Raw genomic sequence first — 72089 nt, forward strand, 5'->3', positions numbered from 1 at the left:
TGACATGAAACAGTAATAATTGAATGTCCACAGTTGAAATATTCATCCGGCCACGTAAGTTTTGGATCCAGTTAATATTTTTGTGTTTTCAGTTCATCCCACTGACCTTATGAATAGTTTGGATGGCAGATGAACATTACGGTGGACCATTGGAAGGTTTCAACCGTAGGCATTTTCTTACCCACCTTTTCTATCATGTGTCCCAATTGAGTTTTGAATCTGTCTCATTCTTGGGCTCATGCCATAACATAGCTGGACAAATTAATGGATGCATGAGGTGTGGATTTCTAACAAACATCCGGCCCCACCCAGCTTCTGACCTGCGATAGGGTTTCAGGCAATCCGCGTGCCAAATCAATCAGTTGTTGTGTGGCTGATTTTGGTCCACTTGAGAATTGTAAATGTGACCAAACTCAGGATATTGGATCAGATACTGATTTGGTGGACATCCAAACGCACCCGATTTTTTTATAGTTTTTATAGGGACAAATTTCGCAATGGCTGTAGGATAACGAGCCTCGTGACTTTGGTGTTGACTAGCGTTTTCTTACCATGATTAAAGGGTACGATATAGTCTGCTGGATCATATATTGGGTGGTGCTACGTGTCCATTGGTTGAAATGGTGGGGCCCACTTACATTGTGCCGCATGAGAAACACGCAGTCCGGCGTACACTTGCTCGACTTTCCACATAGGCCTACCATCCAACTAATTTGGTGGTCCTACAGACCAATATCTGTCAGCCACATTGTGTAAAGTAGTGCCGTGGTTACACGTGAGAGTAGCCACATGAATCAGACTCTTCCCACGTGTGTCATCAGGTGGGCCACTTGGCCTATGGCATGGCTAAAAATTGAAGTAGGACCTATCATCATTAATACAACGTATCAAAACGTTAGAAAAAGTGCTGATCAGTCAAGGTACGGTTGCTGACGGGCAGAAATCCGGAGACTTGGGGACATGTTTCAATGATCCAGACCGTTTATATGATGGGCCTCATCGTGAATAGAATACCCAAAAAATATTCAATGTTACTGCCCTTGGATGATTGAACTGATTTCCTTTAAATATGGACCGTGCTCCTTAACTATCTTTTGGGGGGCCATATCTGAGACGTTAATATTTTGGACGATGCTCCCATCAGCTGCTTATCTCATCAGATCAATGGCTTTGATCCCTGAGACTTTTAATTAATTTTCTTTCATAATTTACACGTAATCTACATCATGATTGTATATTATATTGATTCGGGACCAAAACACATATGAAATATGGCCCATTGATGGCTATATGTCTCAAATTAGCGCATGAAAAGAGCATAATCAGTCCATTCTAGTAACATGGAAGTGGATTACGTGCGGTGCATTTATTATATATCAACATTGTGGCATGAATACAAAAATAGACTACCATATGAAACCGTAGTGACAGGAAGATCTACCATTAAAAACTTCCTCGAGCATGTAATGTAATGTTTAGCTAATGATATTTAGCCATCCAATTCATTCAAAACTTTTTTAAGGCATTAATAGTCAATCACCACTATTTCCCTCCTGTTAATTAGATATGCTTTTTAAAAACCAAAAAAAAAGTCGTGAAATGTTATGGTAAAATGGATGATGAATTGGACATATAATACATACATTAAGGTGGGCCCCCACTATAAGGGGGCATTTTCTTGGGTGAGATTGGTGCCGCACCTAATCAGTTCTGTAACACGGAGCTCTGTATGCTATGACTGTGGGCCCACACCACACAGCATGCTGACATAGGTGCTTGTTATTGGACAATGCTTGTGCTTGTGTGGGCCCACCATTATGTATGTGTTTTATCCACAGCCCTTGTCTGTTTGACCAACTCATTTTTTGTATCATGCCTTAAATGAGGCAATCCAAATCCCGAGTAGAGCATATAGAGTACGTGGAGATGAGAGTTTGAAATCCATCACAACTCTCTCTCCTACGCTTCAGATTGCTGTGTCTTAGTTCAACTCAAGTAACCTTGCGTAAGGCTATAGCACTCTACCTTTAATACGCACGGCTATGTGGGTAGGCTGAGTAGCGGATCACCTGAAGTGGGGCCCACTAATTTACTCAATCACATAGTCTAACTAAAGGATAATCCAGACCGTTGATCAATAAGACCCACCACATAGAGTTCTTACATTGGATACATTTCATTTTTAAGCTCATGCCCTAAAATAATGATCCAAAATGGATAAAGGCTGCCGATAAAACATGTATGTCACGAGAGAACTCCACATAGTATTGTATAGCATCCGAGTGGCTGTTGCAATGTCAATATATAATCCACGCCTACATAGACATATCCAATATCCATCTCATTCATTCGTTTTGTTAACTCGTTGAAGGCATGAGCCCAAAAATAAAGTAAATCCAAATCTCAGGATAAACCACACAAAGGAAAAAGTGGGGATTGAACACCCACCATTAAAATTTCCTAGGGCCCATGGTAATGTTTATTTGTCATCCAATTTATTCACAAGGTCACACATGCTAAGATATGAAAAAACACAAATATGAACTTGATCCAAAACTTTTGTCCACAGTAAGGGTTTTTTTTTTTTTTAATGATAATTCACCACTATTTTTTTGTAGGATGGTCCACCTAAATTCTTAATATGCTTCAATTTTTAAACCATACTCTAAAAAAAGGTGGAAAAAAGATGCATGCACAAATATATAACACATACATCAAAGTGGGCTCTATGTTTCCGGCTTCGCTAAACTCAATATTACCCTGAACTGCCCAAATCACTCCCATCCAATGGGCCACATTAAAAATGGGCAACATTTTCACATTTAAACTTGATAAGGTATGATTTGCAACTGGCTGGGCTAAAAGGAACTGTCCTCCACCTAATAACTTCCAATTGATTAAAAATCTGAATCTTCTACTTACCACGTGTAGAAAAATTGTACTTATTGTAATTTAATTGGACTACATTTACACACTGCATTTAATGCAGCAGTGCTGACAATGTTGATGATAATGTGGACTAATCATGATGCATGAAAGTATGATTTTCATGCAGATCCAGATTACAACTGATTAATATACGGCACATGTGATATGTAATCCTCCTAATAGGTTGCCCCAACATAAACATGACCATTGCACAAATCAGCCCTATTTGCTAATCAAGCGGACGCTGCCACATAAAATCATATCTAGCCATTGATTAGTAGCAAAATACAAGTATGGTCCACCTGATGAGTGGGTATCGCTTATTTTCACATGAGTTGAATCTCGTGGTGGGACCAACCTACTGGATGGATTGGAGGCCGCATACAAATGAACGGCTGCAAGCCGTCCACTGGGTGGACCAACCTACTGGACAGATTGGACGCTGCAGACACATGAAAGGTTGAAATCTAATGCTCAGGATCGTCCGATGAGTAAACCGTGGTCCATCCATGATGGTACCCACTTAATGATTGGTCATGATCACTTACAACATCACACGTATGACTTTTAAGCACAGGCACACAAATTCAGGCGTTGTGATTATTTTTCGTCACTTTAATTTCGTTTCTTCTCCTTTTGACTTCTAACCCGGCCTTTGTGAACGGAATTTGTTCTTTCTCGCTCTCCCATCCCCCCTAACGCACACCCCCTGCGCATTTTATAACCACGCGTCAATCCACGTGATGCGATGATTCCTTTTCTCGGTAATACGATGCGTGTTTGCTACAGCTTAGTAGCTGTGGCAACTCATCCTCCGCAACGGTTAGACCGTCCAACCTGTGGACCTCGATAGGGATGGGCCATAGCCGTAGATCACATTGATCTGATGATCTGAACCATCTAATTCACTCGTTTAATTTAGAAAACTTCGTGTTTTTCTTCAGCTGTCCGTTTGATGGCCCATCAAAACGGTTGACCACAGCATGTTTTGGCACGTCTACTATAGATTATTTGCTACAATTTAGTGCATCATGGAAATTGCACACCCTAAACTCGTTATCCTTCTCGATGGATCTAGACCACAAATCACACAAATGGTTGAAATTATCTTACCGTCTTTCTTACGCTCCATACGCATTGACGTGTGGATTGCGTGCATGCATGCAATATCTATGGTACGGGACCTTGTGCATGTGGCACCCCATGATTCGCCCATCTAGTCCATTGATTTTGTAGATTGGAACATTACAATGGTTCAATCTAGACCGTCTTCTGTTTGGACTGTGGCAATATTTACCCGGAACCGTTTATTTATGGTCCATTCAACGTACGTTTGAAAGCTTGAAATCTTTCAACTGAGAACTGATCACCTGCAGTTCTCCGTACGCTAGAATCCCATCTTTGCCACCCACGTGTCACTTGTGCGAGATATCTTGGGTGGGCCCACATGAAGATCACCTGCCAGCAGAAATCGGACGCGGATTTCCTCCGAAAGCCTTTCGCAGGAAGTTCCTGTGCTGTAAATCTAGCTGGTGCAACTGTGATTTAGTGAGAAATACGCCCAGTTCATCTATTTTATGAGATCATTTTAGGATGTAGGGTTAAAAAATGAGCTGGATCCAATACCTAAGTGGGTTAAAAATATTGGACGTCGTATTTTTAATATTTGTGGGGTTATAGAATTTTTGATTCAGTATAATATTTGTATTTTCAGTTCATCTAAGTAGCAATGACCTTACTAATAGTATGGATGACATGTAAACATCATTGTCGACCCAGTGAGGGGAGGTTTCAACGGTGAGAAATTTCTTTCCCACTTGCATCCCTCTAATTTTTTACCTCAAGTCCTAAAATGATCTAAGAAACGGATGAACGGGTTAAATTTCTCACGAACATTGCAGTGGGCCCCACCTAGGTTTCCAGGGGCTTTGACAGGAAATCCGCGTCCACAGAAATCAGGGCGGTCACAACCCATAAAGCGGGCCGTTCGATTGAAAACCAATGGACGGACGATGAGTAGATTGGCATGATTATCGAGACAATTAATCTTCAAGGTGGGTCCCACCTCTTGGACGGCTACAGATATTCAACGTGCTGGCCTTGAGATCTGCCCGCATGCTAAGTAAGCGTGAACGGGGCTGAAGGCTTCGGAGACTTTCCTCATTATCAGTGGGACCCACGGTCTCGATTTCCTCCCCGAGTAAGATAGCAACGATAGTCCACCACCATTTTAAAACTTGCAGTATTTCAATCCGCGTATACCTGTCACACATGCATGTTAATCTACACTGTCCAGATTGTAGGACCGTCGTAGATGGTTCTCATCATTAAAAATCCTCGGATCTAACGTTGCTAACCTTTCAATTGGTGGCTGTCAAATGTACGGTTCGAAATTAAAGTTCCCAACAGTCCAAATTTAAGGAATGCAATCAAATCATCAAGATCCTTCACATCGGGACCCACGATTTGTACTGTCCAGATTCCCATGCATGATGCCACGTGTCGGTGTACGTGACAACCCAACTAAAAATCCGGTGGCGAACTATCACCCTCGGCCTACGCAGCATCTGTTTAGGACCGGAATCGTCCGCAGCCCCCTGTTTCACACTGCGCTTAGAACACTCAAGCTGTATGGGGCCCACCATGTTATCTATGTAACATCCAATCCGTCCATCAGGTTCTATCTTTATTCTAGTTCGTTGGATAAATATCATGCAGATCAAAACTAAGGTGGGCCACACCACATGGAAGAATTAGGATGGGATGCAAGCCGTAGGTTTTTGTGCAGGGTCATCATCGTGTTTATCTTTCATCAGAACCGTTAGAAAGAAGGAACACAACAGATGAAGTAGATATGCCAAAAACCAGCCTATCCAGAACTCATGCGGGAGACACCTGATAGAAGTTTTAAGAGCAAATTTACAATTTTCCATTGACTTGGGCCGTTGGAGATTTCTGTAGCGCTGATATTTTGTATGAACGGTCTAAATAAGGGTTCTCACATAATGAACGGATTGGATTTACATATAAACCATGGTGGCTCCACAGAGTTGGGTGTTTCACTCACCGCGTAAATCAGGTGTTGCAGATGATTCCGGTTCCTCTATTTACTGAGAAATACTTTGATACTCCGGCAGAGTGTGATGAATGATGCGCAGGCATTTAGAAATTGAGCACGTGGCATAAAATTACTCAAACGAAACGGTCAAATTTATCTCAAGCAGTCTATATTTATAATAATAATAAAAAAAATCTTTTTCTATCATAGGAATATCGGTTTGCTAGACATTTATTGGACGGTTCAGAATGAAAATGCCAACAGCCCTATTTCTACAAACAAGTGCGCACAAATCAGAGGAGTAGATTATTTAAAAAAAAAAAATCTAATATTTGGTTTTCGACTTGAAGATGGTGGGATATACAATCTAGTCGGTTTTATTTTAGTTAGTATATTACACATGTACAGTTTCTGCGTATCAAGCGTCATACGCAGCCAGAGTATTATATAACTCTCCTATTTATAAGACCGTGCCGCGCGGGTTGCGTACCGTAGCACCCAAGGCGCACTTTAGACCATACCCATTCTCTAGAATAACTCTCCTTTCGAGCTCGTTGTTTTCCATCCAAGTCCATGCTCTTTCGTCGATTCCGAGCCTCGACCGAAAAATCAAATCCACGACTCTCCTCTGTCCAAACCCAACAAAACCCACGTCGATTCTTCGCAGATAATCCACCATCCACCTGCAAATCACCCCATCAAACCTTCCCTCCCCGCGTATTTTAGCAGATCAAGGTACCAATCAGGCGGCCATGAAACCAAAGAACAGAGAAGAAAAAACCATCTCTTTGTTTTCTTCAATCTCTGTATTCTCTTTTTATATTTTTTACGTTTTACCATCGATGAATGCAGCTGCAGAGAGAACCATGACGTGGAGCGCCTGTCCCCGCCCCATGCTAACATGCACCGCATCGGCGCCCGTGGTAACCTGCGCGAGGGGGCTGTGAGGCTCGGGGGATGGCGACCCAGGTGGTGAAAGTGCGGAGGGAGACGCTCGTGGGGTGCATGACATGCCCTCTCTGCAACAAGCTCTTGAAAGAAGCTACTACCATATCCGAATGCCTTCATACGTGTGAGTTCTCTGATCGTTTTTGGCGTTGGCCCTGATCTTGTTTTTCAATTTTGGAGATCTGGGTTTTGTGTAAATTTGGATTTTGTGATTTGGGTTTTTCTCGTTTCAATGATTCGTGGCGTAGATTGAGAGAAAAATGCAAAAAGATGCGACTTTTTTCTGTTTTTGTTTGGTTTTCTATTCATTGGTTCAATGCGTGTTTTGTTTATGCATTCAAGTAATGTTTGAAAAGTATGTATTTTTGGTCCAAAAATAGAAGTTCGTTATTTGAGAGTTAGCTGTTGAATTAGTGTTGGGTTCTACAGTGCCATGAAGAGAAAATTTTTAGGACTTTGGGTTTGATGAGCATGGAAGTAGTCTTGGTTAGTCACCGTTCTAGTGCACACGTGGCTGGTCAGTGGATCTGTATTGTCCATGTGGTATGTCCCACCACTGATGGCCCATGATGTAAAACGTGTGCTGATTGGAGAATTCTAGTCATTGGATTGAAAGAATTCCCCTTTTGGATGTGGACCATGTATACTTCCATTTTTACTGCCCTTGTGAAGGCCATGAATTGGACCGCTAGGATTGCATCTTCCTCGTGAATTTTGAACTTTGGGCTATCTAAAGATGGTCCCTCCAGATGGACAGTTCAGATTCGGCTAACGTATAACCATGTGCATGTTGGAGTGTCAATTAATCAAGGCTGAACAATTGCATGATCAGATAGAGTCAATTTCAACTCTGTGGTAGAGGAATGCTATCTCCGGATGCCCGCCAAATGCAAAAGCTGACATGTGTTGATGTGACAAACCAGTGCGGGATCCGGGATATTGATTAGATGAATCCCCTTTATACTAAAATTCAGGACGGCTTACCTCAGGTTGCAATGCAGGGATGTTGAATGTTAGACCTTTGGTTTCTCAGTAATTACCATCCATTTCTTTTGCATGTGCCTGACCCTCCTCACGAATGGACCAGCCTGTCTCTTGGGCTAAGGAACAATGACTGTGGCAGCCATCCTATGGACTGCCTGGATCTTGCATGCATTTTCCACGTAAGAAGACTCAGAGGATGTTTTAGCTTTGTCTTTTGCACTTGAATTGAGTGTCTGGAAATGGCACTACTCTTTGAGATATGTGGTAAGAGATTTCCACATATATGGATGGGTCTACATACTTATTTGTAGTGGGTAAGCATATTATCAGGTTCTGAATGGACCTTGTGAACAGTTTCAACCGTTTCAATTCCAAATTGAACTCATCTTTCAGATCAAATGATGTTTGGGTGTGCTTCTATCATGATAATATCCCGAACAACATTCCATCTCATCACAAATTGGACTTTGGGCTGCATTTGGCTGCCCCAAATTGCGTAAGGAACAATGCATATCCACAATGCATCAGTATAAATGTGTTTCTAGTCTGACATCTGATTGCTGTATTGGTGGGATTCCATTGTACGATATCAATGGATCAAAGTATTATTGAGGGGTATTTTTGGCTAGCTGATAGGATATATTTGATTGTACTTGTTTTTGTTCTTGTTAGTTGCTTCCCATTTGTGATGGGGCAATGTAGCCAAAACTTGATGCATCCGTAAAGAGACTCACTCCAAGATTTTGTTGCATCTTGCCATAAGAGTCGTGAGCACTGTTAACAGAGATCACTTGTCAAATTTCACTATGTAATATGTTTAGTCCCTTTATCATTTGAACAATCTTCATAGCATCATGAAATTCTATTCTAAAAGTCTCTTGCTGAGGATATACATTTACCCATGGGTACAAATTTTGTCTTTAGATGCTAATAGATGCATCCTTGTTATCTGCTCATGGACATTCCTCATATTACCTATTGTAGCAAGCATGTCCTTGTCAAGACTCCATCTACATCTTCTATTCTCTTCTGACAACTTTTTAGGGAATCCACATTTATGTAGTCCGTCTCAAACGGTAACACTGAACATCTTCTCTCTCCGATTAGCATTTTCGTAGATGAAAAAGTAATATGGACATACTTCTTATCTTCTATTTTTGTCTGCCAGCTTTTGCAGAGAATCCATACTTTCATTGTCCCTGTCGCATATGATAACATGGAACACCTTCTGTCCAATTCACATTGTTTTTCTGGATGAATATGGGCCTGGCAGAACAAGCTCGAAATTATTGCTACAAAGTAGATTTTCTTCCATTGTAGGAGCTTGAAATTGAAATTGGATGTAGTTATAACAATTAGGAGCAAGGTCGGCTGTGCTTGCATATAGATATGGTAATTTTATACTACAATGGTTGCTTGGACTTTTGAAGGACTCAAATGACCTTGGCGTATATGTCATTCCTCACCACATATTAATGTAGGGGCATTTTTACACCGGGCTTGAGTGGGGTGGCCTATAGTATGCAAGGGCACACTTGGGGTGGGCGGCCCGTGTGAGCCAAGTGGCTTGTGTAAAGCAGAACTCATGTGAAGTGGGGCCCACGAGGGGGGTTTGGCTGAGGTCCTAACCCATGGAATGTGGGGCCTGGGCTATGAGATAAAGGGATTGATTCGCCATGCTCTATCAATTCGAGCTTTTAGAGCAAGTGGTTAATTGTCTTACATCACTTGTATTTCGACTTTGAGCTTGAGGGGTGGTTTCATGTGTGGTTAGATGAGTTAGATGAGCGATGTTCTATCTTAGAGGATTTAGGGCATCCTTGATAACATTTTGTAATTCTACTAGTTTTTGCCAGTGTTAATTTTGCATTTTTTATGGGAGCTTGCTATGCTGGAGTCATTGCCTTTTAGGGAGTTTTGTGTCTTTGTATCTCTGTACAGGCTGTGGGATTTGTTTCTGTTTTTCCTTTGTTATGGAGGCTAAGTTTTGAGCAAATCACTCAAAAAACTCGGTTGAAATCTCCCAATCTTTGATGTTTAAAATATTAACTTGTTTCTTTTACTATTTTGATTTTCTAACCCTTCCTTTGTGGAATGTCTTGGAGGAATGTACTTCCATTGTTTGTCCATGTTGGTCCAAAGCATGTCTTGAATGAATTGTTGATTGGAAAGCTGTTTAACAATTCATTATTATTATTTTTTTTATGCACCGCTCTTTATGGTCTTGCCTGCTTGCTTCTCCTTGAGTACTTACATGAAGAGGATTGAGAACCCTTGTCATGCCACATGTGCAAGTGTGGTATATTATGAAATCAGGTCATTCTTCAGGTGTGCCCACTGTGAGCGCAATCTGTCTGAAGGTTAGGCTGCTCTGTCCGTCAGGTGGGCCACAAGCCTATGGTGGATTTTGATCATCGGTTGATTTATTTTAACTTTCCAATTTTATCGGCCCAATTGTGAGCAGACTGGGCTGATTTTTTGGCCAAGTCATGTTCATGGTGAGCAGACTGCGTTGCTCTTCAGGTGCGCCACATGTCTATGGTGTATTCTGACCATCGGTCAATTTGTTTAAACCTTCCTATTTTATTTTGCACTTGTTGGCCACCTTGAGCAGACTGGGCTGTTTTCTTAGGCCAGGGCATGTAAATAGTATCTCACTTTACTAACCATGCCAATGAGCAGCATGCTCACTTGTGCCTTGAAGAGGGCTCCCAGTCTTCTTATTGAATGCCCTTTGCAGGCTCTTTCATGTCTGTTCATCTGTGTTAAGTTCTGACTTCCGACACTTGTGCATATCATTATCACTATTAATATTAAAACTGGTAAACATCTTGTTCAGTGGGCTTGTCTGACATGACATGTTCTTGATTATATCTGGTTGCAACTTCCCCCTTAGTGGGTTGCGCATAATAGTTCAGTTAACATGGAGCATGAATGTGTTGGTGTGTAAGCGGTGCTCCGGAACATGGATCAGTGGGCTACTTGCTATTCTAACCAAGGCTCGAGCATGACCCTCCATGTGTATGTGTGACTCATGATCAGTGGTATGCCAGGCAATTTTTGATCCATGACCCTACTTTGTTTGCTTGCTCTTTTGGGTGTGCGTGTATATAGTTGGGCTAGGGTAGTAATGGGAGGGATCGTTGTGGCATGTGAGAGTTGTAAATACAAACCTTTGCCCTGGCTAGTTTCCAGGAGCCCAGGCAAAATAGGAAGGTTGATGTCTGGTGGACAGCCAATCATAGAACTTTTGTCAGAGCTGATCCCAAATTGCTGGAGAAGGCGAAGATTATTATTATTATTATTAACTCATTGATTGTAATCAACCTATGTAATATCCTATCACATAGAGTTCAATTGTAACCGACCTATATAACAGTCTATTACTATTTACATAGCACCCGTGGGTGTTTCATGCTCTCATTGCATATCCCAAGCTTGGATAAAGTAGGAGGGTTGCATCAGGTTGGCAGCCGGCGCCAAACATTTGCCTTAACTTACATCATAAATACGGACAAAAAACACTGAATCCAATTTGTTGGGACAAGTATTAAATGATTAACATCATTACTATTACCACCACCACCACCACCACCACTATTATTATTACAACTGATAAAATCTCTTGAATTCCGGGTCATGGTAGATATTATAGTTCTTCACTTGGTAATTTTGATGCATGTTTTCAACTTAAATTAATGCTTAGGCTTTCTCTAATAATGTTATTGATGGGCATACTCAACTCATCAGTATGCGAGATCTGATACTGTCTCTTTTATTCTAACCCAGTTTGCAGGAAATGCATATACGATAAACTCAATGATGAGGAACTGGATTGCTGTCCAATATGCAATATTGATCTTGGCTGTACTCCAGTAGAGAAGCTCAGGTAAACTTTTCTTGACCTCCAAATCTATCATCATCCTAATCTGTTCTTTTAAGGCTGTTTTTTTATCCTTAAATATTTGGTGAAAGAAAAAAAAGCTGGGTGTTTGGGTTAGCCAAAGCATCCCACAGCATGAGCGGAGACATGTTGAGAGTGGAAACTTTCTGGTGCATTTCATTTCATCCGTCGCTTGAAGTGAAATGGGTAGGGCTATCTGATCCAATTCATTTGGAGCTACATGCAACCAGATCCTGTATCTTGTCTGATTCAAGTGCTATTGGTATAACTGTACGGCCCTCTTTGGAGCTTTTTGTAGATTGATATGTAAATAAATTGAGATCATTGTATTACAAAATGGTTATGCTACAACTGTAAAGGCCATTCTGTAAAGGGAAAGATCACCCCCATTATGTGATACAAGGGTGAACAAGTCCATTATGATAAAAATGAGCCTTATTGCCTGATATGTTGTTACAAGCCGGTACAACTATAAAAGGCCTCATATTGATAATTTTTATTTTCACATTTTCTTTCATTTTTTCATATTTTTATTCATTTCAACCTTCAAGGGAGCTTAGAAACTAATTTGAAATTAGATTTAAGATTATCTTAAGTTCAAAACACAAAATTGAGTCAGATTTGATAGATCGAAGCGGAGTGGATCATTTTGGGAAATATTGGAAGAGGTAAACTATCACTTTGTTTCATTTTTCTGTCTTCATTTGGTTGTAGTTATATGTAATGGGCACTAATATACCAAATCATGTTTGACTTGCGTTCTAAGTTTAAATATAGTTTTTACATAATAACCAATAATTGTGCCATCAACTCATTATTACTCATATATAGTGTTTTCAGTATGGTATCGATGCATGTATCGCATCCTTGGGATACGGAAACATATCGAGTATCGCATGGGAAATATTGCATATATCATGCAATGTATCACTGATTTTAGGAAACATTGGGAAACGGGTCAAATTTTTTAATGAAACTCTTAAAAAAGACATTATTATACACTTACAACTCAAAGGATCACAAAAAACAAGTACACATAATAAGTTTCCTTTGTATAAGGACCTAAATTAATTTTTCTGATAGAAATGATGCAATTATATTCAAAATCAGATCATGTATAATTTATAGATCATAGAAGACATGAAAGAAAAAAAATCAGAGGTTAAAATTGAAAATCAAATTTTCCCCAATTTCCCATATTTTCCTCAAATTTGAAAATGAAAGGCCAAAATCCATGATTGAGCATGCAAAATCATAGATTATGAACTTCAATCCACTAATTTCAAGTGATTTAAAAAAGAAAAAAATTATTGAAATTCAAAAAACACCTCACCGATTTCATTTATGGTATTTGCTCTCCGATCTTGATTTTTGGACCCACCTTTTTTCTCCAAATAATTGAAAAGGAGTGATTGAAATCACCTTAGGAAGGTATCCAAAGCATAAAAAATAAAAAATAAAAAAAAAAGGATTTTTAGGACTTTTGGTGATTTTTTCAATTTTTTTGCTAACAATGGTATCGATGATACAAAGGATTTTTTACCTACAATATTTTGAAAATATCGCCATGTATTGATATATTGTTGAGACATATTACGATATTTTGGGAAATTGCGCAATATAGGGAAGAAAGTGAACTTAAGCTTAGTTTTGTATCACCTGTTGAAGTGATAAAGTCCCTTGATATACATTGATACACCACACTTTGACAGCTTAAGCTTTTGGAGTAAATGGTTGTATGACATGGTATCAGAGAGGAAGGGCCTATGTTCAAATCTCGAGAGCAGTAAATATGTCTCGCTAATATATTATTCACCCACAAGCAATTTCGATAGTATCTTTTGATATAGTAAAACTCCTATATTTAGATTTCTAAATGTTTGATATCAATATATAATTAAGCCTATAAATTTACATATGAGCAGTGACAATATCAATAATATCTTTTGATATAGTAAAACTCCTATATTTAGGTTTCTAAATATTTGGTATCAATATATAATTAAGCCTATAAATCTACTTATGAGCAGTGATTGATGTTGTAATTATTGCTCACATGTAGATTTATAGACTTAATTACATATTGATATCAGATTGATGGACCAATACTATCTAGGGCTATAAATGGGTCAGTGGACCCGATGGGGTACCCATGCCCGACTTGTTTGTTAAATGGTACAGGTTTGGGTCCAAGAACAGACCCAGTTGCTAAATGAGTCTGGATCTGATTTGCTTTATATTAGGCCCGACCCGACCCGACCCCATTTAGTAAATGGGCGGGTTGGTCTATATTGCAAGGGACCCATCCAGACTTGGTTTTAAACTTGGTAAAAATGCTTGCATACCTTGACAAGTAACATGGGAAAACGTGAAATTCACCCCATGTTCGGTTGAGAATAAGGGGCACCACGGAATCCGAATCGATGTGCTGAAGATGGCGGGATAAGTGAATTAGGATGTACATGGATTGCATGTGAAAGGCTTTTGCAGGAAGTTCCTTTGCTGGGATGCTAAGTGGGGTCCACCGTGATGTTTGTGAGATATCCGCCCAGTCCATCCATTGGCATTTTTATTATTAATTGGCATTGATTAATTTTGATGTAAAATCAAGATGACCCAAACCCTTTAGACCCAAATAGACCCGTTTATAAGTGAGTTTGGTTCAGGGTATGAACGTCCCTTAACTAGACCCGTTAGACTCGACCCATTCATAAATGGGTCTGGGATCTCCCTCTACTAGGCACAGACCCATTTATAAATGGGTTTGATGGGGTTTACTTAGACTCGACCCAGACCCGCCCATTTAGTAAAAGGGTCTGGGTCTAAAATTTGGACCCAGACCCATTTAGTTAATGGGCGGGCTTGGTTTTGGCTAAACCCGCCCCAAAACTGACCATTTACAACCCTATTACTATTGATACTGCAATCATTGCTCACATGTAGATTTATAGATTTAATTATATATTGATATAAGATATTTAGAAGCCTAAATATAGGAGTTTTACTATTTTAGAGTTAGGTCTAAGGTTAGTAATATTAGGTAGCCTGAGACATCATTCTTACTGAAGAATGGCCCGTTACACTATCAAATACATGTTCAAAACCAGAAAGGAATACATATTTGGGATCTTCATATTTATTTAAAAATTTTCATTCTTTTTTCTTTTTTACATTTTTTCCTTGAAAAAAAATTTCAAACATTATAGAGCAATAATGGCTGTTACGGGAGCCGTAAAGGCTGTTACGACCCATATCATAATGGTCATATGGCCAGTTGTTACGCTGGTCGTTACCGTTATCGAATACCTTGATTGAGATTCGATACCTTTTGGCTTTGTTTGTATGAAACTTGAATTGAACTGTGAAAGTTCGGTACAGTAAAGAGGTAATGACCACATTGTAACGACTTTTCATAGTATGTACAATGAAAAAGTAGCTCTCAAATTTCAGTTACATTCACGGCTTTTTTGAGAGGTAATGAGGAAATTTATTGAGAAGCCCACAAGTGGGAAAAGAATACAAAAAAGGAAAAAACACAGCTACATCCCCAAAAAACTGGAATATCAAAATCCTTTACATCATTCAGCAAGGAAGCCCACTCAGAAACAAAACCCTTAGTCATGGTCAGAACCACCTCCTTTGACCTAGAGCTATTACGGAAGCAACAATTGTTCTGCTCAGACCAAATGGCCCACGGCACGGTCGGGAGGACAAGGAACCGGGTTGGTCCAAGGTGCTTAATCTCACGCCCACCATGCCATGCCCGAAGGAGCTTGGAAGAGGAACCCGGTATGACCCACAACATATTGAAGCAGCCAAGGAAGTGCGACCACACTTTTGAGGTGAAAGAACAATGATTAAATAGGCGGTCAATTGATTTCGCCTCTTGCTTGCAAAGGGAGCACATATTGGGGATGAATAAGCCCCTATTTTGAAGATTGTCAATCATTAAGACCTTGCTTTTGTCCACTAGCCAGGTGAAGGCAAGTGATCTTGGGAGGCGCACCATAGAACCACAAGTGGAAGTCGTGATCATTTTGGTGGATCGGCCCATCTAATTGAATCAAACTGTAAAAGGATCGGACCGAGAAATGACTGGAACTATGAGCACTCCATTGTAAAGAATCCCTCTCCCTGGGAGATGGAATTGGGGCGCATTTCAACTGGTCTAGGAGCAGCAGAAAGTCCTCCATCGCTGAATCCACAAGATCCCTTCCAGGGGGAGGGCAAAGGGCTGAAGGGCCACAACGCACTCACCCTCATGTCCTTGGCCGGAGCTAAGTGGGCCAGACTCAGGAAGCTTGGGAGAGGGTGGAATTCCCGCACCAACATCCTCCCAAAATCTGACTCTAGAACCATTTCGAGAAAGAGATTCCTTTCCTGGAGACCAGCGCAATTGAAGATATCGACTTCCAAATGGAGGAAGCTCTATAGATAGAGGAATCTTTCACCTCCCAGCCCCCTTGAGACCATGCTTGCAACCAGCTCACACCAAAGGCTTCCTTCCTCAGAACCAAAATGCCACAGCCATTTGCCCAAAAGGATTATGTTCATACTACGAAGATCCTTTATGCCTACACCTCCTTGAGGATATGGTTGGCACACATTTTCCCATTTCACGAGATGAAATTCGCAACCTTCATCCGAACCACTCCATAGAAAATCTCTTCGAAGCTTCTCAAGTTTATCCAACACTGCTTGCAGGCTCTTGAAAAGATAGAGGAAGTAAATTGGCTTGTTGGAGAAGGTAGCCTTGATGAGTGTGAGACGACCCCTTAACAAAAGGTACTGGCTTGTCCAACTAGATAATACTAAGGATTGCAATTTGGACCCTGGTCGTTGATTGTGAGCACTAAGGAAGTTTACTGCAATCTGAACACTTCCTTTTACCGAACTAAATATTTCAACAGTAAATCCAAAATACTGTTACCAAAGGCAGATTTTTGAGCGAGGAGGATTTTCTGTATGGATGAAGGTATAACATTTCATGTACTAAAGCTCCTTGCTGTTTTCTTCCCCTGCAATACCTTTGGACATGGGTATGTGATGTCACAACTACGGAAAAGTTCTGCTTTCAGCCATAAAAACTGTTGTGGGTTTCTATGCTATGCTTCATGATTAAATCATACGTGAAAGTAATCTAAGTAGAAATTAGTAATCTCATTAGAAAAAAGAGTTGAAATACAAAATACTTAATCTCACAGTCTTCTTTGCACAGTGCACAATTCTTGAGTGTGAGAAGTGTAACTGTGGCAGCTTGTTTTCTTTGCCATGCTTCATAATTGCATTATATGTGAAAGCAATCCAAGTAGAAACATATAAAATATAAAAAAAGCAATCTAAGTAGAAACATATAAAAAACTAAGTATAGATAGAAACATATAAAAAACTAAGTATAGAATATCTAATGTAATGGTATTCTTTCCACAATGCATTTATGTTAAAAAAAGTGTCTCAACAATGCATAATACTCTAGTGTGGAAGTGCAAACTGTGGCGACTTGTTTTCTGTCTTTTGCCTAGTTTGAAGTTGGAACCATATTCATTTCAAGAAGTAAGTTCACCTATTGAGGAATTATAATTGATATGGTCCTGATGCATCAGAAATCTTGCTTGCTGATGCATCAAGTCTTTATTAGGGTGCATGGTTTGGTGATCCAGACCATGGATCTGCTGGGCCCCACTGTGGATGGGGATGCTTCAAGATTCTCCAGACAGGAATGTCCTAACCACCCAAATTTTGGCCTTTCATACTGACAATCGCTTTATTATTTTCTTGTCTATTTGTAGGCCAGTAATCAAAGGTCTTCCAATCTGGAAGATAGTTGGGGCATCCCTGTCTATGGTGGGGCCTGTCATATCAATTGTCTGGATCACTGAACGATGAGACCCACTTGTATGGACTGGCGCATCAGGACCTACTACTCATGTCTTCATCCATCAGGACCATATAATTCGTCGAACCAAATTTTCTTGTCAGATATGAAAGTAGCATATGTTTTCATATAGTGACTAGTTGACACAGTGAAATCATTTGTCTGACTCAAATCTGGAATTAGCTAGGATTTCTAAGAGCATTTCCATATGAGTAGTTTTGTTGTCTTCCAAAAATGAGAAGATAGTGAAAGTTTAGGGCCCGACACACTTGGGCTTTGAACGGACCTGTTCAAAATCAGGGTTCAAACAAACCTAGTCTGCCATTGACACCTACTCCAATAGGGATTTAAGTTATTTGTTTTCAGTGGTTTCTGTCAACAGTCTCAGATCCGGACTGGTTGTCAGCAACTTTACGGGTTGCTTTAGGTTTGTTTAATTTATTTGCAGATATGATGCATATCAAGTATACAACATATTAGAAAAGTGGTTTCGTTACTGTATTCAACCTTGTTATGTAGCTTTTTGTGAACTGTCAGGCCATTTGACACATCTGCTTTCCTATGATGGAGGCTTGTATTGATGTATTTTTAAACCACATTGAATTCGATATGTGATTATCTTCAGGCCTGATCATAATTTACAAGATGTAAGAGCGAAGATTTTTCCTTTCAAAAGGAGAAAAGTCAAGGCACCTGAAGTTGCAGCTGTTTCATTGCCCATTAGAAGAAAGGAGAGGTCACTCTCTTCGTTGGTGGTTAGCACTCCCCGGGTACCGACACAAACTGGCCTGACCGGAAGGAGAACAAAAGCCGTTGCGAGGAAGGCTGCTGCCCCAAGAGGATCAAGCTTTACCATTGAAGATCCTGTTAAAAAGGAGGAAGATGTTGAAGATCAACCGGAGAGCTCAAGCTCGCCTGAGACCCTAAACAAGATTGCACAAAATAAAAGGCAGGTAAAGGAAGGATAGACATTGGTTTGCCAGTGGTTGTAATCATAAAAACTTTATGCAGAACCCTTCTCTCTCTCTCTCTCTCTCTCTCTCTCTCTCTCTCTCTGAAGAATTATTATGTACTGATCATTACACGTGTAGTTTGCCCATGTGGCTAGTTTGGACAGGTAGGGCCTATGCTTTGGTGATCCATAATGTAGATCTGTATGCTTTGTCGTGGGTGAGGGGTCCCAAAAATTTCCAGATTGAAAGATCCAAGCATCTTTGGTCCTTTTCTTCTGGACCATTCCTGTATTTTTCCCCCTTAATCATCTATTTGCAGATGAATGAGGAAATGGTTAGGATCTTCTCATCGGGAAATTTTTGGTGCTTCCGTTTATCTGCACTGAGGCTGATTGAATCAAAGGTCTGGACTGCAGCAAACCCATGGGCCCCATCTGTAGGGTGCATCAGCAAACAATTCATGTATTGGTGCATGACGTAACGGTACCTTATAATTCTTCTTTGTTGCATTTAGCTCTCATTGTCAACTACTTTTGTCGTGCAGAATCCCTCCACTGCAGAGCCATCAAACCACAGCTCGAATAAAGATACAGATAATGGTGGCGAGCCGGTGCCGGGGAAAATTGATCTTTGGAAGCCCTTAAATTGTCTTGTGGAAGCAGCAAACAGAACAAAGAGCTACAAGTTCACTATTCAGGGGGGGTCTGTTACCAAGACAGAGCAACCTCACGCCCCCAATACTGAAGTGCATGTTCCCAAGAAAAAGGCTAGGGAGCATGTGCATAAATCAAAAGTCCAGGACGACAAGAACGGCAGCATTCCTGCCCCTTCGGAACAACTGGTGAAAGCTAGAAGATTGCATAAAATCAGCCGTAAAAGGAGGGCTGCTTCCGGGGTACTTGGGGGCTCAGCTCAGGCTCTGCTCAATGCCTCAGGCATTAGACCCGACAGAAAAATTCTCCCGATTTGGTTTTCGCTAGTGGCTTCTGATGAACAGTAAGGAGCCTTTTCAAAATTGAAATTTATATGAAACCCATTATTTTTCTGGACATGCTGTTTGTTTCAGTTAAAAAATTGTTGCTTCTGTTTTCCTTCTTCTGATATTACATTGAGTTTGCACTTTATTGTTTCTCCTTTCAGGGAAGGAGACGTGCGCTTGCCGCAGATTTCTGCTTGTTACTTGAGGATAAAGTGAGTTCCCTTTTCATGTTTTTTGCTTGATTCTCTCTGTTTTTTTTTTTGTTTTTTCCTTCACTATATATGGTACATATATAACTGCTAATATAGGAATTGTTGATCTTTTACTGATGCTCCCTGTCCATCCAGGTTGTTTCCATGCTTTTGTGATTCATATCTTCTATCTCATGAATATATTTATGTTTTCATAATATCCCAAGTTTGATTAGTCATCATAGATCATTGTTTTAGAAGTTGGTGAATCGACTCAAAATTTGATCTAGTTCACTTGGCTCGATGAGATTTCCCACTGAGTCATGATGAAACTTGCTTATGAGTGTTATTCGGTCCATACTCGTCATGACTCATTGTCTATATGCTTGTTAATGCGGTTGACTCAAGGTGACTCTCCCTGACTTGAACCTAGTCAGTCACTGTGTGAACCTCTTTCACACGCGAGCGCGCGCGCGCGCACACACACACACACCAAAGTCAAAAGAGACTTGAATTTTGAATGCATGTCCTTTACTAAGAAAGCAAAGTCTCGTTACCAGCACGCTAGAGTCTCTACACTTGTTTAATTTGGCTGCTTTATACCTTTACCTAGATTAAATATTTAATCACTATTCTAAATACTTCTAATTTGGTTATGAAATATCGAGTTGAGTCAAGTAAAGACCCAGTTGAGTCTTCAAGTCAACCTGACCTGGTTGGACAGGGAGTCAATTTTTCAGGTGATGTCTTGAGTCCCGCCTCATTTGTGCATTGATGTTTAGTATCTTAGTTAGTTATTCTAGTAAATTCAATAATTTATTATGTAGTGCAAGTGCCATTTTATTAGTATGATGTGGCATGAGTATTATTGAGTGATGCTCAACTCACCCTAACCACTTTTTTGCAAATATTAAAATGACTGAAACACGAAACAACACCCAAACTACTAAAATCTCTCAACATTTAACTTACCTAAGCCGCTCTTTTGCAAATGTTAAAATACCTAGTGGAGTTTGAGTTCATCGTTCACTAGCTCATGGGAGCTCTACTATGCAAAGGAGTGTGCAATGTGGATCGTGCCAAAAGATGTTATTTTCTTAACCGACAAGAAATCAGTCTGAAAGAAAGATATACACGAGATAGAGACCATATCTTTTTATCCATTTCTCTACTTGATAGTCAACCACCAAATGCATTTCTATTCACGGGCACTGCAGCCATTGAAGAAATAGGAGAAGGAATATTTTCCAAAAGCAGTTGAACAATGCCATTAATGAATGATGCATCCACGTTACACATCCATCAGATGGGTCCTAGGTGTTCCCACAAGCTGGGTGATTGAAGGTCAGGCCCATCCAGGGAGTCCTTAAGGGAAATCTAACCATCCAGATTATGATCTGGATCAAATCAACAGTTGAGATTGACATGATTGTTGATATGGGCTAAATCCGGGTCAGATGACTGATCTGGACTAATCCAGCAGTCTGATTGGATTTGGGGCCGACAAGAGTAATTGATATGTCATGTATGTGAACTGTGAATATGCAAATGTACAACAGTAAATAGTTGTATGGTCGTATAAAATACATGTTTTGCAGGGTGAATAAAATGTGTATAGGATTTCCATTCCATTCGGTTGGATATAATGTCTCAGCTGGTTGATATATCATCATCATCATCATCATCTAAGCCTTATACCAATTGATTGGGGTTGGTTACATGAATCATGTTCGGCACCATTCCACTCTATCAAGGGCCATAACTTCAGTTAGACCACAGGCCATCAAGCTGGCTGATATATAAAGAGTTGAAATAATGTTTGGACCCTTTGCATCAATCATACGGCATGTTCAGCTGTGGGGTTGTGTATAAGAGCCATAAGCATGGAATGTAGAGAGTTGGGCTCCCATGGTTGCAGGCTTCTAGTTTCTATTAAGTAGTTTTGGACTTCTTATAGTTGTTGAGTGGGATTTGAACTCTTTATTTGGTTCTCTTTAGAGATAGTTTAGGAAGGCCACTTTTTCTTGACCAATTTAGTTGCATCCAGTTTAGTTTCAAAATGATTAAAATACTTGGGATTTGCTTGCTGTTTTTATCTTTTTTCTTTCCCCCAATTTCCCGCATCCCCAAAACTTTGACTAATCCTATTTACTCCAAATTACCAAACACTAGTCCTAATAAGCAAGGTATTCCGTATCGGTAACGGTGGCCGTAACGGTCACCACCATTACTGATACGAGTATTGGCCATAACAGTCGATATGGGGGTGTAACGACTGTTACGACCGCGGTAACGGTTGAAAGTTTTCTTTTGCCTAAAAAATTCTAAAAAATACTAGAAAATTAAGAATAATGTAAATATTCCAAATATGTATTTATTTTTTGTTTTGAACATGTTTATAGTAGTGTAACGGTCCACTCTTTGGTGAGAGTGTTGTATCGGGCTGTTGATGCGGACATCAGTGGTGCACCCTTTAGAGTGTACCAGAGGAGGAGGCATCACCGACAAAGTACTGGAGCGGAGGAGTTAATGTGGATGGACGTTGGGTCCGTCGGACCCATTTTCTGACGTGCTACGAGTGCAGGAGCAGCATGACCGCACCTTGACCGTAGATGCATGAGTCGGATTTCACAACCTACCACATGGGTGTTTTAGTTTTTGGCATTTTTGTTCTTTTCCTTATTTCAGGGGCTGTATTGCACTTTCTTTACTTTTCGTCTTTTTTGTTAATTTTCTTGTTTTCACGCGCTTTAGTGCACTTTTACTTTTTCCATAGCTTATATATACATTGTGAGAAACCCTATTTTGATATTATTGAATGAATAGAAATTCGTCTCTTTTCTTCCTCGTTATTCAAGAGATTAAGGTTTCAGGATTGGCCCCTGGGTGTTGAGGATTCCACCCTGATTTTAGGTTTCCTTCTTTCTAAGATTTTCGAGGTGTAGGAAAAGGTAAGAATCATCATTCTTTTCTTTTGACGACAAAAAGGACCTATACCTTCTTCATCTCGAACCCCTCATCCTTCATCCCTTTTGTTCCTCTCTGGATATCCCCTTTCTAGTTCGAACGGAAAAAAGGGATGGTTAGTCAGTAGAATCAGATCCAAGCTTAATCGTGGACTGACTTATGTTAGATCTGGGATATTCTCATATCCCGAGGTCTTCCCTTTTTACTGTTTATGTGATCTTATGCTAAGGGGTATGATCCTGACGGAATAACCTCATCTTTGTGTTGAGATTTACCTAATCCATTTGGTTAGAAACAGTTAGTTAATTGGTGTATTTATTTGAATATTTTTTAACCTGATTATACATGCATCTAGGGTTAGGTCATCACATGTCCCTGCATTAGCTGTTTAGTGAATTTATGAACACGATTATTTGTCTCTAATGTTTACACATCACAATCAAGCATTAGTACTAGAAATTTTAAAAAAAAGGCATAAACACTACAATTTTTTGAAAAAATGGCCCTCGGAGCTCCTTTATTTTATTTTATTTTAAATGACAACAAGGGGTCTCCATCCCTTTAAGGCGAGACTATTCCCTACAGATGCACGCAATCACCCGCCAACCACGTGTATCAGGTAATTCACGGGGCCTCGAAGCTTCTATTCACTCAAATCACTTTAATGTATGGTTTTCATCTTAAAAATTATAGTAAGAGTGGTCGAAATCTGTTGTAAAATGATCTAGGAGAATTTTCAGAATGAGAAAAGTGAAAAAATAAGGAGAAAAATAGATTTAAATAGGAAAAAAGTGGCCGTTTTCCGACCGTTTCAGGGGAAACGGCCTTTACGGCGACCGTAACGACTGATACGGTCCCAAAAAACCAATTGCCTTGTTTCACCCCCGTATTGCGTAACGGTTATGGCCGTTACCTATACTTATCGGGCTTTACGAGCATATCGTAACATATACAGAACACCTTGCTAATAAGTGATTTAAGTATCGATATTGGTGGCGCATGTATCTCACTGTTGGGATATGGAAACATATCGGTATTGCATGAGAAATATCGCATGATGTATCGCTGTTTCTAGGAAACATTGGGAAATTAGTTGGATTTTTCAATGAAACTTTAGGGAGTGTTAAAAAAGACATTATATGCTTAGAAGTTAGAACTCAAATCACAAAAAACAAGGACACAAAATAAGTTTACTTTGTATAGGGCTCTAAACTATATGTGGTTTGACAAAAATAAAAATTAATATTTAAATAATAAATATAGAAATCCCTAATGTTTTTATAAATAATATAATTTATTAGAACAATCAATCAACTAAATATTTGCACTAAATATGTCCTACAACGTATGGTTCATTTATTTTAAAAAACTTTTTAATTTTTTTATATAAAAAAATTAAAATAAATTTATTTTGAAAATAAATAAATGAGTGTAGCTGATATTAAGATCAACATACAATTGTAAAAACATAAATATTAGGCACAAAAAAATTCTGGTCAATCTAATTTTATTTTAAAGCATATTTTTAAAAAAAATTATTTTTCAATATTTTAAGTTAAAAAGTATTTTTTTTTTTTTCAAAAATTCTAAAAGTTTTGTCAATCCATAGGTCAGCCTTCAAGCACTCTAATGCAAATTTTCCATATTCTAATTGCAAGTTAAATGGGTGAAATCAAGAAAATTTTAGATTTTCCCCAATTTCCCTCATTTTCTCCAAATTAAAAAATTGGAGGTCAAATCCATGATCGAGGATGCAAAACATGCAAAATCATGGATTTCTAAGTTCATTCCACTGATTCCAAGCAATTTAAATAAGAGAAACAAATCAAATTAGCAAAAACTCACCAGTTGATTTTTTAGTATTACATGCTCTTCAATCTCGATTTTTGCACGCCAATCTTTTTTTCTTTCCAAAAAAAATTAAAAGGTATGGTTGTAATCCCCATAGGAACAAGATCACAGAAAAAAAAATTCAAAGAAAATAGTTATTTTAATTGTTGTTGAATTTTCAGATTTTTTTGCAAGGGGCTGATACAACAATGATAGACTGATAATTACTTTCTTAAAGTGTACATACTATGTAATGGCAGAGATTGCATGCACGATAGCGAAGGATGTAGTAGGGAGAAGGTAAGGTTTCCCTTTCTCTTTTCTTCTCTCCCAAAAGGATGTAATCGCACACTTGTGTGGGGTAAATATGGGTTATCATATGTACAAAAAAAAAAGAGAGAAATTGTAGGAGAGTTTATTGAGGCATATTACCAAAAGGAATGAGTAGTTGCCACGGGATAGTAACCTGCGAGGGGTACATTGTGTGGGTTCCAAATGGGCCACATGTCCAGCTTGACAGGTTGTTGATGGTCTAGAGAAGAATATTTATAAGCTTTTTAAGTGTGGGTTGTCATTGAGTTATTTGTGGGTGGGTTGGGTACCGGGGTACCCATGTGTAAACTAGAGTGAGGGAGGGAGACTTTGCTATGTAGTAGGCTTAGTATGTTGCCACTAGAGTAATTCGGGCTATGAGTAATTTGCCGAATATTAGGCATACTCTCAACTTTTTAGAGGGTTGAAAGCCTTTTGCTATATTTATATTGGAGGATGACTTCGATAAGGGCAACTCCACATTAGTGTTGGGCATGGATGCCATTTAATGGTTTGACAAAAAGCAAGTTTCATTGCCTTTTAGATGACAACATGTTGTTTAATGACAAGTTTGTCTTTGGAGCAAGCTTTCCACAAGGCCAGGTGGATGGTAGTTGAATGGGCAAGTGCCACCAAAGAGTTTATGGGAACTCCTATGCATTGTTCTTGAGTATCGACTATATTATCCGTATCGCCAAGTTGGCAATACCAATAACACTGGTAGTATTAGAACTTCTAGGTATCGATGGTATATCGACGATATATTGCAAAGTATTGCCTATGTATTGTGATATTTCGACTGTATAAATTCTAGATGTTGCTTATATATATTGCCAATGTGTGCATGGATGACTGGATGGATCATGCATGCATGCATGCATGATGGATGGATGGATGAATGGATGTATGCATGCATGGATAGATGGATGGATGGATGGATGGATCATGCATGTGTGTAAATATGTATGCATGCGTGGATGGATGGATCAGAAATGTGTGTTTGTATGTATGTATGTGTATGCATGCATGGATGGCTGGATGCAGTGTTCGAAATATCGGTATCAAGTTACATATCGCATCCTTGGGATATAGATACGTATCGGTTATAGCACGGGATATATTGTTTGTATCGGGTAATTTATCGCACTTTTTGGGAAACATAGGAAAACATTGGGAAAATGGTTGAGTTTTTCAATGAAACTTCAGGAATTGTTAAAAAAAAAAACCTTAATACACACTTTTAAATCATAACATCTCAAAAAAGAAGTGCACATAATAGGTTTCCTTTGTATAGGGTCCTAAGCTATGTGCTATTTGATTGAACTAATGCAACTATATTCAAGTTGAATGCATAACATTTAGAGTGTATGTGATGGTCATTTTATCAAACACTCGTAAATACTTTGAAATCAGTCTCAATTGGTAGCTGGTTAAAGGGAAATTTTGAAAAAAAATTAATATTTTTAATAATTTTTAATTAAAAAGGATTTTTTTTTTTTTTTTTGAAAATTGATGGGGACTTAACAAGTCAATAGATCAACCCTCATACATGCTTGATTTCATGTTTGGAGTGCAACATTGCAAGCAATTTAGGAGAAATTGGGGGAATTTTGAATTTTCCCCAAAATTTCCCAAATTGGATCACCTAAACTCAAATTTCGAAATTAGACTGTTTGTGATGATCATTTCATCAAATACTCCTAATACTTCAAAATTAGTCTCAATTGACAGCTGGTTGAAGGAAAACTTTGAAAAAAAATGGAGAACACGAAGAACCAATGGATATCGAAATCAAAGCTCCAACTCCATGATTCTTCATGCAAAACATGAAGAACCAATGGATTTGTAACCATTTGACATTGATTTAACATAATTTCAACCAAAAAAAGGGATCAAAAATTGAAAATGTTGACTAGATTGAAGATGTGGGATATATCGGCACTATTTGTGCGTTTCGTATCGCACAGGTGGGATACAAGATATGTCGTGGGATATATCGGCCGATATCATTGATATTTAAAACATTGGCTGGATGGATGGTTGGATGGATGGGTGGGGTGGATCCATCATTTTCCCCATGTTTGCCCAATGTTTACTTGAATCAGTGATACATGCATGATGCATATAGGCCCCCATTAAAGGGAAACTTATTTTGTATGCATCTTTTTTTGCTATTATTTGATTCCGAAATATGCAAATATGTGTTTTTAGCATTTACTAAAAGTATCATTGAGAAATTCCACCATTTTCCCCATGTTTTCCCATGTTTCCCCAATGATCCCTTGAGTTAGCATTACATGCTTTTAGGCTCTCATTAAAGGAAAACTTTGTGTCTATTTGCAATTATTTGATTCCTTAATATGTAAATATGTGTCTAGCATCTCCTGAAGATTCATTGAGAAATTCCACCATTTTCCCCATGGCTCCCCAATCTTTCCCTCACTTAGCGATTCATTTTCACGCATCAGCAATAATATTGGCAATATCGATACATGTTTCCATATCCCCATCCAGCGATACATGTAACGATACTGATACCACGGACACTGCTTCTTTGGAAATGTTTACTGACAGTTGGGGGTTAACTCTTCTTTGTACTAGTTGGATGATCTCTCATCATCCTTTTTGCATCTTTGCATTTATCCTTTCTTGTTAAAATTTTGAGTTACCCTTCAAAAAGGAAAAAAAGAAGCAACTTTTATTACCTTTTGTCCATGGATGCTGATGTGTCGCTTATTATGTTGCTGTGCATGGAGTTTGGGTCCAAAGATTTTTGAGGATACAAAACTTCAAAAACCCGACGAAGGATCCCAATTTCCATGACAAAAGCCTTAGAGATTAAGTGCTGAGGCAAACGGAGAGATTGTGCATTGGCATGCCCCCACTAAAGATGCGGGCAGCTCCCATGACTAAGTGTAGTACATTTCGTGTAGTACATTTCGTGTCTTTGTAAATTACATTGGATTATGAGGTTTGTGGAAGCCGTAGGTTCACTTGTTTTTGTAAGTGTGAGGTGTTTGACAATTATAACGTTGTGTCCATTTTGGACATTTTTGTATTACATTATGTGATTAATATGATGACATGGTTTATTTTGAAAATACATTCTTCATGTGTACTTATTCCACACGTGTATGCTAATGTTATGCAAAAAACGAGTTGAATGCTACTAGGTCATTGTGATTATTGATATTGATTGTGTTAGTGTGTGTGTCACAATCTATTCTTTGGTACTTGGTAAGCCATGCGTGCCTTTGTGTTAGTGTCATCCAAACTGTTCATCGGCAGGCATGGTTTGCCTCTCGTGTGGCATTGATCACCCTCTGTCTGGTTTCTCAACAGGGTATGGGGGTTCGTTGCATTAAGTTTTTGTTCAGGGAGTTTATTGGATACTTTGGTGGAGTTTGTTGGTAGATGCGTGAGGCTTAGAACCGTACATGTGCATAAATTAACAAAAATTAAACCATCCAAATCGTGGGACCATCCATAGGTGGGTTGTCATCCAAAACTCATGATTGAAAATCCTGAACTCTGTTTAATGGCATTAATTTGTTGAATTAGGATTGGGGGCTATTTTTTCATTTTGAATGTCAATCGAATGTCACCAATCATCCATTTATGACATTGAATCATGTAAGTTTCGGTTTTTGAGCTATCCAAATTGGGACCCACAATATGGATGGTTTAAATTAGTTACCTGTATGGCGTGCACGCAATTTCTCAGTGCCTGCGTATCAACCACACTTTGCCACAGTATCAAAGTTATTCTCTTTTTTATATGATTCAAAGAGAGACCAACATGGCGTGATGCGGTGTTGTAAATGGTTTGGGAATAAGATTCTATAAGGGCGAGAGTTGACATGACATGCACCATGCTGTGAGCATTATGCTGCTAGTTGAGCACACCATGATGGATCTAATTTTGAGATGGACTAAGAATTGTTGAGGATGCTTGACTACAAAGTCAATTGTAACATGTGTTGTGTAAATCCAAGGAACACATAAAGGTGGGTTTCTTTTGAGGCCCATCATCTCACTATGGTGTGTGATTCCCACCATGTGCTAGGACAGATACCTACAGTGTCCGATTTGATATGATATGGACACTATGCCAATAGCTAGTCCCATGGACAATCTTAGGTAAAGATCTAAATATCTACACGATCTTATTATCTTAGGTATATCTTGTGCTAGTCGTGATCTTATTATCTTAGGTATATCTTGAGCTATCAGCTATCCCCTTTGAGTTAAGAGGACATGGTCAGAGTTGTTGCTTTTGTGTGCAATGTCAAGGCAATGAATCAAAGAAAACTTGTTCATACCAAGTTGTGTATCCAGAACAGAAGGATCCCTTCACATCTACACCATGATTTGAGGTCAATAGTACACAATTGTAATACTTATCCACTATGGTAGTGGTACTGCCAAGTTTCTGGAGGATCTTTTACAAAATCAACTTTTAGGGAAGCACTTATGTAACTAGTCTATTTTCTTAACCAAATTGAAATTGTTTACAAGTCATTGTTGTGCTCGATAAGTGCATTGGGTTGAACATGTCTCTAGATTGAGAGGCTATTAGGTCCGGTGTGATCATGTTGGTCTAGAGCAGGCTTTGTAGGGTTTGAGATGATGGTTCTAGTTAGATGGTAACGTAGTATGCAACCATCTTCTTGGGAGGTTGAGTCCCAATTGGTCAACAGTGTTGAAGGGCATAGAGGCTGTGGACCTGAAAAATTACATAGGATCGAAATATGTATGATTTTTGACGAAAAAATGCAGAAAAATATAAAAAAAAGGGAAACACAAAAATCTATTAATTAATTAATTGTGTTTGACATGTATTCAATGGTGTCTTGGACCATTCCTAGGTGAGAATGCTGTTTGTTGGCCAGACCTGCTGAAAACTGAGGTTTTGAGTCTTTGACCTCTAAATTTGGTGTTAGAGCACTTGGGAATTAAAAATTCTTTAATTGGCTATGAAATCTTACCATAATGGGTTTTGTTATATCTTTTAAGATTTTAATTAAACATCATGGAAATCACTTCTGATTATCCAGAATTAAAATAATTGTGATTACAATCACAAATATTGTCAATGTCATACTATTATAAATAATTATATGCACATTATGCCAACTCAATTGAAGACCATGGCGAGGAAGGCATTGAGCCAATGCCAACAAAGCATATGCACAATTTTACTATGTAAAAATCGCATTTTGTTTTATTGTTTAATATGCACAATTCTAATTTTTTCGAAAGCAACAAAATTAGTTAGAAACATGAACAATTGGGTTTTGTTGATTAACAATTGGGAATTAGAAGTTCTCTACCCAATTGTCAATTTTTAGTTTTTACCATGATGGTTTCTGTTACATATTTTAATGGAACATAATGGGAATCACCACTCACCTTAGCTTATCCATAATTAAAATACATGTGATCGCCATAAATTATCATTGATTGTCCCTCTGCTTATTTCCCTGTGGGGACAGCAACCCTGAAACATACAAGATATCCTATTTTACTGTGTAAAAATCACAATTTATTTGTGTTATACGCACGAATCTAATTGATTTTTTGTCATTATAGACATGGCTATCAAATGAGTTCCTTTCTGTTTCCATTGTTGAGTCACTCTTAAATCTTATTTTTTGATCTCCAAAATAAGTCCAGATGTAGTTGACAATGAGTTCCTAATGTTTCTCTACGTTCAAAAAGAAGATAATACATGAAAAAATTGAGAGAAAAATATATACGTGTTATATTTCACAAATATGCCATTCTAATCCTCGGTTAGGTAACCCCGCTATCTTGAATGTAGATAGTTGGTTTCATTCCTCTAAAATGTATATTTACATGTGTGGCCCACTTGCTCAACAGTTTGATTAGGAAGACTTCTGATGCAGGACATGGAAAATTAAATATGATATGCAAGATTGTAGGCTTAGATCACACCAATTCAGAAACAATCACACAAATTCCACATCCCACATGAAAATCCAAACATTCAATTAAAGGGGAATCTATGCGGGTCCAAGCCGACACAGGCTAGGACTGGACCAATAAAATTATAAACCAAACAATGTCAAAGGGAAATAAAATCAACTACTCATGCATAAAAATCAGTCCCTAATCCAAGGGATTCCCTAATTTCAATTCAAGGAACCCTAAGGTGATAAAAAAGGGCAAATCAATTAGGGATCATGTAATATAGGGTTAGGATTCATAAAAAAATGGCTAGGAGAGGATAAAAGAGGATAAAAACCTGAGCCAAAAGATGATCCCGCGTGTGGACAGCAAGAATGGCCCAGACGGACGTGCGTGTGATCCCGGCTGCACGTGTGTGGGGCCCACTATTCAGAAAAAGGCCACCTTGGCCCTGGTCGGCCAGGGATGGACTCCAAAACCTCCAAATTTCAGCTCGATCCGATGTACGGTTTGTGCGTGGTGCTCCGCCGAAGTTTCAGCTCGCCTGCGGGCCGAAATCTGGAAACCTGCTTCAATGAAGAAATTGATGCAACAAAAGGACAAATTCGAAGTACGGATGGTGGGGGAAGATGGAAAAAAAAGATGATAGAAGATGGGAGTAAATTGGGATCGATGTGGCTTCGCACCACGGTAGTTAGCCCTTCGAAAAGGGAGGGCTTCGCACCCACTTTTGAATTCTTCCACAACTCACGAAGAGAGCAGAAAAATAAAGCAGGAATTTTTTTATTAACTTCAATGAATCAAAAGAACTACAAAGGGTGCCTATTTATAGGGAGAACCCTATACCCAAAAACTCGCACCATGTGCGACACCTATTACTTGGCGATGAAGTAAACTAAAATAAAAACCAAACAAGGAAATCTAAAGCGTTCACGATGTTCTAAATAATAACAATAAGCAAAACCTAAAATATAAAACCAATCCGACGAGTGGGCTTTTCTTGACTATCGGGCTACTTTTCTAAACCAAAACTTGTCTTCTAGCTAGGAGGCCCTCCCTGGACGTCGTCATCGAGGTAGATCGATGGTGGGGTCCTCCTTCTGCATACGTACGTGCGTAGGGGTGGTGGTGTGCAGGCGTGCGTGTGCACGATGTCCTCATCAACTTCAAATGGGAAATAGGGATTTTATCATTTTGCCCGGGCCCGACCAAAATTTTCTTGTGTTTGGACCTGCTGTGCTAGGCCCATCCCGGGCCCTGGCCATGGGTCTTTAAGTGTCAGGGCCAGCCCCGGCCCATTGCCACCCCTGATCCGGGTTTACAATATCATCTGATAAGATACAGGTTGACTGTTCTGTATTGGTTTTTAACACTAACAATACTGTATTTTTCACATGTTTTGTGATTCATATGAAAAAAAAAAAAGAATATATTTTGCATGAATTGTGCCAATTTGGCATACTTTCTCTATCAATTCTAGAGCTGCACAATTTGTGCCCATACCAGTATTTTTGACCATGCTGCCAATTCATTAGGCTTCCCTTTGTTTATACTTTATACTAGTATTTGAAGCTTTTAGAACTTTCTATTCAAAAGTTTGTAGCTGGAATAGTAATTTTTTATTTAAATTTCCAAATAAAATTTTCTCATATGCTCTCTCTGATTGATTTGCCTAATAACAAATGTTTTTCTTCTGTCATAGAGATGGCAGTGTACCTGTTTCTTTCATCCAAAAGTACCTTGCAAAGAAGCTTGATCTTACAGGTGAAGCTGAGGTCAGTTGTCAAACTCCCTTCTAGAAAATAAATGAACAATGCCTTAATAGAAATTGCCTATGTAGATTATTGATCAATATAACATAAACACAAATAAAAAGATTATTGATCCTGTGTTTGATTGTTGGAATGCATACACTATAGTGGCTTGTTATCTTGGGCTTCATTAGCTTGTGTGTATCTTCATGTAGGTCTAGGGAATCAAATGTTTGATTCTATACAATTGATTAGATGACTTATTTAGGCTTGTTCTTCTAAGCAGTGGTTAAACACATGCCATACTTCTCCATCGTTTTTAATCATCTAACCTCCTTTTTTTGTGCGGTTCTTGGCCTTTTTGATAAATTTCAAGTTTCCTTTCAAAAAGAAAAAAAAAAAGAAAAAAAAAAAGAAAAAGAAAAGACAAAAAAGAAAAGAAAGTCTCCATTGCTTTTCTTTATTTAGTTTTGGTGAATTAGCAATCAAGAAATTAATTCAATATTTCTCCTTTGCGTCTTTAATTGAATTATTTATTTTCTTCTTTGACACTATTTCTTTAATATAAATGCTCATGATTATCCATGGCCCTTTCATGTTGATAGTTATATTTTTGAAATTATACATTCCCTTTTAAATGTCGACCCCAAATTACTGGGACAAGGCTATGATGATGATTATGATGTTGACATGCATGGCCCTTTCATGTTGATCATTCATGCATAAAATTGGCTGCTTTTCTCACATATACTTGGTTTCATGCTTCATGGTGAAGTTCATCATGTGTTATCATCAATCAATTTCATACTTTCATATCTTTTCCATAAATGAAACTAGAGGTAGTGGCATCAGCAACGCACATGAAGGGAGAGAAAAATCGGGAGAGATTTTCGGAGGGAGAGAAACGGAAGGAGAGGAGAGAAAGTAGTTAAAATAATCCACATGTTTACTTGGATAAATCTAAACCGTTGGTTTTCAAATCACGCAGATTTTCAAAATTCCTTAAATAACCCTTCTCTATTTTTAAAATCTCAGTTGATGTCTCATGAAATCTCAAAGGCCATCCCTATCCTAAAACTAATTGGATTGGCAGAAATGTCTACTCGCTCTTGGCATATATATAGTAGAGATTAGTTCCAAGTAGTGTTTTCGGTAGCGCTCGTAGCGTAGCTAAAACGCTACGTAGCGTACATGGATAGCATAGCTCCCAGGTAGCATAAACTATGGGGCATGTAGGGTATAGTGTAGCACAGGTAGCGTATGCTACATGAAATCTCCTTTTTTTTTTTCTTTTAATCTGGACCATCTAAATTGTGGTTCATATCGTGGATAGAGCACTTAGATCAATCCAGACCATCCAAATTGTGGTCCATATTGTGAATTTGTGATGTTTCAATAAATAAGAAGAGAGGTCAGACTTAGAGATGTCTGAAGGCAAAGAGTTTAAAACACCGGTTCCAAGACTACTACATAAACAGCACAAAGATGAAATTGATATTTGTACTCGCTCACGTCTGGGCGTATTTATCCACATGTGTGTTAACAATGGCTTCCATATCAAATATATTTAATTTCAAATATTTGCAGCGGATTTTCAATGATATCTGACCCTAATGCCAATCATGAGCGTGCATGAACATCATCTAGACTCCCTTCAAAACCAAAATCATCTAGACTAATGTTTGAGGCTTTTAGCGCCATTCTACCCTGATGGATAGTTGGACCTGGATGCTAGCATGAAGGATGCAAGTCACATGTTGGTGGTGGCAGGATACTTTTGGATACAACTTAATGTTTGAAGTCCTATAAAGCTAGGATATATATACACATGGTTCTATGTTTTTTATAAGCAACCCCCAATTTCTTGGGAGCTCAATTACATTGAAGTCCCTAATACCAACCAACAGTTATATTACTTCCATCTTTGTAATTTTCCCCACATGGTTAGACTCTATGTCCTTACCAGATTTTACACATTTTCAAATAAACACTTTTCTTCACTCCACGGGTAATTGGGTATCTCCACATAAGCATAATGGGAAACAGAAGATAACGCTAGTTTATAGTCATCTAAATCTCCTACTTAGGTCTCCTCATTGGCATCAAGCTGTGATGGATGAGATGTTGTCAACCTATGATGAACAAGATATCTACTCTTTCTGCCAACAGGACTAGTAAGTAGTCCCATCCCATGAGTCCTGACATCTAGTGCCATTATTGTTGGTAATATCATGGGTCTGTTGAATAACTATTGTGTTGATGGTTTGGTTGAATGTTAGAAAGCTCGTCTTGTAACTGAAGGCTATAATCGACAACATGATCTTGTTTTCACTGAAACCTTTAGTCCTGTAGTAGAACCTGCAACCATATGCATTTTTTTTTTCACTAGTGCTGTCTCTAGAGGTTGGTCCATTTGACAACTTGATGTTAAGAATGCCTTTCTTCATGGTATTATTCGGAAGTGGTGCATATGACATAACCTCAAGGCTTTCATGATTTCTCTCACCCATATCATGTTTGTCATCTATGTAAAGCCATCTATGGATTTGAGCTGGCTCCTCTTGCTTGGTTTGTGTGTTTCAATAATGCTTTACTTGAGTTTGGATTTGCCTCTGTTTGTTAACTTGGACTCCTCTGGTGTTGTCATTCTTCTTCTTCTATATGTTGATGACATTATTGTCAATGATTCCTCCAAGTCTTCTTTTTCTTTCCCATGTGTCACCTTTTGCAAGCCGTTTTGCAATGGTAGGTTCTTGTCTACCACAGTTTCCTCGGTATTAATTGTCTCATACTAAATATGCTCACGGTCTTCTATCTCATGCTAGCATGTTTGATTGAGAACCTCTCACTGCTCTTGTCATTTCCTTTTTGACATTGACCCTCTTCCTTACCTATCTAATCACCGTACTATAATTGGGGCCTTACAGTATCTCACTCATGCTTGACCTGATTTGAGTTATGCTATTAACTTAGCGGTTTAGTTTATGCATCCACCTAGTACATCCCATTTCCATCTTGAAAATAGTATTCTTCTGTTTATGGAAGGAACCTGTTCTCATGGCCTTCACATTTGCTCAAATTCCTCTCTTAACTGCATAATCCAACGCCGACTGGGCTATCAATTGCTGACTGAAGGCTCGCCTCTGGATACTTGTATTTCTTGACCTACTCTTGTCTCTTTGGTGTTTCAAGAAACAGTTAGTTGTTTCTCGTTCTAGTGTTGAATCCGAGTATCATTGCATGGCATCTACAGTTGTTAGAGTTGACTTGGCTACAGTTTCTACTTTGGGATATTCATATTTCATTGCCTGGCCCTTCAATTCTATGTTGTGATAAAGTTAGTGCTACATATATGTAGCAGCAAATCCAGTCTTCATGTGCGCACACAAAACATCGAGCTTGATTATCATTTTGTTCATGAGGAAGTTGCTTCGGGGCAGATTGATAGCGAAAGTTAGCAAAATGCCGTATGGTGAAAAGATGATATCCGAAAAGTATGGGTTTTATTTGGATACGATTCCAAACAGCATGGTCAGAAATTCAGTAAAAAGTAACAGTATGCCAAATTGACAGGAAGTGAAAAAGTCAGGTTCAGTATGAGCATGGTGTATGTTCAAATACATCATGCTCCAACACATCTAGAAGGGTTGCCCCACCATGAAACTGAGATGCCTCAAAAAATAAATCCGATCCAACTGTCATGTTGGCCAGAACGTGAATTGCAGGTTTTTGGGTAGTCATTCATTATTTTTCAAGTTGTGGCCCATCGTGTTGTTTTTATGCTATCCAACCTATGCATCAAATGAGCCCCACCATGATGATGTGATTTAAAGAAAAATCAGTCCTATACAGTCATCAGGTCGGCCATACCATAGAAGACAATGGATAGCCAGCTCAAAATCTCCAAACTCATATGGTGGCTCACATAATGATTGGATTGGTCTGATTTTTGCGGCGTACCATTTCCATGGTTGCACGAACCTTTTGGACTGGTTCAATGTCATACATACACTGGTTCTACAACATTGTAGAGGATATGAGTCCTTATTTCAGAGAGGAGAGTCATTTGATACTCCGGCAGAGTATGACACTCGATGCGTAGAACCTAGAAATTTTATAAATGGCATGCCTTAGCTCATATTATACTGACTAAATTGTGGAATCCACTGTCTCCAAGTCATTGTGCAAATCAGATTTTATGAACAATGCTAACCTCAAATCCTTTGCCACTTGTTTATTGAAATAGGACCATTGGGTAATTTTCAATTTCAACCGTTTAGTCACTTTCCAACAATATGATAGTCATGTAATCAATTAATCTTAATTTTTCATTCTGGTAATCTAAACTTGGACCCATAATTTGGATGGTTTAATTTAGATGAGTGTGTACTGACTATGCAATTTTAAAGTAATTTCTAAGTGACCATGTGTCATCCATCACATTCCACCAGAGTGTGAAAGCTTTTCTCTTTATAAAGGTGCTGTTGAATTAATCACGTTAATTGTGATTCAGTCAACAACCATTCATGTGAGGGGGTGTACTTGTTTGAAATCCCTGTTTATGACACAACTGTTAGAGATCTAGGCCATTGATCATGTAGGGGACACCGTGAACATGCCATGGGCCAAAACAAATTTGTCTGCTTTTCAGGAAGGTCCAATTTCTATGAAAAGGGCAGTTAGATAAAAATGTCCAACCATATAACCAGTGTTCGAAATATCTGTATCGCGTTACGTATCGCACTCTTGGGATACAAGTATGTATTGGTTATCACATGGGATATATCGTTTCTATCATGTAATGTATCGCTGTTGTTGGAAACATGGGGAAACATTGGGAAATTGATCGAATTTTTCAATAAAACTTCAGTGATTGTTAAAAAAAAGACATCAATATGCACTTATAAATCAAAACATTACAAAAAACAAGTGCACATAATAGGTTTTCTTTGTTTGGGGTCCTAATCTATGTGTTGTCTAACTAAATTGATGCAAGTATATTCAAAGTCTTTCTATAGAATTTATAAATGTAAGAAGACATGTGGAATCACAAGCAATACATTCAAAAGCAAAAGAAGAATCACTAGATCAGGTTACATACATGTTTGATTTTATGTTTAGACATAAAGATTGCAACCGCTTTGCGAGAAATTGAAATTTTTTTTTTTTCAAATTTCCACAACTCATCCCATCTCCTCCAAATATTGAAATTAAAGCTCCCAATCCAAAACATGAAAAATCATGGATTTGTAACCATTTGACATTGATTTAACATGTTTTACAGAAAAAAAAAAAAAAGGATCGAACATGTGGGATATATCCCATTACTTGTGCGTTTCGTACCACACATGTGCGATACAAGATATATCGGCTGATATCATCGATAGTTAAAACACTGCATATGACTCAACACGAGTGCGTGATTTGCTTGATTAGTTTAATAAACTGTTTGTTGTTATATTGCATGCTCATGGTGTGACTTACCTGATGAATGGGCTTTATCTCTGACATGCTCCCTACACATGGATCTCTAACACAATCATCCCCCTTCTGTGAGGGGCCACACACTGTATCACAATTCATGATACCTCTTGAGAAAGATAACTAATCAAATAAGGCAGCTGTAACATAACTTGCAATACCGAACAATCTTTCCCACCACCATGCCACTCATATAGGAAATCAAAACTATGAAAACGGTAGGCCACTATGAAGATCACCATTATCAGAAATTAGGTTAATACTCTCAATATGTTCACTGTATCTGTATGTTGATTCAAACCATTGGTTGTCCATTAACTCTAATGGTGTGGATTACCTGATGACTAGAACACATAATTTTTGTTCTAGGTGATCTTCATCATAGGTTTTATTGTTCCCACAATACTGATGTCTTGCACAAGTGGCATGTTTGTGGGAAAGATGGTACAATTCGAAAAGTTGTTATACCTTGCATGTATCTTATCATTTCTTGAAAGAAGAGTTTGTTTTGCCCCTTTCGCGAGTCTTGCAACTCATGAGCAGTATGTGTTGCCACCCATTGTGGCCCACATTTTACATGGTCCGATGATCAGAACCCCCAGTGATGTGGACTCTATGCCATAGGGGTAGTGGTTTAAACATTGCTATCGATGCATGTATCGCGTTGTTGGGATACAGAAACATATTGGTATCACATATATCGTGGAATGTATCGCTATTTTTGGAACCATTAGGAAATTAATCGATTTTTTCAATGAAACTTCGAGGGATGTTAAAAAAGACATTATTACATACTTAGAACTCAAAGGATCACAAAAAACAAGTATACATGATTAGTTTCCTTTGTATAGGGTCCTAAACTATTCAATATCTAACAAAAGTAAAGTAATTATATCCAATATAAGTTCATTGAATGTATATAATATTTCTATAATGCATATAATAGCACATTGAATGCATTAATTAGTTGCACTAAATCTGTCTTACAATGGTGCATTTATTTTAAAAATATATTCATTTTTTTATTTAAAGACTTATAGAGAACGAAAATTTATTAAGAAGCCCACTAAGAGGGAGGAAAAGAATACAATGCAACACTAACACTTAAAAAGAGGCAAATATATAGCAGCCTTAGCTGCATTAACATAAGGAGCTCATCCCAAAACAAAATCCTCAACTTTACAAATCACCCTATTCACTGAGTACCTCTCATTTACGAAGCACCACTAATTCTGCTCCTTCCACAGCCCAGAAAATAGCCATGATGAGAAGCCTCCAAATTTCTTTACTTGCTTTCCCACCTCCCCTTCCTTGCCATGCTTAGAGAAGAGAGTCCACTAACTCCAGCATAACCCAATCCATTTGAAACTACGAAAGAAAGAAATCCCGCACTTTTTAAGCAAAAGAGCAATGGAGAATAAGTGGTTAATTGACTCTGCATTTCCATACTCATCAGACATATATAGGAGTATTAGAGACCTTTGCTGAAGATTATCTATAGTTGGAATTTTCTTTCTGCCAACCAGCCACACAAAAACTGCAACACGAGCCCGTAGAACCAGTGATGAAAAGGATGGGAAGGGCAAGGATTGCGAGGGGAGTCAGCGATTAATCTTAAGAGAGTATGGATTGAGGACTTTTCAGAACAGTGCCAGGTCCAAACCATCGAATCCGCTACCTGAGGCTAAGGAGCAATATTCTTGGGACAATTCATAAGGCTGATAAATCCTGTGATCTCATCGTCTGTTAAATTCATACGGTAAGGACAACTCCAGATGATAGAAATGCTGCATGCAGAGTAGCAACCAGCCACTGAGACCGTGATCTGGAGCCAAAGAAGCAAATCTTGGAAAGATATCCTGAAATGCCCTTTCACCACACAGGACATCCATCCAAAAGTGGATACGGTGCCCATTCCTAAGAATGAACTCAATCCCTTTACCTGACCCAGATGAACATCAAGTCGAGTTTTCAACCTTTTAAACTGTTATCAAGGTTTTTTCTTGGTGAACATAAGGAAAGGGTTTTAGTTGCAGTATATGGCAAACTTCCAATTTCTTACATTTACAGTCATGCATTGGCTCTAATGTTCGTATATTACCCATGATAATATTTGGGTGAAGCAGCCTCTTGAAATATGTGCTTCTAGTGTCAAACAGTGGAATTTAGAAAGGATTGTTGGGCATTTACTTAATGCTTAAGCTCAGGATTTAACATAATGACTAAGTAGCAAGACTAGTTGGGAGGCTGCTCTTGCCACACATTCCAATCATTCTGAGAGACTAATGTGCCTCATTGTCTTGCTTCCAACACTCTGGTTGTATTTTGGTTCTGTGATGTTCCTTTGCATTCTTGCTGTTGTTTTGTTAATAAAGTGATTCCCATTTATTCTTTTTTTTTTCAAACACTCATTCTGTGGATGGACTCAAAAGGCTTGTGCTTCTTTTTTTTTTTCTTTTTTTTTTTTTTTGTTTGTTTGTTTGTTTGAAGTCACTGAATTTTATTAAGGAGGGACTTCCTCACAAAGAATTACAAACAAGACTAGAGACTCAAAAAGGACAGCCAGAGGAAAATCAAACGATTTATGAGACAAAGCCCAAAGAATAACATCCCTTTTAGCTTTCGTGAAAACTTCCAGGAGATTTCTGGTGATTGCAGTAGCATCTTTCATTGCACTCGATCCATATCGACCAGAATACTGCTGGAAATGTGTCTCCACAGAATTCTCCCTTTTGGGTTGATCCCACCCCCATGCCAAGCTGGAAATAGAGCATCAATCGATCCTGCCATCACCCAACAACATTGAAATAGCTCGAGGAATCTATTCCAAATATCAGTTGAGAAAGGGCTGTGAATAAATAAATAATTCACTGTTTCCACCAGCATATACATGATACACATTGAGAATGATCATGTCTCTTTTGGAGGTTATCCATGGTGAGCACCCTGTTCTTCCACACTAGCCATGCAAAAGCCACCACTTTGGCTGGGCCTTTATACTGCCATACCTCCTCAGTCGGATTGAGTCCCCGTTTCCCTCTCTACCTTTGGAAAGGACTGCATCTTGGAATGATCTAACCAAGAACCTCCCATTCTTCTCCCTTTTCCACGGCCACAAATCTCGTTCACCTGGAGCTGGCTTGTTTTGAAGAAGCTTCAACAACACCACCATTTCTCTTCTTCTACGAGATCTCGTGTCGCCCCACTGTGTTGATGTACTCTGAGACGTGAGCTTCCTTATCTTCAGCAACGGTGATTAATCTAGGGAACAAAACACCAAGAGGTCTATTTGAGCTGTCTGACCAAATTTTTATTTGAGTCCTGTTAACGAACAAGAACAAGATTTTTATCTGTTGATGAATCCAACTGCTTTCCAAACCACTGATGCTCTATACCTCGACGATTGTTTTGTGAACCATCCTGTGGGCTCTTCCCCGTATTTTGCTGCTATCACACTTTTCCAAAGGTTTCCCTCCAATCCAAATCTCCACACCTATTCGCCCAAAAGGGCCATATTCATGACTTTTAAATTTCTTATTCTGGCCTGGTGGTTTTAGATATAGCATCCCACTTCATAAGATGGAACTTCTGCTTGTCTTCTGACCCTTACTATAGGAAATCTTCCAAATTCTATCAATCAAAAGACTTGTGCTTCATCACCCTATTTCTAACACCAAGATATGGATTTCAGATCTGTTGGGTTTCTTTCTTATGCATTCCCTCTGTGCCTTTGGATGGTCGTCTTAGGTTCAAGCTATGCCATTGTTCCTCGACAGAAGTCTTATAGTCTTTTACTTGCATGACTTCTTGCTAGCAACTAACTTCCGAAACATCAACTGCCTCCTTGAACCCCTGATTTTCTTGAACTTTTTGTTTATTTGTTTATTGTGGGTGTGGGTTTCTGGTTAAAGAGGAAGAGGAAGACGAGAAAAAAAAAAAAAAAATCATTGAATTGCTTGGTGCTTCACCCTCTTCATCCATTTTTCTTAATGACTTCTTTGGATCATGGGTGACTCCTGCATTCGTATCCTTAGGTTATAACCGTGCTTCGAAGGCGAGACATGCTTTTGAACAGCTCTTTTATTTCCTTCATGATTTGGTCCATAAGGCGTTTCAGACTTTCAGGTGCACTGATTGGATTGCTTTGGATATCTGAAATGTGAAAGTAGCAAAGTGAAATTTGCAGACTTAAACCATTTGTCGGGCTTTATTTACAAAAAAGAAAATTGTGACTACATGGCTGTGACTTTGGATTGGACTCCTGTCATTGTCGGCCATTGATTTTCCAAAAGTCAGGTTTGCCAATGTATATGTACAATTATTTTAAATGATAATATGTTTTTATCTTAAGAACATTTGCAATTATTTATAGCAAAAAGTCCCAAACATAAATAACAATATTAGTAAATAGACTGAAAGATCAGTTTTTTTTTTGTTAAACATGTAAAAGTATCCTGGTAATAAATGATAGTGATAATAAAAAACTTACTTTTAGGGGGAATGTATGAATTTGTTCAACTGTATAGGAACTTCCTGTACACTATGTGGGGTCCACCGTGATTTATGTGTGCTCCATCCAACCCATCCATCTGTTGTGTGCCTCCATGTTAGCCTTGAGCTCAAAAAACAACTTGATCCAAAACTCAGTTTTGCCACACTACAGGGAATAATGGAGAGGGGGATGCTGACCATAGAAACTTCCATATATTTGAGGCCTACCATGGTGTGTATATGCCATCCGGCACATCCACAATCATCATCTGCCCCCACCACGATGAAGGGACAACCGAAAAATAAGCCTGATCCAAAATCATCTGGGCTACCTCATGTGAATTTTAGGCATGATTTTACAATTTTTTCCTGTGGTGTGGGCCACCTGAATTTTGAATATGCCTGATTTTTTGGTGGCTGTACGGTGAACACCAGGGGATGCAACTGACAGATGGAGTGGATTCTGCACATATCATATGTGACCCCCAAACATGGCATCATTCCCCTACTTTCTGTCGGGTTTTCATGTTGATACATTATACAGGCACATGCATGCATCCTTAGATGCCACATATGGAAATGCTTGATGCAACATGCCTGTGTGCATGCATTAGTTGTGTGAATCTGAATATATGAGCTTGTGATAAAACGGATATAAGCTTCAGATCTGTGGGGGATATGGACTGATGATGGATATGGTGATTGTTTGACAGGTGGAGATCAGGTTTCAAGGTCAGCCGGTGCTCCCTACCTTGGCACTGCATGACCTAGTAGATACGTGGCTACGGGCGACATCAACATCACAGAAGTTGGTAGCATCTGTGGGCACTTCGGCCAAGGATTTCATGATGGTCCTAACCTATGCTCGGAAGCTTCCACAACCGTAAGACCCCACAACCATAACACCCTGTTCTTTCCTCCGAATAATCTACACAGCCCTTGCATCTGGGCCCTTCAAATCTTACAAGGGTGTCCGATCAGCCGCGATCTCCCTGTCATGTGATTGCATGGGCATGCAGTGGTGTGCATGTATGCTGCATGCTATGCACACCATGTGTGGGCACTGATATGTATGTTATCATGCTTGCCTGTCTTTGGTTCTTTTCTCTCATTGTACGTGCTTGTTGCGGACAGGAGCTGCGCTAAGAGTAATTTATAGGCGAGGTTTGTGCATTTTATTATCATATTAGTTTTTAAAATAGTTTCATTTACCTTCTCTTTAGAATCTTCGGGCATGCATTTCCTTTTTTTTCAGGTGTTTTTCTGCATTTTATTATCATATTAGTTTTTAAAATATTTCATTTACATTCTCTTTAGAATCTTTAGGCATGCATTTCCATTTTTTTCAGGTGTTTTTCTGCCTTTGGATTGGTATTGGATGTTGAGGTTTGCTTGAATACATCCCCCTGTATTACAATAAGATACGTCGAAACTCTAGCCATTGGATTTGGTCCTTTTTCAAAAAAAAAAAAAAAAAAAACCTCATTGAATATTTCAACCCACTGATTATACAAAGGTTGTTCTTCCACCACAAAGTGGGTCTTGTCATAAATGGTCTAGATGATTAGAGGATGAACCAGATTTAAAGTATATAAGTCCTGATGCATTAGATTGCAATGCGTCAGGATGTATCAAACCTCTTGGATGCTAATCCAAATTGAGTGCATTTTTATTTTTTTTAAATTTTTTTTGGAGCAATTAGAAGAGAATTTTATTACGAGAAAAGGCCTTAAGCCAGAATATACAAAAAGGAAAAGACTACATCCTCCCAATAGCCATTTTGGTGTTGTAATGTCAAGTTTTGCTTAATCCATGCATGTTTGACAGCCCATCTATGTGCCACCACATGTGCTAACTTGGCATATGCTTGAGAGATCAAAGACAGTATCTATATATTTGGTGGACCCCACTGTACAGATGCCCGGGCTTGAAAATGAGGCTGCTCCACCCCTCAAATGGCCCATAATATTGGAAATGGATAGACGGCTATTACCTGTGGCTGTCCTGATCAGTAAAGTGGCCTGAGTTTTTGGCGACGAGGATCTCCAGCCTAAGCCATTCGCATGAAGTTCCTGTGCAAGGATGCAGAGTGGGCCCCACTGAGATGTTTGTGAGAAATCTACCCCGTTCGTCTGTTTTGAAAGCTCATTTTAGGACTATCGACCAAAAATGATGTGTATCCAAAGCTCAGTGGGTTACACGAGAGGGAAAATTGGGGAAAGAATTCCTACGGTTGAAACCTTCCTGGGCTCCACCTTGATGTTTATATGCCATCCAAACCGTTTATAAGGTCGTTACCACTGGGATGAAGTGAAAATACTAAAAAAAATTTCCTGACACAAATTTTATGGCCATAAGAATGTTTCAACGATTCACACTGAATCCCCACTTTTTCCTCTCGTGTGACCTACTTAAGTTTTTTGATACACATCATTTTTGGTCGCATGTCCCAAAATGAGCTCTCAAAATGGATGAACAAGGTGGATTTCCCACAAACATCTCAGTGTCCTACCCAGCATCCTTGCTTAGTTTTGGCAAGGGCATGTGCAATGTAGGAACCATCTGATAGATGGGTTGGATCTCATGCCCATGAGCAGCTTTCTACTACACTGGCAAACATTGCAATAATATTCTAGTGGAAAATTGATAAAATAATAACGTGAGATTGTTAAATCTCAGAAGTTTTCTGCGTTTTTTATTTCTTCGGAAAATTATTGCTTTTTAAGCTAAAAACATTTAGAACTTAAAATAATAGATTTTTACAACTATATCTTTGTATTTTGAAAATTATTTATCAATTTATGATAAATAATTTTTTTATATTTTATTTTCAGCAAGATTTTCCCAAAAATATTGCCATAAAAATGTCAAAATATGTAATTCTCCCGAGAAAATTGCTGGGAATGAGATTTGTCACATTGCCTTGTATAAGGATTTCGGAATCTTATACTCTGGCCAGTGTAATGGATGATACACAGGCAGTTAGATATTACTTGGAAATTGTATATGTGGCATATGGTAATTCAAAATAAACAGGCCATATTATGGTTCCCAGTTTGGATGCAGGATGAACTATGTATTGCATGTTTGTATTGGATGGTTAAAAATGAAATATCCAATGGTTCTATTCCCACAAACAAGCGCCGTCCATATCCAAATCTGTGGTGGACCATAGTACAGGAAACAGTGGGCCACAAAAGCTTTTGATCATGATGATATTTGTGTGGTCTCTTCATATAGGTCTTTGTGACCTTATCAACAGGTTGGATGGCAAATAAACATTCCGGTGGACTCATGAAGTTTTTAACGGTAGGGATTCAATCACGACTGTTTACTGTGGTGTGGTCCACCTAAGATTTGGGTATGCTTCATTTTTGGGAACATGCCCTAAAATGTGCTTTGAAAATGGTTGGACGGAGTGGATTTAAGGCACATACATCACTGTGAGTCCCACGGTCAGGGTTCCCAGCCGCCTCGGCGGACCTGATCTTTGAGACTGCGACTCGGCGGCTCTGGATTCTACAATTTAGTCGGGTGTGCCACGTGTACAATTTCTATGTGCCTGCCCCCATCGAGCATCATACAACGGTGGTGACTCTCTTATAGCTTTTATTCAAGTTTCTCATTTTGTCTGATTTTTGTTGTCTTTATTTTATTTCATTTTATTTGTGTTATGTGGATTAGAGAAATCCGTCTCCGCACGCAACAAAGCTCGATGGGTGTCTCCGAATGTTGAAGACCATCCATGAAATGAAGCACTTGTTATGCCCGCTATGATGTGTATATGAAATCTACTCCGATCATCTTGTGCATCACCCTATGTTAGGCCCAGCCTCCAAAATTCAGCCACATCCATGATTCAGGTGTGCCACACCAATGGAAACAGTTGGGAGGGCAACTCTTACTCTTATTTTCACAGGCCCATCGTGAAGTGTATGTGAAATCCAATCCGTCCATTAGGCGTCTCATCCACTGTTATGCCCAAGCCAGAAAATTAGTCCATTTTGCCCTGGGAAATTAATAGTGGGCGATTGCTTCTATCTGTTTCCCAACTGAAAGATTGACCTGATTTTTTAATTTTTATATTTTTGGCCCCGGCCCTAATGATATGCAACGCATCGAATGGTTGGGGTATATTTCGCATACACATGACAGTGGGGCCCACTGAATTTGCTTGCACGGATCATCTCATGCATCCACGGAACAAACAAAAGTGGGAGATTCGATATCCATGGATTTCACAAATTCAAGGCCCAAATCCCTTTCCCTATACAGCTGTTTATACCTGACTTGCACTTCTATAAGGATGAAATTCTACTCACGTTTTGAGGGTATCTTTCGTTCCATATCCTTCGGTGACATGTTACGTGTTAAAACTGGGTCCTTACTCTTGCTCCGATGGTAGACTCTCAGGAGTTTCAACCCCGATTCAAGGGTTCGATTACCCATAGGTGATGAAATCCCACTGAGGCGTGAGTGTGTGGGGTGTGTGCGTGTGTAAAAAAATAAAATAAAAAATGTTACATGTTAAAATCAGAATGACTTAGAGCTGTATGTACGCTTGCATATGAGACATTGTGATGGAGTACATGTAGACCTCACATGAGGGACACGTGGGGTCGAATAGAGTAGTGTGCTTACAAGCTTATAAAGTCTCGCTGAGATAGGAAATTTATTGCAATACAGATATGGTTGGCAAGGCCGTCTCACACAATCCTACATAAATGAGAAACAAAGAAGATCAGAATCTGAGTCCATCTTATGACCTTCTAGGATCCCACGCCAGCCCAATCATCACATACAATCTCTCATATCACAACGTTGTTTTAGCTTTAGATCTTTCTGCTTCTGTTCAACCCCACTGTGAACATCCAAAGCTTAGGGTAATTTAGATTGCTGCTGCCTAGTGTCATTGCTATAGTATGCTTAGGAGTAGCATAAATATCTATGACATACAGTCATCGGACACCCGATCAACTGAGTCTAAATCACCTTGGTTAGATCTTGCTAACCATTTGCCTCGATTATTTGTCTATATAAGTGGTCACATGTATTTATCTCTTATTTATTATATCTGCTTATTTTAATTTTTGCTGATTGTATTAATTTTAATTGTAAATCAATAAAATATGCAATTAGCCTTTTATTTTTATTTTCATTGTCCATCATTACATTAATGAGAAACCTAAGGACTGAGATCACTTTATGAAAGAAAGTCCTTAGATCTGGGTAAAAGGTTCCTATTTAGAAGGACTAATTCTTCCATTCTAAATTGCTTGATCGCTACACATTGATGGCTAAATAGTCAAATTAACCTTCATAAGTTTGATCCTATAGCTGTTTTAGTGTACCCGTCGCAAGCATTCAATTGAACTCAAGTTGAGTATGACTCTGGCATGCCTAGCACTATCTTAATTACAAACGTTTGACCCAATATAAGTTGTTCATTAACACGTGTAGCTTTGTGTGTAATTGAACTACAACACCCATGTGGCGGAGGACTCTCCTCCACGTGGGAGAGGAATTATAGGTCCTTATCATTGATGTCCATAATTCCATTTCAGTTATCAAAGCCGTTGATCTAATGGCTCCCAAATTGGATAAATCCCTTTTGTTTTTTTGGAACCTTTCACATTGAATATTGTAATCTTTCAATCTGCTAGACTCTTTTACTGTCATACATGGGGCCCATCAAATAAATGGTTTGGATATCCTAACCAGTCTCTTGAAGCATTGTGATGATCATGAATCATATAAATCCTCTCTGTGGGGACACAAATGGCAGTTTAGGCCAATCCAGACCTCCCATATGGCTTACCAGTTGTTATTTTAACCGTCCATTTGATGGCTACTAATCCTGCGTGATTAGGTTTCCTCAATCAGTCTGATTTTCTACCTATCTACCATCCACGTTCTGCACCACAATTTAGACGGTCCGTATAGCTGAACATGGGTGCCACGTGTAAGGTCGGAGGTTGGTGATGCCATACACGCTTCTAAGCCGGTGTAACTGGAACGTGCTATAACAGCAGATATTGGAGCCTTGTATCAGGTGGGCCCCACCCTGTAGATGATCTGATTTAGGTATGAGGTGGGTCAGATCACCAGGCGGGTGATTTGTGTACATTGAATGTCGACTTTTGGAAACCGTTTCGTTAACTGATATGAACGTGTTTTTACGTGATGGGGCCCACATGATGCAGTGTCGCGTGTGGCCGTCTCAGAGATGGACGCGGATTGCTTGACCATCTATGTGGCCCATTGTGATGTCTTTGTTTTGTCCAGGCCGTCCATCAGCTTTTCCATCTCATTGTAGGGCATTATGCCAAAATTGAAGCATATCCAAAGCTCATGTGGACCACACCACAGGAAACGGTGGGAGATAATGACATCCACCGTCGAAACCTTGATACCAACTGTTAAATATCTATAATGCGGAAATCACAAGGATCTGATTGTGCATAGGACATAGAGATCGAATGGTCAAGATGGCTTACCCAGCTGAAACGCCGCCATGGTAGCCAGATAAGAATACCATGATACCAGAATTCTTATAGAGCTTAAGATCTTCCTCTTCTTCAACCATTTCTGCAGTTCACAAGATGGGACTTAAATTTCTGCCGTGATATTTATTTATCATCCAACCTGTTCATAAGGTCACACAGACCTAGATGAAGGGAAAATGTGAATATCAACTTATCCAAAACTTCCGAAACCCCTAACAGTTCCCCTATTTTCTGTGGTGTGGTCCACTTAAGCTTTGGATATGCTTCAAATTTTGGATTATTTACTAAAATGATCTAGAGAAAGGGATGGATGGTGTGGATAAAACACCTACATCACGGTGGGCTCCACAAAGTCCTGAAACCACGTAGCTACGTGGTGTTGGGGTCACCACGCAATCCGTGTCCACTGCGAGATGCGATGCATCATGTATGACGTTTGTGCATTTGCACGGGAGAGGAGTGGTGAAGCCATTGCAAAACTAAGGCTTATTTTCATGATAGTTCAAAATCTTTCCCTGTTGTGCACTTGTGGGGTCCATGTGTTCATCCAAGCCATTGACCTGATGGCCCCATCATCGATTGACCATGCCCAAAAAATCTCCTCCAATTGATTTACTTTCTACTCCTCAGTTGTTGGAACGCAGAAGTATGGTTAAGAAGAAGAGCATAAACGATCCACATCCAATGTAGGAAAGACCAAATATTCAATGGCTAAGATATTCCAGCTTGAGAGATTTAGGGAGCATGGTCCTGGTCTATCCATTGTGGTGCGTCAGTTCAATGACTTGGATGAACTAACCATGGCCCCCACGTGTACAAATCAAGTCCAGTGCAGGGAACTCGGCCCTTTTTTTAAATGGTGGTGACTCTCCGTCCAATGGTAGACAAGATACACTTGGGTGGCAATTCAAACAATTCAAATGGACACGGACTAAAATTACATTGAAAATCATCTTACCATTTGATCTTGCCCTTGGAATTCTAACCATTGAAAATCAATAGCCATCCATTGCATGTAGAATAGCTTTAACTGCCGTGATTTTAGAGATGTGCTCAATGTCACCTACCATCATAGTGTAAATACTCGTACTTAGTTCCGAATGTGAGAAGATAAGGGTCCTTATTCATGCCGTGGTGATGGATTCACAAGAGTTTCAACATGAGGACATGGTGTCACGCCCCAAACCCGGGGACGGACAGCTTCCGGGATGCCCCGAATTCGGCACTCGACTTCCATACACCAAGTCCCGAGTTCGGCGCACCACAAGGAAGATTTTTGACTGAATTTTTTATTTATTTATATACATAGTAATACCTGAGCATGAAGATCCATGATCAAACTACCAAACAACACTCTCCATCATAAGTCCCGATGGTTATACGTATAATGCTTTACAAAAGATACGTAACGTCAACATTACCAAATCGAAGAATAGATGCAATGCATCGATAAAGCTAAGTCTTCCAAGCTACTCCAACCCTAAAAAAAATGGGAAATAGGAGGCTTAGGCAAAAAGCCTAGTCAGTACACACGTGTGTGCAGCGTGTCCTACAAGCAGGTAAGATAAATATGCTACAAGGAAATCATACTACAGCCATAACCATATTACATGCATCCGTAATTACATCATCATCATCATATTGTCATGCCATAATTATACAATATCGGAAATACTGACAAGTCCATGAGTCATACAATATCAAAGTACGCAATATAAATCAGCATGTAAATGAGGAGTTATAAAAAGCCAAATATCAGATGTCGATGATGCAATGCAATATGTGGTGCGAATGAAATGACTATGATGGAGTGAAGTCGAGATGGTGGTACGTAGTATCGCAGACTATAGGGTCTATCACAAGGGACTTCTATCCAAAATAGTCTCATACCTAATTTGGATAGTCAGACTCAATGTGGTAAACTCCTGATCTCAGGTTAGTCGCACGCCCCAACCGAAATCCTGGCCATTGCGAAGGTACATACAACAAATAGTTGCGCACCACCAGCCCGAGTGAATAGTGAATAAATGAATGAATGAGTATGCAACTCCTGCTCAATAAATCAACATATCAGTACAGTTCATCTCTGGGATCATCACCGGGGTTTAGTACACTCCAAATGACACTGTCTCTCTCCCAGCAGCACAGTCCAAGTGAGCGTAAGAAACCTCACTATCTGCCTGGCCAATAGTCTGCCAATACCTATCCGGCATGTCGATAGCGGACCCATTTACGAGCTGGTCAAACTCAGCCTAGTAATGCCCCCTACCCTTGGGCGGGTAAGGCCACACCCCCTCCCAACCGACTACGACACAGTGGGAGACGCGGCCTCCTGGTATTCGGCACTCGGGCGCTCATGTATCCACTCGGTCTCGACATTGGGGCGTCTCCTGGCCTCGGAGGTTTAGGAATTTTCACCCAGGGACATCTATGGCGCCCGTATGCTAAAACTAAATATTTTCGGTGTCCCATCTGGCCATCCACGATATGCCTGTGGAGGCTACGGCCCTGATGTCGCTAGGGCACACAGTGCAAGATGCATGAGTCATACAATACAGTCATGCATCAATCCTGCGCATACCGTGCACTCATGTGAGATAACCTCCGCCTATCAGGGAGTCTCATAACAATCTGTCCAATGACATATGCAATGGTCAACCACATCTCATAACAAACATGCAGATGATGCGTATAAGCATGTATGATAATAATGTGCTGTCACATACTCATAATCAGTATCAATAACCGGCCTCGACAATCGGCTTCGACAATGTGGACATTTAACCAACATTGTCCCCAAGGAATGGCCCACATAAATATCAATACATACATCATGGTGAAATCACACCACATCGATCCTCAGATACATCGCCTCGGGTCTCACACAAGGGCCACACATTCATCGCATTGGGCCTCACTCATGGGCCGCATATACATCACATTGGGCCGTATCATGGGCCATGAATACACCACATCAGGCTTCACGACCCATGAGCTTCAAATACACAATAGGTGGTCCCTACACATGGGCCACAAATACATCACAATGAGCCTCATCATATGGGCCATAAATATATCTCAATGGGCCTTGCCCATAGGCCACGAATACATGGCTACACCAATTATGATAAGTCTTATACTACAATCACTTCACACGTCACATAGTTAATGGCTCATATTTGGTGCTGCATAGTTAAGGGCCAAGAGCCACGTTTCATCGTAACATTTACGGTTTAGCGATCATAGCGTATAGAATTCAGGACCTTAATAGCATTAGCTTAGGTAATATAACTCTACATCACATTCGGTTAGTGTACAACTTAGTTATATGTGATTCAAGTGGCGGTATCTATATCGATAAGCACAAACTTGCGTCATTGAATGGCCATCAATGCCACTTGATTTCATACGGTTAGGTGGCCTTGTACGTATTTCACATTCATATAATTAGATGACTATGTATACTACATATACTCCACCATTGCCTATGATTAGGTGGCTAAATATACATCAAATACTTACATGATTAATGGACCAAATAGGTATATCACACCCTCACACCACTAGAGTCTACATATTTGTTATAATTAAACATGTTTAAGGGTTTAGACACAAGTCATATGATCCTATTACTTAGGGCCGTACTTTAGCCAAAGTGCCAAGTGATCAAGGGCTGTCCATGATCAACCCATTTAAGGGATTAACCATCATTACTTCAAAAATAACAATACCAGTTCGTCATATGTTTAACACATGGAGATTACAAACTCTTGTCGAAGAGACCTAATGGTTGGCCCAAGGCTACCGCTGATGGGCCCACATGGCATTCACTTAAAATGGGCCTTAACATTCTTGGACCCACAAATAAATGGAATTTATAATGAGTTCTATATGGTGGAGCTCATGGGGCTTTCCCATGAGGTTAGGTTGTATGTGACTCACTTAAGACTTAGGTCTACTTTGATTTTAGTACAAACCCTAAAATGATATGAGGAAGTGGATGGTCCGCATGGATTAAATAGATACACCATGGTGGCCTTAGGTTGGATTCAATAGTTAAGTCCTTATTCTCACAGCCTTGTATTGTGTGGTCCAATTCAGGTTGGATTGACTGATCTTTGGGACAATGCCCTAGAGGGGACCCGGTACATGGGCTAGATGGGTTGAATATTTAATGCATCATCAGGATGGCCCATAATAAATTTTTTGTGATGAGAGTTCAATTTACATTATTTCATAATGATCGGCTATCTAATCATTGGATGGGCCTGAGTCTTGGTAACATACCGTCAAAGGGGTTAATAAAATAAATAAACGATGAGGATTTTGAATATAAATCATGCCATAACCATGGTGGATTAAGTGGCATAACACCTACATCAAAGTGGGCCATACCACACACAAGTTGAGAGGGTTACCCTCCCTTAAATATTCAAAATTATTTGTTGGGCCCGCAGAGGTGTGGTTCATAAATCCAGCCCATCCATTATGTGTGTCCCACTTGGTTGAGGGGTCAGACCAAGTTTCAGATACATTCAAATTTCAGGTGGACCTAACACATGATTTTACATGCTCGAGCTTCGAGTTGTATGAATGGTTCAAGGAGATCAAAGTTACATGTGTGCTACAGTGATGTATTTACTATACCTACACCGTTCATCTATTTTTAGAGATGATTTTAGAAAATTATCCAAAAATGAATTATAACCAAAAATTATCTAGACCTCTCCTCAATTAGCAATTAGGATAATGATTTCACCGTTAAACCATTCATCGGGCCCACCATAACATTTATTTCCCACCCAATCTGTTCATAAGGTCATAGAGACCTGAATTAAGGGGAAAGACAAATTTTATATTGGTTCAAAACTTCTAACCCAAAAAGGGTTCCAATGGTAAATGTTCAATCCTTGCTCCTTTTGTCGTGTGACCCACTTGATAGTTAGATCTATCTTATTTTTCTTTCAAACCTTAGGTCAAGCTCACCAAATGGATGGATGGTTTAGATATAACATATACCACATGATCAGACCCATAAAATTGTTGATTTATTCAACTTCATAAATTTATTTTTATTTTTATTTTTATTTTATTATTTTGATGGTGTGGGCCACCTGAGTTCCATGTATGGCTAAAATTTGGAGGTGGCCCATTTTTAAACAGGACCCATCAAATGCATGGTACAGATGTTCGACATGCATCAACGTGGGGCCTGTGATGGGGCCCACTTTCCTCCAGTGTCAGCAGCAAACGTTGCTTGCTGCAGCGTCATCCAGACGCTGACGGCATATATATTATTATTTTTTTTTTTTTTGTTTTCAAATATGGGGCCCACAACAGGACGATCCAGTCCGACTGTTGTGTGTGTCCCTCGTGGTTGATGGGTCAGTCCAAGTTTCAGATTGATGGGTCAGTCCAAGTTTCAAATGCATCCAAATTTCAGGTGGGGCCCAGCAAGTGCTTTTATATGTTTTAGCCATGTCTGCATATTATTTTAAATGGTGTGGGCCACCTAAGTTCTTTGTACGGTTGATTTTTGGCGTGACCCATTTTTAAGAGGGGACCCATCAAATTCACGGTGCTGATGTTCGACATACATCAAGCTAGGGCCTGTGGTGGGGCCACCTCTTTCCAGCGTCAACATACACGCTGCATGCTGCAGCGTCAGAGTTATGTTTTTTTTTTTTTTTTCCGTTTCTCATATATGGGGCCCACAACAGGACGATCCAGTCCATCTGTTGTGTGTGTCCCACGTGGTGGAGCGTCCAATCCAAGTTTCAAATGCATAAAAATTTCAATTGGGCCCCAGCAAGTACTTTTATATGTTTTAGTATGTCTTCACATGATTTTTGATGGTGTGGCCTACCAGAGAAATGGATTGGCTTCATTTTTTTGGTTCAACGCCTAAAATGATCTGAAAAATTGAATGGACGGAGTGGATTTACTGCATACATCATGGGTGGAGCCCATTGTGGACCCACACCTCTTCCCTTCTTTTTCTTTCAAATGGCGGGGCGCCTGCCTTCTTTTCTTCTTTTTTTTTTTTTTTCCTTTGGTGTGTATGCACGTGTGCATGTGTGAGCGTGTGGCTAACCAAATTGCCATACTTGAACAGTTTGGATGGCTACAACATTCTGATGGGGCCCACTATCAATGGGTCCCACATAAAGCCTATAATAAATTATTATTTTTTATTATTATTATTTTTTTCCATGCATCCATACCATTAATCACATCCTTATCATCATATCATCACAAGTATTAATTATTATTATTTATATGTACTCTCTTATGTATCCACACCATTGATCACACCATTATTCTCAAATCATTTCCACTATTAATCATACAAATAATTAAAAAAAAAACAAACAAACCAAGAGTGGAGTGGGTGTACTCACGTTGATGAATTAGATGGATGGTTGAGAGGGATGGAAGGGATGGAATTGATGGTTGAGATGGATGGAAGGTATGGGATTGATGGAGTTGATGGCCCACCAAGATCACTTCTCTCTCTCTCTCTCTCTCTCTCTCTCTTATGGAAAAATGGTGAAATGCTAAGGGATGGAGGGGTATTTATAAAGAAATGGATAAAATTTTGGTTAAGTTAAGCTAATGTGATTAATATTAGTTTAGGCTAGGATTATGGTACTTAATTCATGCTTTGTAATTAATGGTGGATTAAAAGAGCATGGGATGGCATGGTGTGGTGATGTCATGCATAGTGTATGGCATGGAGAAAGGTTGACTTTTCATGCACATGAGAGAGAAGAGGTATGAGTATGTGACATCACACACATGGGTAGAGATTCTCTCACCCATGTGTGGCATGTACATGTGTGCATGGCATGTGTTGTGCACATGTGTGGAATAAAATACATGGTGCCATGCGCACATGATACACTTATTATTCTTCACGGCGTATCTCACTAACGGAGTATCATACCGACGCACGGGTGGTACCTCCACGATCGCGGCGATGAGGCGGTCGATATGAGATAGGTTTCAAGGTCTTCGGGTTCTGGTCAGTTGGGTGTGTACTATGAATGATCAATCCATGTCTAGCTAAGGGCTTCAATCATCATAAGCATGGAAAACAGTACCGAATGGACCAGGTGTTACACATGGGTTCTGAGCACCCATTGTGGTGAAATCCGACTGTGGTGTAAGTGTGTGTAAAAAAGAAAAAGAAAGCAGGTTTGGTTTTTTTCACTTTTCCACTGAATGAAAAGTAAATAAGCCGATATTATTATTTTCAGCCATTTGTTTAAATAACAATTATGGCTCATAAATGAAGAGTCAAATTATCTTGTAAAAGAATAGTAAAGTAAATTGTAATCATTTCCTTTTTATATCATAAAATTAAATGGGGAAACAAACAATGTAGCAAAATCATTATTACAGTTGTCCAATTTAAGTAATTACACCATGCAATTGCAAGAGTAAATAATCATAACTCATTTATAGTTATTTACTCTTGTAATTGGAAAACTAAAATGGGACCCATCAAGATTTTCAAATTTTTACTGAATTATCTTAAAGTTCTAGCCCTCTTTTCTTGTTTGTTTTGTTTTATAGAAGTATTGAAATTTATTAGAGAAATTACAAAAGCTAGCAAACAAACTACAACAGCGACAAATCAGCTCAAGGAAGAGAAAAACATGATTTAAAGGGAAGAAGCCCATTGCAACACCTCTAACTTCTCCTTTTTAAAGACATCGGTTGTTTCTTTCCTCCTAAATAGCCTACAAACCAGCCAATATAACTAGCCTTCAATTCGAGTCCTTACCTCAATGGTAGACTCTGAGGAGTTTCAACACGAGGTCTTGGGTTCGATACCCATGGGTGGTGAAATCCCAGAATGTCCTGCGTGGGTGGGTGTGTCGAGTGCATCTGTAAAAAAATTTAAAAAAAAAAGTGTGAAGGTTAGGTTTTTTTTTTTTTTTTCCATAGTCACCCTTCATGCCAGGCCAAAAACAAGCCCTTTAATAGTTCCTAGCTTTCCCAAGATGCCTTAAAAAAGCTAAAAAACCTCTTCCTCACTGGTGTAGTAAACGGTCTATGGACAATTGCAAGGAAAGTCTCCCGTGGGGATAAAGATGCGAATTCATCTAGCATATAATCTTGCCGCTCATGTTAAATAAAGTAGAGATGAAGGAATTTGATATCCAAGGACAATCAAACATAACTAAACCAACACACCTAGGAGAAGGGCATGCTTGGTAGGGTAAAAAAACAAATGGAGCGCTCAAATAAAGATGCTTGAACCTCTCTTGCTGGGATGAGGGTGGAATAGGTTACTCTCTTTGGCATAGTTCACCCTTGGGATTTTCTGGTACAGAAGGCTCTTTACGTGCTATCTGTGATGGGGACATCACGCGCACACGCACGCCCCTCTTCCGCACGTACGCAAGGAGGAGGAGGGTCATACCATCGATTTGAATTAACAACGACATCCAGGGAGGGTCTCCTAGTTAGAAGACAGCATTTTGGTTCGTTGGAGTAGACCTGATAGTCATGTAAAGCCTACCATGGGTTCTTATGATCATAGTCCACTATTTTAATTAATCTAGTATTTTAGGTTTTGCTTATTATTGGTATTAAGAGTATCATGGATGACTTAGATTGCTTTGATTAGTTCTTATTTTTTATTACTTCATCGCCAAGTAATAAATTGTGCATATGGCGCAAGCTTTAGGGTATAGGGTTTTATTATAAATAGACACCCCTTGTAGTCTTTTTAATTCATTGAAGATTAATAAAAATTTCTGTGTTTTTCTACTCCTGTAAGTTTCTGAGTTGTGGAAATCTAATTGGGTGTGAAACCCTCCATTCCTCGAAGGGCTGACTACCGTGGTGCGAAGCCATATTTATTCCGATTCGCCCTCACCTTTTACCATCCATAAATCTCTTCTCCTACAATCATCTACGCTCTAAATCCCTCCTCTATTGCAACAGTTTTTCTCTCTACAGTAGAATTCCAGAATCTAGCCCTACAAGAGGGTTAAAATTTTGACGGAGCACCACACACAGACCGTATATCGGATCGGCCTGAAAATCGAAGGTTTTGGAGTCCACCCCTGGTCGACTAGACTCAAGAAGTCAGTTTCTGGGTTCGGGGCCCACACGCACGTGCGGCCAGGCCCCTGCGCACGTGCTGCCAGGCCCCTGCGCACGTGCGTCAGTCTGACCCGCTGTCCACGTGGGTGGATTGTCGCTAGGTTCAATTTTTTTTCCCTCTTTCATTCCTCTCTTACTTATTTTTCGTAACCCCTAACCCTAGGTTGCATTAATCCCAATTTATTTGCCATTTTTTCCTAACCCTAGGGTTCTCTGGAACTGAAACCTGTGAATCCTTTGGATTGGGGACATATTTCTGTGCATGTGTGGATGAATATACTTCCCTTTGAGTATTATTTGGTCCATAATTTTTTAGTGATCAATCCCTAACATGTATAGGCCTGGACTCGCATAGATTCCTCTTGCTTGAATGTTTGAACTTTTATGTGGGATGTGAAATTTTTATGTGATTGTTTCTGAATTAGTATGATCTAAAGCCTGAGATCTTACATATCATATTTAATTTTCATGTTCTGTATCAAATTTGGTATCAGAGCTTAGGATTCTTATAAGGGAATGCATTACATGTTTAGGATTTCGTTTGTTTGTCCATTATGCATAAGGTCCCATCATATAGAGCTGTTTAGAGGTCTATAATTCTTGGTACAAGCTACTGAATTTTCTGCTATCAAAAATTCCCCAATATCTCTTTGTTGGATTTTCTGCTAATAAATTCTTTAGACAAGTAGGTTGTTGAAAATCGAGTAGTATTGTGTTATTTTGCCCATATAGTCCTATAAGAGCATTTAGTGCCATCTAGGCACATATAGTCATCGTAGAAGGTCCTTAGGTTGAGTTAGACGTTGTATGCCCACGCGTACGGGTCGTGGTTTTGGCTTGCACCCTATACTAAACATGGAGCAATTGCAAGAATCAGTGAATGGTTAACAGTTTGAGTCTTTGAGTAGACGCTTGGAACAATGTATGGACCAACGCCTTAAGCAATTTAATGTGCGCGTTACCCAACTAGAGACCTCCCTCGGTGTAAACCCTACCATTGGGGAAGATGCCCAATCTCAGGCAAGTGGTTAGAAGGTTAGATCAATGAATGGAGGTGGCGAAGGAATTGATCATGGGTGCACACCCGTGCCCCTACCCCGCGAGGGACATCATGATCAATATGACCCAGATGTGTAACTCCTCGAGGAAGTTAGAGTAGATGCCCCTACGTTTGATGGCCACTTGGACCCTATAGCCTTTTTAGATTGGTTGGCGGATATAAACCACTATTTTGAGTAGTATAACATATAGGATGCTCGTTGAGTCCGATTCGCCAAGATGAAGCTTGTGGGCCAAGCAAAGAGGTTTTGAGTGACGATAGAGTGAAAGAAAGAAAGAGCAAGGGAACTCCCAATAGTCCATTGGGGAGAAATGAAAGAAACACTTAAGGAGAAGTACCTCCATTTTTCTTATCGCTTATGGTTAATTGAGGAATAGTAGTCTCTTCGACAGGGTTCTATGAGTGTTGCTGAATATATTGAGAAGTTCGAAGAGTACTTTAGTCGTTGCGAGGTTGATGAGGACCCCATACTCACCCTTGCTTACTTTAAAACGGGTCTCCGTCCTGACATTAGGAGAGAATTGCTCGCCAAAGACATATACACTATTGAATAATTGTATCAAGTAATGTTAGACGTCGAGCAATACCTCAAAGCATCTGTGGGAAGGCGGTTTGACTTTCGCGATTCTAATGCTAAGGCAAATCCCTCTGGGGCTAAACCTCACAGTGGATACTAAAACAAACCTTCCAACAGTTCTCAGTCTAGGCCTAAAGATGATAAGGGTTCAGAAATTATTGAGGCTAGCTCATGTGGAAGTGGGGCAACTAGGTATTTTAGGTGTCAGGGGTTTGGTCACTTTGCCCGCTAGTGCAGCACGAAAGAGGACACCAAAGTATTCCTTATTGATGGGCAAGTAGAAGTAGTACCCTTAGAGAGTGACGGTGAGGAGGAAGAATATGAGCCAGTAAAAATCTCTAGTGATGCGGAAGAGGGAGTGCAAGAGTCTGCGACCCTCGCAGTTGTACGTTGCGCCTTTGCTCAAGCCAAGAACACTGATGATTAGGGTCGCAACACGATCTTCTATACTTATGCAAAATATGGAGAAAAGAGCTATAAGATGATTGTGGATAGTGGTAGTTGTGCCAACGTGGCATCGATAACACTATGAGCCGTTTGGGCTTGAAGCTTGAAGCTTAAAGCCTATCCTCAACCCTATAAAGTGTCTTGGGTTGATGAAACTTCCATTCTAGTCTCGCATCGTTATCTTGTTCCTATTCAGTTTGAATTATATAAAGACATTTTGGTGTAAAGTTGTTCCTATGGATGTTGGCCATATCATTCCGGGTAGATCATGACTTTATGAAAGGGATGTTACCATATTTAGTCATTCAAATGTGTGTACATTCTGGTTCGAAGGTAAGAAGGTCAAGCTAAATCCACTGCCACCCAAGAACATGACTGAAAAAGAGTCCACCACACAGAGTGGTGTGAGCAGCTTAAAAGAATTGAAGGAGTCGAAGTCCAAGTCCAAACCTCTCCATATTCTAAATGCTAGACTTTGAGCGAGAAACGAAGGCGGACTCGATGGTATACACCCTTGTGGCTAAGGAGAGTGTACCAAAGGCTAGTGTAGAGTTACCTATTGAGGCTATTCAGGTAGTGCATGAGTTTCATAATGTCTTTCCTGATGATCTATTGAATGAGCTTCCCCCTATGAGGGATATACAATATGTCATTGATTTAATCCCTGGGACGACTCTACTAAACCTCCCACATTACAGAATGAACCCAAAGGAGCACGCTGAGTTGAAGAGACAGATTGACGAACTCCTAGAGAAGGGTTTTATTCAAGAGAGCATGAGCCCGTGTGTCGTGTCAGCCTTTCTTACACCTAAGAAGGATGACACATGGAAGATGTATGCTGATAGTAGGGCTATCAACAAAATCACAGTCAAGTACCGGTTTCCCATACCGCGTCTTGATGACATGTTAGATATGATGACCAATGTTACTACTATCTTCTTGAAAATTGACCTTAAAAGTGGTTATCATCAAATCCATGTACGCCTTGGTAATTAGTGAAAGATGGCCTTCAAGACGAAGGATGGGCTATACGAGTGGCTAGTTATGCCTTTTGGGTTAATTAATGCCTCAAGCACTTTCATGCGTATGATGACCCAAGTGTTGAGGCCCTTCACGGAAAAGTTTCTGTCGTATACTTTGATGATATCTTGATTTATAACATGACCAAGGAACAACACCTCAACCATTTGAGGCAGGTTTGTGGGATCCTTAGAGCCGATAAATTGTACGTCAACCTAAAGAAGTGTGTATTTTTGTCTAGTAGTATTATCTTCTTAGGTTTTATTGTGTCAGCTGAGGGTGTATCAGCGAATCCTGAGAAGGTCAAGGTCATCGTCAATTGGCCTGAACCCTGCAATATTCATGAGGTGCTCAGCTTTCATGGCTTAGCCACCTTTTATAGGCGATTCATTCAAGGTTTCAATTCCAATATGGCTCCCATCACGGATTGCATAAAAAAGGAAAAGTTTTAATAGATAAAGGCAACCTTGAAGGCCTTAAAAGAGATAAAGGTCAAGATGACCAAAGCTCTAATCACGCGACTTTCAGATTTTTCAAGAGCTTTTAGAGTTGCATGTGACGTGTCAGGAGTCGGCATAGGAGTACTTAGTCAGAAAGGGCACTCTGTCGCCTTTTTTAGTGAGAAACTGAATGAGATGAAATAAAAATATTTCACCTATGACAAAGAGTTCTATACAGCAGTGCAATCATTGCGTCATTGGCGTCATTATCTATTACCGCAAGAATTCGTCTTATTCTCAGATCACGAGGCCTTAAGATATCTAAACTCTCAGAAAAAATTAAACCCTAGGCATGCCAAGTGGGTTCAATTCCTTCAAGAGTACACTTTTGTGCTTAAGCACAAGGCTGGTGTAGAGAATAAGCTTGTCGACGCATTAAGTCGTCGAGTCGCATTACTCAATTCCATGAGTGTTGAAGTTATGAGCCTCAAGCGCGTCAAAGAAGATTATTCTGAGTATCTAGATTTTGGAGTTGTGTACACGTCGTTGTTAGAAAGTTCGTCAGGAGCTAGCAATGAATACTTGATTTTAAATAGATATTTGTTTAGGAGTGACCGCTTGTGCATACTGTGCACCTTCCTCCACGATTTTCTTGTCTGGGAATTACATTCAAGAGGAATCACGGGACATTTCGGTCGAGAGAAGACCATTACCCTAGTGGAGGATAGGTTTCATTGGCCAAGCCTCAAGCGAGACGTGACCAAAATTATAGGATAATGTCGTACTTATCAACTAGTAAAATAAAAGAAAAAAAATACAAGATTATACACACCGTTACCAGTTTCATTCATCCCTTGGCAGGACATCAGTATGAACTTCGTGCTTACACTCCCCAAGACTATTCGGAAACATGATTCCATATTTGTTGTCATGGACCATTTTTCTAAAATGTTCCACTTCATTCCTTATTTTAAGACCTCTGACGCATCTCATGTTGCCAAGCGGTTCTTTAGTGAGATTATTAAACTGCATGGGTTACCAAAAAGCATATTGTCTGACCGTGATGGGCGATTCATGAGTTACTTTTGGAAGACACTATGACACATGACGAACATTAGGCTCCAATTTTCTTATGCCTACCACCCTCAGACCGATGGTCAAACTGAGGTGGTCAATAGGAGCCTAGGGAGTTTGCTCAGATGTTTAGTGGGGGAGCATAACAAGACATGGGACATCGTACTACCTATAGCTGAGTTTGCGTTCAATAGCTCTGTTAATAGGTCCACGGGTCTAAGTCCTTTTGAAGTCGTTATTAGTTATAAGTCTAGGAAGCCTATTGATCTTGTACCTATGTCACTGTCCCAAGGCCATCAGAGTCTACAGAGTCTTTTACGCATCACATTCATTCATTGCATCAAGAAATCAGGTAAAAGATCACTACTAGTAATGAACATTACAAATTTTCTATAGACCAGCATTAACGTTTCAAGTAACTCAATGTAGGGGACTCTATGATGGTCCGCGTTAGGCTCGAGCAATATCCTCAGGAGGCTGTTTGTAAATTACACGCGTGTAGCGCTGGACCCTTCAAAATTATAAAACGAAACGGTCTCAATGTGTATGTGGTAGATTTTTCACCTTCCATTGGAATTAGTTCCACATTCAATGTAGAGGATCTAGTTACTTTTCAAGGGACCACTGATACTTTATCCGGCCCTTTGCCCACCATCCTGATTTCTCATATTGGTCCCTTGATCCATGACCTCTTCCCATATATCTCGTATGGGAGGCAATTTATTGGGGAGTTCATCAAGCACAATCACCTTAAACTCCTGCAACAGTGGCTTCAAATCCCTTGCGATGTTCACAGGTTCCATATATTCTTTCTTTTCAACTAATGGATATATATCTCTTGTTTTCTCGGATTGTTTAACAAAAACATGTTCAGTTGTGAGAGATTGTCCCTCCACTTTCGAAGTCTTAGATTGGTTCTCCGCTCTCGTAAGAAGGAGGCCAATCTTTCTACCATCTTTAGTAAATTTAAATACGTTATCCTGACCTCTATGCGTAGCAATAGTATCAATATTATTTTACCATGATCGATCAAGTAACATGTGACAAACTTCTATGTCGATTACATCACAAAGTACTTGATCCTTATAATTTTTACCAATTGAAAACGAGACATTGCATTGTTCGGTTACCTTTGTTTTGTTGACCTCCTTGATCCATCCAATTATATACGGAGATGGATGCTTTTCTATTTTCAGTTACAGCTTTTCTACCATTATTTTAGATACGAGATTCTTACTGCTCCTAACATCGATTATCACATTACAGACTTTTGGCTTACGGTGTACTTCGTTCAAAAAATGTTATTTCGTTGTAAATCTATTTCTACCTTTGGCATGTATAATGGCTTCCTCACGATCAAAGTGGTGGCCTGGGATTTTCCATAATTTGATGGTGCTCTGCAAAAATTGGGGTTGTATTGTACAACAACCACGGCTGATTGAGCATCGCTTTGAGCTCGAGGCGAAATTAGTGCATCCGCAATACAGTTGAGGGTTGCCTACAGCCCTTGCATGGTCAATTGACTCTCCCGGTGGAAAGCTTTCATTCTTTCCATAAGATAACGAATCCCTGGATCACCGTCTTCCTCGAGAATAACTACTTCGAATCCATAGAACTTCTCTAGACTCCTCATAGAGGCTTTTCGAATCCACGAGGAAATGAAGCAAGAAAATAGAAATAAATTCTAATAAACTTGAAATTTAATTAATTAATTAATTAAATGAGTTCACAACCCTTTAAATAGGGATACCAAGCAATAGGAGAGAAATCAGAAGCAGACTATAACTAAAACTCCTATAAATTCGCAACTTATTATAAATAGTAAATTTCCTTTTATAATAAGTGTCTTATGTGGCTTAACCATGTCGTTCTCCTAATTATTCTAAGCATTTTTCATGTTGGACACAACTAAAGCCCAATGGATGAAGAGTTATAATCAAACTAAAACTCACTATTTATAGTAAAAACAGAACTAAACATGGAATTCGATCATCGATATGATGGAATATTGCAAATTTGGCCTGGGCAACCCGGCATAGCCGGGTTGGTTGGCTAAAGTAGCTCGTCCTACCCCAAAATATCATATATGGTACGTTGAGTATCTCATTCCGATTTGCGAGATATGTTTGTTTTAAGGTTCTGATGGTCTTGATAGCTTTTGCCTCCAATCGGGCTTTCTGTAGTCCATCTTGGACATGAAAGTGTCCACGACCCACTCTACATCACTCCAGTGGTAGACTCACAAGAGTTTCAACACCAGGTTATGGGTTCAAGCACCCATAGGTGGTGAAATCCCACTTCTGCGTGAGTGTGTGGGTGTGTGCGCGTGTAAAAAAAAAAAAAAAAATGTACATCCTTATATTAATAGGTGTGAAGGTTGGACTGGGCTCAGCTAGCTCATTGATTGGGCATTTGTTTGTAGTGCCAAACTCGCATATTGACATGACAGATGAACATGGTGTGGAGCATTATTCAGAGTATCCTTGATATTATGATAATATCGCTATAATTATCTAATCTCCAGCTAGACGATATCGATAACATTGGTGGCAATATGGAAAACACTGTAATATAAAAAAAATTCCAAGCATGGGCAATATGTCACCAAGTATCATCGATGCATCAATATCACCGATGTATCACCAATCTTTCGATTGTGCAAGTTTCAGTTGTTGTTTGTATTGTCAATGTATTGCTTAAATTCTCAAAATTCCAAGTGTTACTTGTATTGTCCATGTAAATTTTAGAAATTCCAGGTGTTGTTTGTGTCACCAATGTAAATTCCAGGTGTCGCTTGTATCACCAATGCATCGGCAATATTTCGATACCATCACTGATATATCAATATCCCCAAATCTGTTTATTAAAAAATATTTAGATTGATAGGATGGATGGATTGAATGGGTGTATTAATTATTGGATGGGATGGATGGATGGGTGGATGGAATGAATTGATGGTTGGATCATCATGCATGTATGTTGTGTTTATATGCTTATTTATGCATGAATGTATATTGGATGAATGCATTATGCATGTTTGTTTGTGTTGTTATAAGAAGTTTTCTCGTTAATTGATATAATGAGATTTAAGTGACAAGTTTGTTACCATGAGACCCATTTCTTATAATAACACATACTTTTAGGCCCTATTAAATGGAACCTTATTATGTATGCATTTTATTTTTTTGCAATTTTTTAATTCTTAAAAATACGAATGTGTATTTTAGCATCTTTTGAAGTTTCACTGAAATTTTCCATCTTTTTCCCATGTTTCCTCACATTTCTTTAAATAAGTTATATTATCATCAATATTGATATTGTTCCCATATTTCTCTTGCCAACAAAACTTATAGTGCCATGGACCCTTTAAACATTGGTTTAGTGATATCCCATAATAGAAAATCCTGCCAAATGTACACCCAGGTCCAACCATTTTTAACCTTGATTCAAAGTATGGGCACAACTATTTATTGATTAGGCTTCAAAAGCAGTTCCTGAATCACAGGCCTCTATTAGAGGCCCAGAACAACCTAGATTAGTTCGGGTTGCCAAAAAAACAAAGGTTAAAACTAAGCCTTTTGCTAGGTTCGATCAGGACCCTAACAAAAAGATAAAAGAAAAAAAAGGCTTTGTTAATTGTGCTTTGAAATCTAGGTCTTGACTGTTTATTAATGAGGAATCACATAACCATGTTTGATGCAAAACCCTAAGTAGAGGCCTGCCTGATGAGAGATTGGGGTAAGATGGACCTGCTTCTGGGCTTGTGTCCAACCCAATGCAAAAAATGCGGCTGATTAGCCCAATTGCTTGGCACTCGGCTTCCAAACATCATGGCCCGATTAATAAATTTGCCTTCAAAAGCCATGTTGAATGGAGATGGACTAGTTTGGGGCCAGGATAAGAAACCACACAAGCCAGCCCATGCATGTAAAAAGAATGCTCAAACCACATGTGAGTACTATGTACAACCCACCCCATAAGCCAAAGATCGGACCTATTACGGCCGGACAGACTTCATGTACAGCTTGGATCCAGATGGGTCTTAGTGGTACCAACATGTTACATAGGCACGAGATCCAAGCCATCAATCACCTGTCCCATCATGTGCATGCATTGCTTTTCAAGAATTGAAGCAGTCCACTCATCAGATGAACTACCATGTTAAAAACATGTGGACGGAAGACAATTTTTTTTTTTCTCATCCGTTTATTTTGTAACGCGTGAATCACTTGGATGGGCAGAGCCCTAGATTACACTAAACATACCTTGTTCTAAATAAAATGGTAAAAACTTGGATGGATATCTGATGTATGGTTCGAAATTCATGCACTCAGCAGTCCACATCCAATAAAAAGATGTCCACTAACCAGTGGTCAAGGTCATCTAACCGATTTCAACAATAAGGCCATCTAGGTTTTGGTTTTGCATCGACAGTGATCTCATGCTATTTCGCAAATCCTACCCACACCCTATAGTCCCCTTGCTCGTCACCTTCACAGTGGGTGCAATGGGTGTGAAAGTCGATATGCAGGCACTAAGAAATTGCACAGATGGACAAAGATAAATGAGACCATCAAATCGGCAAGACCCATTTGGATGGGCTGAACTGAGGATAACACTGGTTTGATTTCTTAAACTGGCTGATTGATGAATATTTAATGGATGGTCGAACCGAAAAACAGCCAATGGTACCAAGTCAACAAATTAATGCCCATGAATCAGAGGTTAGTAGGGTCGGTTGATATATCTGAATTTTGGATGATGACCTTCCTACAGTGAATCCCTCAATTTGGACCATTTAGTTTGAGTTAACACCACATGTAGGGTTTCTAAGTGGTTGACACTCTGCCTGAATATCAAAAGAACTCCCCTTGGTGACTGTAAAGATAGCTCTGAACAAACAATTTTATTTTTTTTTTTGGCAAATTTAAAGATTGTGGGAATTGACCAATTCAAATCCACCACATTTTATTGATTTCAGGAGGATTGTGAAACCATCCTATTCAAAGAATTCTTGCAGGAAGCCCTCCAGAAAAACTCTTCCCAATAGTTTAAATGCATCTCCTTCTGAGGTAAACTTAACAGAACATCTACTTGGTTTCAAGATTCACAACATTTGACTTTGCTACCCTAGCATGAACAGATACATCCACGTAAATGTCCAATTCATTCACCACAGAGATCCTAAGGCTAGATTTCAATAGCTTTCTCCCCTACCCAACAGCTCCTCCATCAACCACTTCCTAATTGTGGATATTCTCCAACCCCAACCTTTCCCCAGCTGCTTCTGAGGGAGCTCCAAACAGAGCTTTGTGACCAGCAACATTGCTTACACCATTAATATCTTTTTTTTTCCCAGAGTTCTAAGGCCACGGTGCCAGCAGCCTGACAATTGAGGTTAGAAGAAGCGAAGCATTGCAAGTTCCTACTTTCTCCCTCCAGACTGCAACTGAGCCCCTGAGAAGGAATCCCTTGATACATATCATCAACATCATAGCTTTGTCCCAACTGTCTGAAATCCCTGTTCTAATCACTTCCCGTAAACATTCATTCCATATTTCCGCCCCAAGGAACATTAGAGATTTTAATACATCATCATTAAATATCAGTAGGAACCAAAAATACATCTTACACTGAAAGTTGGAATCCTGAAACTTGACAATGGATCATCATTTCAGTATTGAAAGTTGTAGGCAAGGATAGAAACAAGCTTCTCAACATCAATTACATCGATCCTCTCAACCTCTTCTTCCCATTCATCACCATCTGGCCCTAGTCATTCTACTGGAACGTCTTCATTAACGAGGAATCTATAACAAAGTGATACTATGAGCCCTACCCAAAAAGACTGGGAGAAGGCACAACATTCATGGTTCATAGTTATAATGAACAAATGGGCAGAGAAACCAGACAGAATCACTAAATAAGAAGGGATCTAAGGACCCAGCCACGAAGGACATTAAAGAAGAAAACTAACATATCGTCAAGTAGTACCTAGGTGTTCACATGGGAATTGCTGAAGTCAAAACTGGGTAACCAATTGAGGAAGATCTAGTGAAGCCAATCTTAAGTAGTGATCCACCAGGAAAAAGAAAATGTAGAAACAACCCTAACTAAAGGATAATTTTTGTCAACACTCTAGTCATCCATCAAAAACCAACACCCAAGTCAGAGTTCACCTCATGGTTATTCTTCAGATGAATATGATGAGCAGATTTCTAGTGACGAACCAATGTTCTAATTCAAGGTGCAACACTGATAACAGCCAAGTTAATCGTAGTATTGACAGCTATCAATGCTTATGTCTTTTGTACCTGAGGAGGTAAAACAAACAAATCCTTTATCAAAGAAGACAATTCGAAAAACATTTTAAGGGTGAGACTCACAGGGAAAGAGGGGATAGATGAGGAAATAATATCCAAGAGAACAAGAGGGATCCAAGACTGAGACTACAACCATCAAATTTGCTTCGGTAGCTTACCGGGCCCAAGTTATCCCAATTCCAAAATGAAAGAAACAGACAAAATTATAGAATCCAAGTACAGAACAAATTCCAAATAAACATCCAAAACAGCTAAATAAAGGTCTAAATTGAACCACCCAATGACAACTGAACAGGTAAACTATACACGCATCAGGATGAGCCATTCCACTTTATCTAGGATGAGCCTGAAATGTCAGTTTGTCAAGAGTTATGATAAAGGTTATGGCCAAGGTTTCACACCAGCTACCAGCCTGACACAACCCTCCTTTATCCGGGCTTGGCACTGGCCATGAAAGCAAAACTCCACAGGTGTTATTCCACCAAAAATTACAAAAACAGAGAACCATTCAGCAGTATCATTCCAATAGCTTTCAATCCAATCAGCTACCAAATACCACTAAAAAGGCACAGATTGCTCACAGATGCCCCTCAGTCCTACTTCATAAAAATGCAATTTCAACCTGCAGCTCTTGATGTGAAATATCAAGACAGTATGTGAAAAAAATATATCGATTGATTATCAAAATAGTGTAGTTTTTTTTTTTTTAATTTTTTTTGAAAGGTCAAAATACTGTATAGTTTTTTACATTATGAGCAATAATAATCACACTTCTCACAAGGTTTTTAAGACCCAGCCTGCTTTAAGTTAATTTTTGCTTCCATGCTGAAACGAAATGTACAACCATCTTATTGGATCAATGGCCATAAGGCCCATTTGATCCTAAAAGTTCGTGGTGGAGACCTGGGTAATCCCCACAACTGTTTGCTTATCAAGATCTTTAAAACCCTGTTTTAATGCTATTATTATTATAAAATATTTAATTTTCAATCAGTTTCCAACTGTTCAAATCAACGGCCAATGATGATTAGAGTTTCTAGGTATAATGGGGGAGCTCTTGTTCTCTTTTGACCATTCAGCATAGGATGGACTAGTGTTTGAGCATCTTTATGCTGCTTACTTACTGATTCATTGTTTATAGGCGACTGATCATTCCCGCAATCACCTTTGGAGGTTCAGTATTATCAAGTTTATTGGTTTCATTGAGTTCTTTAAAAAAAAATTTTTTTTTTTAAATGAGCATGTCTACTTTCTATTAGACCCTTTTTCTTTATGGTAGTACATCCACCCTTTTGATTCACTAGAAAAACCTATGAAATTACACCTATCAGTCATTGGTTCCAACTTATTTCTAAGTAGATACGATACCAATACTTGTGCTACTGAGCCCCATTTTCTAAGGTCACTTGGATCAAGTTTTCTACCTTTTCACAACTCATAAGGAGTAAATTCTATGGATTTTATTTTTATTATTATTATTATTTTTTTTGGGGGGGGCGCGGTGTTGTTCCTATTTAGGATATACATGGTCATGCTAAATGCTTCTCCCTAGGTCATAGTCAACAAGGATGTGCTAGGATGGTCATAGCCATGTGCAACGATGGACAGCCATATCTAAATCGGTTCTATTGGACCTTTTTGCTACACCATTCGGCTGAGTATATGCCATTGTAGTTTGACACTTAATTCCATTGACCCTACAATATTCGTTGAACTCATTGGAAGTGAAGTCACCTCCCTTATCTGTTCTGAGAACTTCAATGGTTCTTCCTAGCTGGTTTTCTACTTCCCTTTCATTTTCTTTAAAGGTTTCTACGGATTTTGATTTCTTGCTAATTAGATATACATACCCAAATCTAGAAAAACATCAATGAAGGTGATGAAATATTATTTGTTTCTATGATTTGTTATGTTAGAAGACAACAATTTTCTGAGGTACTACAGCGAACCACTCTAATGTGCAATTTCCTTTAGGATAAGGTTTTCTAGTCATCTTACTAGATAAACATCACGTGTTGAATTCTACTTTGTCTAGATGGCCTTTCCATCACGTGTTGAATTCTACTTTCTAGCCTTTCCATTTTATTTTTTACAATGCCATAACCTAAGGTGCCATGTATATGCATCAGCAAGGAAACAAGAATTAACTAAATACCAGAGGAATTAATGTGAGCAATAGAAGCCATAACATCCAGCATTAATAAGTTTTCACCATGAGTTAGATGGCCCCGGTTAACAACATGACCATGCTCCTCCATGGATAATTTCAATGATTGGAAATAAACATCAAAGCCTTTGTGAACCAGAAGCGAGACAAATACAAAGTCTTATAGTAGCAGCATAGAATACATCAGTTAGCACAACGTCCAGTTTTTTGCATTTCAATCTCCAGGTTCCCACACCTAATATGTTAAGAGTGGGTGTTCGTTTCCATTTAAATTTGATTTTCTCCAGCTTTGAATTCCACAAGGGTCTCAAACAGGTCTTTTGAGTTAGCAATGTGCCGATTAGCTCCTGTGTGAACCCACCAGCCCTTCTTGTCATGTTTGATGAATGGGCAATCTGAAAGAACACTTGCCATATAACCATTTTTTATTTTGTAATTGGCAGGTTGCATTTGATAGAATTTTGGTAAAGCGTCATAATAAAGTTTGTTGTTTTTTTTTTTCGGTTTGTCATAAAAACAACCAAGCCTTCTAGTTTACACATGATAAAAGAAAAACATACTGTATTGGTGGAAAAATGCCCTTTTTACCATTGGCGAGCTCCAAGTGGCTTGACAATTTGTGTTGATAATGATATCATCCAATTTCTTAATCCACTCCCATTACATGCACATTGATCAGATGATCCCGCATGTTCTGATGCATAAAAAATCTGTCCGAATGATGAAGAAATGGCCTGTGGAAGATCCGTATGTAAGATAGGCCTACAAATGG

General features: G+C 39.2%; 1 protein-coding gene and 1 long non-coding RNA gene across 2 annotated transcripts in view; one reads left to right on the plus strand and one right to left on the minus strand.

Moving 5' to 3' along the window:
* The first annotated feature begins 6468 nt into the window (after window positions 1-6468).
* Window positions 6469-43799, plus strand: LOC131248971 (E3 ubiquitin protein ligase DRIP2). The gene is made up of 8 exons (XM_058249506.1): window positions 6469-6721; window positions 6839-7058; window positions 11708-11807; window positions 18323-18650; window positions 19195-19646; window positions 19791-19841; window positions 32563-32635; window positions 43297-43799. Exons 2-8 carry the CDS (start codon window positions 6944-6946, stop codon window positions 43468-43470), a joined length of 1293 nt encoding a protein of 430 aa, XP_058105489.1. The 5' UTR covers window positions 6469-6721; window positions 6839-6943; the 3' UTR covers window positions 43471-43799.
* A 27420-nt stretch (window positions 43800-71219) lies between these two features.
* Window positions 71220-72089, minus strand: part of LOC131248972 (uncharacterized) — a 2226-nt gene continuing 1356 nt past the window's right edge. Inside the window, exons 1-2 of the long non-coding RNA XR_009172565.1 lie at window positions 71878-72089; window positions 71220-71712 (exon numbers count right to left, since the gene is read on the minus strand). The exon at window positions 71878-72089 is cut by the window's right edge and continues 1356 nt beyond it. This is a non-coding gene — a long non-coding RNA (uncharacterized LOC131248972). The remainder of the gene's footprint in view (window positions 71713-71877) is intronic.

Source organism: Magnolia sinica, chromosome 6 (assembly GCF_029962835.1).
Source record: "Magnolia sinica isolate HGM2019 chromosome 6, MsV1, whole genome shotgun sequence".
In the NCBI taxonomy this organism is placed as follows: Eukaryota; Viridiplantae; Streptophyta; class Magnoliopsida; order Magnoliales; family Magnoliaceae; genus Magnolia; species Magnolia sinica.

Coding starts and splice junctions, on each gene's coding strand:
- LOC131248971 (XM_058249506.1), top strand. CDS start 6,944: ATGGCGACCCAGGTGGTGAAAGTGCGGAGGGAGACGCTCGTGGGGTGC. Junction 19,647..19,790: donor CTAGTGGCTTCTGATGAACA/GTAAGGAGCCTT, acceptor TTCTCCTTTCAG/GGAAGGAGACGTGCGCTTGC. Junction 19,842..32,562: donor GCTTGTTACTTGAGGATAAA/GTGAGTTCCCTT, acceptor CTTCTGTCATAG/AGATGGCAGTGTACCTGTTT.